We start from the raw sequence: 72089 nt of genomic DNA, 5'->3' as shown, positions 1-72089 counted from the left end.
ATGCCATATTAAAACTAAATCTCCTAAACACTAAGAGGACAAAATTTTTGTTAATCGGAAATTAGAGTGTATCAGTGTTGTAGAACTTACAAGAGTTCTACTAGGAATTCTACTATGGATAGTTCTTCACTGTGTAACTCAAATTTGATAGCATATTTTTGAAAGCTTTGTCTTTTGCTTTACCTCCTTCCATAAAGTTGCACCTATCTATAAAAATGACGGTTCTAGTTTGGCTCTCACAGAGTTATGATTTATTTGACAACCAATAAGTCTATGAACTTGCATTGGATTATTTACAATAGGTCAGTGCTATAGGGGAAATATCAGAACCTGCAGCTTTAGTTTCTGTTTCTTTGCTTTTACCTCCAGAAATATTATTATTGATCTGTCCTTCACTCAACCAAAATATGCCCTTTGCCTTCCAATGTAACAGGATGTCATTTCTAATAACTTTTCCAGCACCCTTATGAATTGGTCTTCTCTTGCTTTTTCTGTAAGCTCACCTTTTGCAAATCCAAGGGGATGGAGTTCAGGAAAAGCAAATTTTCGTTCACTATGGGCTTCTTCCAATGAAATCTTGAGGTGAGGTTGTACCTGTACAGAAATCATGCCACAAACACAGATGGCACTTTTGTAATGAATGATCAAGGTCCACTGCATTTCCTGATGCTGCTCATATCCATTTCAGTGGGTGGAATATCACTGTATATATTCTACTAGCTGTCTTCCAACATTATGCTTCCCCCTCCTCTCGTCCCACAGCCTCTATCTCGGAAAATAGAGCGAATATATCACTCCTGTAAGCAAAAGCTGAGAAGTCGCAAAATCAACTGAAATGAAAAAAAAAAACAATCTAAATCTGATTATTAGTTCTCTCTTTCGCTAGCTAAGAGAAAGCAAGGTACACACCAAGGCTGATGCATGAGTAAGGCGGGCCCCGTCTGGCTCCCCACTCCTGACATCATGGACTTACAATGGTAATCAAGAAAATGTTGACTAAACTGCTGATCATCATGAGTAATCTATTTCTCCCTCAACATGACATCCTGGTCAACCTCGCAGCACCTTTAGAACAAAGCTGATTCTAACACAATTCTATCAGGGGTGCAAAAAGAGGCCTTTTTTTTCTTAGCTGCAATTAGATGCTACAATATGTCCACTTGGTAGACTATGCTTTTCCGAAATGTAAGCACATTTATTTTTAATAGTTTATACACTTATTAATCTTACTCCTTTGTGTTGTACTGTACCTCTTCTGCTGTAATTTCTGCTTGCATCTATCTGATTTTCTTTAATTCTTTATGTTTTGCTGTAATTGTTTTATCTTCCTCAGATTATTTTCTGTATATCTTTATGTTGATAAAGCAGTCTGCTACCTTTCTTTTATTTTGGGAGATTTTCAGCTTAGCAAAGTTGTGTAGATTTTTCCTCTCTCTTTCTTGAAGCATCACTTTGAAGCCTTTGTAGCCTGGCAGGCCTAGATTTGAGCTTGCAGTCTCGCTTATGAAACCTGTCTGATGCATCCTGACCTTGTTTTCATAGTTTAGACTCATAATCTTTGTGGCTGCTGTGTTGGCCTTATTGTCTTATATCTGCCAGTTTGTTAACTTTTGAATCACTATTTCGTCCGGTACTATGTTTGCCTCCTTATCTGGCCTTTGCTTTAACGTAGTGCCCATTAATTTGCTGTGTATGTGTAGTTTAGGCTTAGGCTTTCAGACTTATTTTTAAAATATGCCTGAAAAATTGTAGATTGGTCTGGTATCTACTGGTTTGCTCATATTGCCTACTTTCATAGTTTTGCAATTATGTGATAGGCCGTTTAACAGAAATCATTTTACTAAATAAATGAACAAATTTTTATAATTAGTTGTAGAAAATGCATGTACTTACCCGGGTGGTAGGGGTAAGAAGACTCTGAGAAAGAAACAGCAAGCAGCAACATGGAGGCATGTTGCAGTTAAAAGTGCCAGTGACCATCCACGCTGGTTTTGAGAAGGTCTGTCTCAAAGTTTGAACGTTCAAGTTTGTGCACTTTGTGCCTACCGAATAGAATATCCATTTAAGTCCATGTGGGTCGTGGCAGGGTTATCGGCGGAAAGATCAGCATGTAAGCCGGATGTGCAAAAGAGCAAGCCATAAGAGTTAAAGTCCCGAGGAGAAAATACATTTAGGGAGTTCCCTGCCTGCCACATGCATGCACATTGGAAGGAAGCTGAAATATACAGAATGTCTGCCTGAAAGAAAGGATACATGAGGTGGAATGCTGCATTAGTGTCTCTGATTGGGTCATGCCAGGCCGACGTTAGTGAACAGTCAGGAAAATGGTTCAAGTATATAAAACTGTGAGACACTCAGCAGGAATATTTTTGGAGCACCTGGTTGTTTAGAGAGAAGAGATTCGCAAGTCAAGTCTGATACAATCCTTTTGAGTTTCATTCTTGTACAAATATATGCGTATTTTCACTGATTTTTCCTGTCTTTTGTGCTTGTGCCATTTTTGTTTTTTACTTTTGCTTTTGTTAACTGTTTTTATCCTTTTAATCTTTGTTTTGTGAAGAAAGAAGAATAAGAGTTTATTTTCTTACATTTTCTACACCTGATTTGAACCACTGTACATATTGTAAATATCCAACAGCACTTATTTTTGTTTTTCACTATAAATTTTAATGCCATTGAAGAAGTACTGTGATTAACTGATGACAATACAATTCTTGTTTGCTGACACTATAAATAAGGAACATTTGTTATTAAACATTTTCTTTGAATCTGTGCTGCCACTTTAGCACCACTGCTCCGTTCGGGTACATTACAGATGCCCAGAGTTTGAACATGTCTAGAGATGTCAGTACACAGGGTATTACAGGGCTTACTCATGTAGAATAGCTTTTATAGCTGTTTTATCACTTCTCACTGAGCTATATAGGTTTCATGACCAATGCCCCCTGTTCTCAAGCATGCAGCCATGTAACATATTGCTGCCTCTTATACACGAAAGTACGTTTTCTCTCAACCTCTTGCTTTGCCTTACAAAATTTGGTGCTATTCAATTTTCTTCATACATTTTACTTCTAACTTCTTTTCTCCTTATTGTTGACTATACAAGTTCTGCATGCCACAGCTGTGACTCTGTAAGTTTTGAAAGAGATTTTACATTAAACAACTTCCCAGGGTATTTAAACTGTTGATTGTGGAAATTAGCCAAAACAATTTCACAGCAAATATGCTGTTTTCGCATATGATCATGTTTGGCAAATATTTTTGGGGAAATTCACTGTGAGTCTGGCTTTGGCACACATTTTTTTGATGCTTTGCAAGAGCAACATGACATCACGGAACCGTAGCAGCCATGCACAGAAGGTTCATGCAACCTTACTGTACGATTGTTGTTGATATGACCATCGCTGGGTTGTAAGCACACAAGGAAAAAAAAATGCAGTATAGCACTTGACAGTGCTGTGCTACATTTTTCTCATTCATCTCTAACTGCACTTATTTTATCAAGGGGAAACCCAGCTCTTCTACTCACAGTTATTTCTACCCCAAACAGCCTTCAATTGCTGTATGTAGGTCGTCAATTGACTTAAAAAAGTAGAATGCATCCCAAAACCTCAAAGGCTGAGAAGTACTGCCCAATGTTTGTCCCTAATGTGTTAAAAAAAAAAAAAAACTTGCTGTCTTCATTTGAGGGGTACATTAGCTGAACATAATAAGAGTATTATGACTACTGCTGGATGTGTAATAGTCCTTCCCTGAGCACTGCACGGCAAATTACACATGCAAATTAGCCATATGCCCAGCTAAGATTCCAAAACAAGAATTAAAGGAGTCCTCCCCCCAGCAGCAAACACACAGCATGCAGTGGAAAAATAAAATCAAAAATGTATTACTATTTATAAGGTCTTCTTGATGAAAGTACCTGCTCAGTTTTAATCAGACACCAAACATGCATTCTAACTGTGCCTGGATCCACAACAAATAGCACAACGAAGCAGTCCCAAGAGTGTAACTCTGCAATTTTAATGATCTATATTTTATTTAATTATTGCTACTTTTGGTCATTAGTTGCATTTTTGTTTGTGGTTTGTAGTATTCCTTTAGTCTGCATCTTTTGTCGTTTGAGGCATGGTGGTGCAGTGGTTACCACTGCTGCCTTAGACCTCAGATCACATATTTGAACATCATAATTGGTCAAGCATAGTTGCAGATTTTGCCCTGGCGATCAGGGAGACCTAAAAGATTATTGCACCATTATAATCCACTCAAATGGAGAAGGCACGGACTTGGACAGGTTGACATCCGTGGCAGAGTGACGGGCGCTGAGCAGGCTCCTGTCAATCATGGAGAATCCACTGCATCCACTGAACAGGATCATCTCCAGGCAGAGGAGTAGCTTCAGTGACAGACTTTTGTCACTGTCTTGCTCCTCTGAAAGACTGAGGAGATTGTTCCTCCCCCACACTATGCGACTCTTCAATTCCACCCTTGGGGGTAAACGTTAACATTATTCAAAGTTATTGTCTGTTTTTACCTGCATTTTTATTACTTTTTAATATTGTTTTTTGTATCAGTATGCTGCTGCTGGATTAAGTGAATTTCCCCTTGGGATTAATAAAGTATCTGTCTGTCTATCTATCTATCTATCTATCTATCTATCTATCTATCTATCTATCTATCTATCTATCTATCTATCTATCTATCTATCTATCAAACCTAGTTCAGTTCCTACTTTCCCCATTGACTTTAATGCATTTCCTGGAGTTCAACGAAAATTGCTAACATTTCTGTGATGACGCTGAACTTGCAGCAAAGCAAACTCTGTGGGGTTTGTCCATGACTGGTTATATGTTATAGCATGACAAGATTCCTTACTCAGTCTATTTTAGTTTGTTTATGCTTTGCTTACGTGTCCCTGCTTAATAAATTACATATCATATTTTTTTATTGTAAATTTTATTTGCATCTATATTGCCTAATCTATATTGCCTAATCTTTGGCTACACTTTCCTATACATTTATTTTTGGCTAAGAAAGGTTGATAAATATGCTTACCTCCACTGGTCCAGTGATTCCTAACATAGAACATTACTAGACAAATTCGGGAAAGCCACAAAACATCATAATAGAAGTTATATATAAAAAACACAACAAAAAAGATAAACAAAGACAAAATTAAAACAATAAAAAGCAAATTCTGCTGTCTTGCTCAACCTGTCACTGCAATTTGTTTGTTTTAATTACCTAATTAGGGATGCCTTTCTTAATTCTGTACCTCCCAAAACACTTCAAAAATTCACCAGAACCTTGAGAACTCCTTCTTGCTCATTTTTGCCTCACTCACATCCTTGGCATTATATTCTGCATAAAGCCTTGTATCACCTGCATGTTATGGGGTAGGTCCAGATACTTAAAACTACAGCACCCTTCAACATCGTGCCTGCACAACAGAACTGAACAAATCAAAATATCTTTCCTACAGTCATAGGACTCCTTGCATTATGACTCCCTATTTTAATGAGCCATTAAAAGACTCCTTACCACCTAAAATTCACAACAGATATCAGATTTCCTTTTCTCAATATAATAATATTGTGCTATCATCTATTTACCTGGAGTACCTCCAGTGGCTTAAACACATCTTTACCTAACTGGTGCCCTTGGGTTGCAACTTACTACATTTTCTAGTTATACCTGTCCTGTCCCACGAAGGCTTCATCTTTGCCCTTGGCATCCACTTGTCAGTTAATTACAGTTAAGTATATACAGTTCCTGTAACATAAAAATTACTAGTTAAATTTACCTTTATTAAGTTGTTCTGTATATTTGGATTTTAACTGATATTTTTTTCTAAGTGCCATCCATCCTTCCATCATCCAACCCTCTATATCCTAACTACAGGGTCACGGGGGTCTGCTGGAGCCAATCCCAGCCAACACAGGGCGCAAGGCAGGAAACAAACCCTGGGCAGGGTACCAGCCCACAGTAGGTTTCTAAGTACATGCATAACAAAATACATGCATCAAAAATGTTAGCTCTGCTCCAGTGATTCTTATATCCTCTGGCATTGGAGATTGTATGGGAACACCAAATGCTATAAGCTTTTCTGTACTGTTTTCTCCATTCCCTGGTCAATTTCATAGGTAAACTGACAGGAAATCATTTAAAGTAACAACTAAAAAATAAACTATTGCACTAATAAAGACAAATAAAAATCTTTTCATTCATAGATTAATGTCTGTTCAGTAACTAAAAACTGAAAAATAAAAAATAAGGAAAAAAATTTATAACATAAACAGTGTATTTCAGCTAAAAAGTTGAAAATAAGTTAATAGAATTTAGTATCTTTGTATGAACCAATTGATATTTCCAGTAAAATTATAGACCCTTAAAACAGTATTTTAAGCACTTTCAAGATTTAAAATGTATAAAGGCATAGCCACCCTCAATTGTTTCAAACTTAATTTAGTGAAAGATAAGATAATGAACAAAATGCAGGAAACAGCCTAGGCTGATGTATGACTCTGAATTAGACCATCATGAATGTTGTGGGGTACAAAATCTGTAAATTTTGCTCTGTACTTTCATTATATTTTGCTTAAGAAAACAGATGAACTACATTCAGGACAAATCAAAGCATATCCTCTTCCTAGTTGTACCTCACTTTTAAAACAGTTGTTCCAACAAAGAAAGTAAGAAATGCTGGTGCCTAAGGCTATTGATTAGTTTATAACCTGGGCTTCTGGGACAACAAGTAGCTAAATTAGTTTACAGCCTGGGAAAGGAAGACATGCCAGTAGGTATTGAGCAGCAACAAAATTTTTTTATTGTTTGGGAAAACGGACAGTGAATTCATTCATCATATTGACAGCCAGCCAATCAGAACATCTAATAATCACATCTTGCGAAACCCCCCGGTAGAATTTTATAATATATATGCCTCATCTGAAGAGCGAAATAGGAGGGAGGAAGAAGAAGAGATGAAGACGTCAGGAGAAGAGAACAGAGCGACGTCAGACGAAAGTGCCGGCAACATGTGGCTGTTTCCATCTGATTATCAGAAAAGCATCTAATGAACGAGTGCTAGATCATAAGCTGCCTGTGACATTCATTCTTGTCATCTTTACTTTTTCGTAAGCTTTTTCTAAAGACTATATATATATCCAGACTTTGCTATCAGTCCTATTTTCTATTATTCTTTGTTCTAATTGTATTACTATTCCTATAATAAATACCATGCTGCTTTTAACTTTCTATGCTTTGTCTTAATGTCTATAGTGCTTGAAGTAATAAGGTAGATTTCTTTGAGCACCTGGTGCAACCGGAGATTTGTCATTACTTCTGTGCTGCGAGGTTTATTAAGGCTGCAGGTGAGAGCCCCACCCAAATGTAGGGAACAGTACATAAAGTAAGGCATTCTTGGCTAATACATGGCCTATAGTCAAAGGCTCAGCATCCTTGAATGTTGTATTCTTGGAAACCAAAAGTAATATTTATGTCTGTGATATCTTTAAAACATTTTATGTTGTTTGTGCCGAAGTGCTGAGAGAGTGACAGGCTGTGTTATTCCTAAGGCATGTGTGTGGTTTAAAGTGCTAGAGATTAACCAGCTGTGTGTGTGCCATTCATAAAACACTGTTGAGTTTCTGTGTGTATGTGTATATTTATGTATGCGTGTGTTAATCTTAAGGTGCAACAGTAGACCAACCCGGTTACGAATCTGATGAGTACACTTACCCCTAGGTATAGGGTAAGTAGAGGGAAATACCACATTAATACAATGAGTAACAGTGGATGTGTGTGTTTGAGTTTGCCTTGGGATGACTCTTGTATTGTTCCAGATTCTACAGTGGCAGGCTTCACACATTGGAGCAGTAAATCATATTAAGGCCTAAAAAGGGCTTCTACTAATAAAGAAGTAATCTTTAAACACATCTGTTTACAAAACACCTGTAACTTCAAGCTTGTGTCTCATGGGTAAATTAACTACTCAGCTACAGACTGAAAGGTAACTGTGTTTATATTACATCAACAGATAAGGGTAGGGAATGTACATCAATCACATAATTAATACACACAAGGAGAAACACTGAAATCCTTATTAGGACTTACTGCCACCTGAATTTATACTGTGCCTATTTAAACAGGACACAGGTCTGTCATGGTATTCAAACCCTGCTGTAGTAATGATACATTGTGTCCACCTAGCTACAGCAACTATATGTCTTCTGACTCTTCATCAGATATGTGACTAACAGTGAAACATATCTCTTACCCTTGGGTGAAACGATTTCCTGTTACATGAGGCACATAAACAAGCTGGATGAAAAATATGTATTTGTTGAAGAATAAAAAAGGTAACCTGCATTTGCCAGCTACATGACAATGATAGGTGAAAGTTTAGGTATCTTGTCGGTAGGCTTGTACAAACAGCAATGTTGGTACAGATTATTTTGTCACAGCAAATGCCATGCTATAATATAATTTGAAATCCTGTACTTTCCCCCTTCTATTACTCAGTCAATCCAAATTATGTGTATCTTCCTCACATGTCTGTCTTGTCACTCTGAATCCATTCAAATAAATATCAAGTGTAAGGTTTCATGCTGCTTGCATAGAAATTAGAATATATTTAGCTTATGGAACTGTTCTTTTTTCATTGCCAGACTGGAAAAAATAAATTGTTGTGGAACTGTTTTGGTTATAATGTAAGTAGCCTTACTATCATGTTCCTTTAATTCAGGCACACAGACTTACATTAAAATCTCTGAACTGTAGGGTGGGGTGTGGGTTATGACTTATTGTTATTCCCAATATTAGTGGTTAGCCATGTTTATATTGATTATGTTCTGATGGAATTTGTTTTTCTGTTATTGTGATGTGATCCTTAAGCTAAATAGAACTCACAAAATAAAATACTATATTCTTATAAGATTATTTATTACTGCACAGTATGCCAATGAAACAAGACATTATGGAGTACGATGCAATAATCTGTAAATATTATTTCTTTTAAACAGTTGATCTTTCGCGATAGGCATAAAACAGACTTTGACTTACACATAAACTGGGACTGATGGGCAGTGGTATTTTGATAAATAATGCACAGTCTTTCAAAGCTCATCCTCCAGGGTCTCAATTATTGGACAGAGGTCTGTCAATTTAACAGTCCAAGGTGACAGGGGCAGCTGTGTCACCTGAATAAAAATGAATCATCTGTCTCTAGAGAGAGACAGAAACAGAGGCCTGCTATCTGTCTTTAATCTACAGATCCAGCATGGAATTTATCTTGCTCTGTAAATAAAAAGAAGGAAGGAAACAAAGAATGAAAAAAATCACTCATGTATTTTACTGCTCTTTTGCAGCCTTTACCTTTTGTGAACTTAGCAAAAGGAAGGGGACACAATCTACATTGTTTTAAATATATCATTAGAGGATTCATTTTATCCATATTACAAACATTTTGAATTTGATTTTCATATGTATGGTATGTGTGTTGTATATACCATTAATACAAACAATGGAAGAAACACAAAAGCTGAAAAAAATAAATGTACTTTTACAAGTAAAGAATATACATTTCTATTCTCTTTTCTTGAGGTTATAATATTATTTTATAGAGAGCAGCAGCAGTAGTAGAAGTAGTAGTAGTAGTAGTAGAAGTAGGAGTGCCGTCTACAAAGTACAATGAAATTCTTGCATGCATTTTTGGCCAACTTGCAACACATCGCCACTTACTGGCACAATGATGAGCTTTGATTTATTATATAGAAAGTAAAAATTATCTTACCTATTAGGATACATTTCAGACAGCACAAGCCACAGAAAAATGCAAATCAGTAGGAAAAAGACAAACTTCAAGCAGTAAGAAAGAGTAATACCTTTTTTTTTGTTTCGTTTGATGAAATTTTAACAGAAAATTTTTAAACAACAATAATTGAGCAATAAAAAAAATTATAATCAGCAGGTAGCTCATAAAATAAAGTCAAAAGAAGACAATGATGTCAATAATAACAATTAAAACACCATCCCATACCATCAACTCACAAAATATGCTATGTTTAATAGATTTTACTAGGGTAGTTTTCTTTTTACCCTAAGAGGGAAACACAGGCTGAACATCAGGCCCTGTTGAGATCACATTTAGGTAGAAAGAAGAAGAGAATAACAGCAACCACAAGCCATGTGCCTCCACAAAATTTACACCAGAGCATACCATTCTGTAATATACAGAGCACAGGACCCATTGGTCACCACTGCTGAGAGTTGAGGAAGGAGACCAACACATTACATTTACAGGAAGAAGCTAGGGATGCTTTTGCAGCTAGTGTGCTTATGCTGGAGAGAAGAGAAACTGAGAGTTGGGTGGTCAAGCAAAAATATAATTTAGGGAGGAAAAGGGATGCTAGTGTGCAAGATCTTCAGGAGAAATTTAACCACAGACATCCAGAAAACTAAGACTGAAGAGTTCACCCAAAACATATCTGGGATATTCGCCTGGCAAAAGGAATGAAGGGGGGTCAGTGGAAAAGACCCATAGGAAAATGCTTTTGGAGAGTAAAGTAAGTGTGATGAACAATACTTAATTGAATGTTTTGAAAATTAGGGTCCTCAGAGGAATATAAAATGCTAGAAAAATAGATTTTCAAGAAAGCAGAGGTGAATAAGGATGATTCAGAGAACATCTGAATATGTATTATGAATGTACAGTTAATCTTGTAATACCACTATCCAAAATCATAATACAAAGAGAAAAATCCAATTCAAAATAACAAGATTAATCAGAGGCAAAATGGCACAGAAACTGGCTGGAACAAAGACCTGCAACCACAGGACTGAACCTGGAAACCTTTGTGATAGATGAATCTAAGTTAGCAAAGCTGGTAGCTTTTATGGATAATCTGAAACATAGAGATGGAAAGAGTACTTTGAGAGCCTGATGAAGGAAGAGAACGAGAGAGAGAGAAGGTTGGATGATGTGGAGATAGTGAATCAGGAAGTGCAATGGGTGGCAAGGAAGACGTAAGGACAGCTATGAAGAGGATGAAGAATGGAAAGTCTTTTAGTTCAGATGACATACCTGTGGAAGCATGGAAGTGTTTAAGAGAGATGGCAGTGGAGTTTTTAAACAGATTGTTTAATGGAATCTTGGAAAGTGAGAGGATGCCTGAGGAGTGGAGAAGTGTACTGGTGCCGATATTTAAGAATAAGGGGTATGTGCAGGACTGTAGTAACTACAGTGGGAGAAAATTGATGAGCCACAGCATGAAGTTATGGGAGAGAGTAGTGGAGGCTAGGTTAAGAAGTGAGGTGATGATTAGTCAGCAGCAGTATGGTTTCATGCCAAGAAAGAGCACCGCAATTGCGATGTTTGCTCTGAGGATGCTGACAGAAAAGTATAGAGTAGGCCATAATGAGTTGCATTGCGTCTTTGTGGACCTGGAGAAAGCATTTGACAGATGAGCTGTTTTAGTGTATGAAGAAGTCAGGAGTGGCAGAGAAGTACATAAGAGTTGTACAGGATATGTATGAGGGAAGTGTGACAGTGGCGAAGTCTGCGGTAGGAGTGACAGATGCATTCAATGTGGAGGTGGGATTACATTAGAGATCAGCTCTGAGCCCTTTCGTATTTGCAATGGTGATGGGCAGGTTGACAGGTGTGCCCATGGACATTGATGTTTCCTGATGACACTGATCTGTAGCGATAGTAGGGAGCAGGTTGAGGAGACCCTGGAGAGGTGGAGATATGCTCTGGAGAGGAGAGGAATGAAGGTCTGTAGGAACAAGACAGAATATATGTGTGTGTAAATGAGTGGGAGGTCAGTGGAATGGTAAGGATGCAAGGAGTTCAGTTGGTGAAGGTGGATGAGTTTAAAAACTTGGGATCAACAGTACAGAGTAATAGGGATTGTGTAAGAGAGGTGAAAAACAGAGTGCAGGCAGGGTGGAGAAGAGTGTCAGGGGTAATTTGTGACAGACGGGTATTAGCGAAAGTGAAGGTCTGTAGGATGGTAGCTAGTACCACCAGCTATGTTATATGGGTTGGAGATGGTGGTAGTGACCAGAAAGCAAGAGACAGAGCTGGAGGTAGCAGAGTTAAAGATACTATGATTCGCATTGGGTGTGATGAGGATGGATAGGATTAGACATGAGTACATTAGAGGGTCGGTTCAGGTTGTTGGGAGACAAAGTCAGAGAAGCAAGATTGTGTTGATTTGGATATGTGCAGAGGAGAGATGCTGAGCATATTGGGAGAAGGATGTTAAGAACAGAGCTGCCAGGTAAGAGGAAAAGTGGAAGGCCTAAGAGGAGAGAGGACATGCAGGTGATGGGTGTAACAGAACAAGATGCAGAAGACAGGAAGATATGGAGAAAGATGATCCACTGTGGCAGCCCCTAACGGGAGCCGCCGAAAGAGAAAGAAGATGGAGGAGCTATTTTAGGAATTTTGCTAAATCTCTGATTATCCAAAACTTTTAAAATATTTTCAAATAAAAAAAAATCTGTGAACTCTAAAAAAATGAATAATGCTTATCTCAACAGTTGAATTTTTAAAACAGTTAGTTATATTTTCCTAAACATCCCAAAAATGTAACTTTCTACTGTATTTACTACATCTACTACATCTTGCCTGAAGAAGGGGCCTGAGTTGCCTCAAAGCTTGCATATTGTAATCTTTCTAGTTAGTCAATAAAAGTAATTTTGCTTAACGTCTTATTGTATTTACTGTTAATAAAACGTTTGTTCTTATAATAAACTACCCATAAACATAAAGCACTCTTTATTTAATAGTTATAAACTGCCTTTTCCACCCTTGTAGGGTCACAAACTGCTGGAGCTCTGAACATCTTAGCATTTGGTATTAAACCAGGAAGGGACGTCAGTCCTTAAAAAAGTCTAATTTACTGAGGCCAAGCAAGCTTCATGGATACTCAACCCAATCTTTTGTATCTGGAAAGCAGATTACTATTAGAGACATCATGTGCATATAAAACACATTTATTTTATTCAATATACACAGTGACCTGTATGGGAACTGAAACTGAAACTCAGACAAGTGAGGCATTATAGTGCTAAACATTGTATTATCATGAATCTATGAGACATCCCTTGATTATGTAATCAATTAAAAGAAATAATCTGTACATAAATTTAAACTATATAGATCCCTTCACTTTTTCACATTTTGTTATGTTGCAGACTTATGATAAAATCATGTAAATTAATTTTGCTCATCAAACAAAAAAACAAACAAACAAAAAAAAAAAACCCAATGTATTACATTGACATAAATATTCAGACCCTTTGCTTTGATACTTGAAATTGTCTCAGGTACATCCCATTCAAATGATAATTGTTGAGTTACTTCTTCATCTTGTTTGGAGTTCACTTGTGGTCAATTCAATTCATTACACACAATTAGCAAAGAACACACACCTGTCTATGAACGTCTCACAGCTGACAACATGTAGCAGTGCAAAAACCAAGCCATGAGAAAGAAGGAACTGTTGTAAAGCTTAGAAACAGATCTTACCTGGTGAAGGCTGTAAAAAGCGTTCTGTAGCATTGAAGGTTCCCAAGCGCACAATGGCCTCCATAACTCTTAAATGGGAGAAGTTTGGAATAACCACAACTCTTCCTAAAGCTGCCTGCCTGGGCAAACTGAGCAACTAAGGGTAAGAGCACCTCTAGCTGAGGCTCAAAGAACCTGTGTGGAAATAGGAGTAATGTCCAGAAGCACAAACATCACTGCAACAGTACAATAATCTTGGGTTTACGGTAGGGTAGCCAGATAACACATGAAAGCCCTTTTGGAATTTGCAAAAAAGATGCCTAAAGAACTCTTAGTGTAAGAGAAACAAAATTCTCTGGACTAATGAAATCAAGATTGAACTGTTTGGTCTCAGTTCTAACTGTCACATCTGGAGGAAACCAGGCAGCACTTATCAATACCATTCCAACAGTGAAATATGGTGGCGGCAGCATCACACTGTGGGGTTGTTTATCAGTGGCAGGGACTGGGACACTAGTCAGGCTTGATGGAATGCTGAACAGAGCAAAGTACAGAAATATTTTTGATGAAAACCTGGTCTAGAGCACACTGAACCTCAGACTGAAGCAAAGGTTCATCTTCACATAGTACAACCCGAAGCACAAAGCAAAGACAACTCTGTGAATGTTCTTGAGTAGCCCAGCCAGAGCCTAGACTTCAACCCACTTGAACATCTCAGAAGAGAATTAAAAATAGCTGCCCACTGAGGTCTTCATCCAACCTGACATAGCTTGAGAGGATATGTAGTGAAGAATGGCATAAAATCACCAAACAAAGGTTTGCAAAGCTTGTTGCATCATTACCCAGAAGACTCTAAACTGTAATCGCTGTGAAAGGTGCTTCGATGATGTACTAAGTAAAGTGTCGTGATATTTGGGTCAATGGGATATTTCAGTTTTTTATTTTTAATAAATTTGTAAAAATTCCTAAAAGTTTCTTTAATCCTTGTCATTCTGTTCTGTACTGTTACTTGACAAAGAGAAAAGTGAATTTATATGACTTTAGCACAAGTCTGCAATATAACAAAGTTTGAAAAAAAGTGAAGGGGTCTGAATATTTTTTAAATGCACTGTGTGTGTGTATATTTATAATATGTATATACTGTATACATACTCTAAATACAGGATGTAGTATGTACTGTATACAGTATTTATTAATTTACATCTGATGAGAGAATCTGAGTCCATGTATATGAGCAGATCTACCCAGCCACATTGTTTAATTAAAGAGTTTCTGCATCATCCTAATTAAACTAATTTGACAATGACAGATTATCCATATTAATCCTTGCCATCTGCATGGCAGAAATCATTCTAAAGTACTTCAGCTATACAGTGCATAATATTACAAATACAGTATATTGTATTAGAGTACATTACTATATGTTCAAAGAACTGTTCATCATCATAAAAAAGATTAGGTTTAGACATTTAAACTTAAGGGTATATAATCTACCACCTAGATCACTTGAAAGCACCATGACACTATGTATTGTCCCAGTTTATTAATGTCTATGAGGTAACTACAAATATACTGTATGTAATCTTAAAATTCTCAAGAGAATAAAACTATAGAGGTGGCACAGACTTTGTCATCTTTTAATAACAGTAAAAATGTTGTCAGTGTTCACAATTATACAACACTAAAAAGCATTATTTTACCATAATATTCTACTGTATGTAAAGTCTCTAGTGATGCTATCCATTTCACTTTTTAGTAGTTGTATCACTTGTTTTGTCTCTTGCCAAGTATTTTGTTTTTCAGAGTTCTGGTGGTAGATCTGGGAGTCACTGCCATTTTCCAAGCAATGGATAGTGTGGAAGTGTAGTCATTACATTAGGCCTACCGTGAATTCCTTGTCATGGATGTTTGCCTTCTCTGTGGTGCTTTGTTGTAAAGGAGGGCCTGGATGACCTGTTAGCAAATGGAAGATGAATTCTAAGCACACTAGGTTTTAGATTTTAGTCATATTAAGACGAGGCCAGCCCACATCAAGAAAAGTTTACTTTTCATCATATACCCAATAGCAACAACCTGTAGATATTGTATATGACATTGCTTTGTTTTGCTTAGAATTTCATATGAATTTTACGCGTTTTCTCTTCAACCATATTGCATTGGTAAATGTATACAGTACTCTGGTACTTGAGTAAATGAAGTTCATTTGAACTGAATATGCACAAACAGGTGTTTATTAAGTTTAATAATAATAATTATTATAACAATAATAAGACCTTTTAGTTATATAAGGCCTTTCCCATGTTTAAGCTGCTTAAAGCAAAATGTTATAAATAAAACAAACATATAAACACAGGATATACAAAAGCATTCAATAAAAAAAATGAAAGAATAAACCAGAGTATAATGCTAAATCCAATACTAAATGAAATGCCTGAACAAATCACATAATTTATGAATTAACACACACACAAATTATCCTGAGCAGAAATAACAAAAGAAGCAAAAACAAAAGCCAACTAGTGTCTGAGCCCCAGACAATTGACTAAGCTTGATAATCCAACTGAATTTCCACATTCATGTCAATAAATCCTAAATAATAATACTTGATGATAAACACCTGTGAGGTTGTGTTTCCAATTTTTTTTATTTTTAGCACTAAAATGACTTTCACCTTTTTCCTTTTATATAAAATTAATCTATTTAGCAGAATTTTATTAAACTTAGCAAACTTACTGTTAACTTCAAGTAGCATCAGTGAAATTAGAATTTTGATGCAATAAAATCTGTACCTAACAGATGTAATCAGATTTAATTAAATGTTTTTGATTATACTCTTTTACTTAAAATGCAAAGCAAAAATGGCATTTCTGTAACATAATTTGAATTCAGTATTCCACGATAAATTAGTCATAACTTTGACTTCAAGTTATTTATTTTCGTTATTAGACAACCAATAACAGCTTTCACTAGCCATTCAAAAAACATAATAATGATATTCCAAAATTTTCAAAAATTATGTTTGATTTTGTGGAGAGTTGCCAAGTCCATTAGGTATTTACCATGATAACATTTCCATTCAATTTACTCTTATTATGCACATTTACAAGTCTAGTGTGGTATACAATAATTACAAATATAAAAAAATACAGTATAAACATAAAAGTAAATATTGATACATAAACAGAGAAACAGCATTTAGGAGATAAAAAAATATGCATGGCACACAAAAACATTCAGCCCAATAATCCTGTTCAACTAATTTCTTCCTAATGACATCAAGTTGAATCTTGAGGGTCACTAAAATACTGCAAACAACCTCACTGATTGTGCTTCTGTGTGAAGAAATACGTTCTAAATTTTTGGAACGCTTGTGTAGAATGCAGAACAATGCTTTAAAACTCGTTCCACTGCTTCTCAAATAGCTCCGTACCTTAAGGATTATCCCCCTTTCCCTCTTTTGATTTTGAACAAAATTTGCCTTATTAAAGTTAAATAGATTCAGTTTTTGAAAATGCACTGTGCCAAAACACTATAAAATGTATTACTGTATATTATTATCCCTATACACTAATGATCCAGTCCCTGTTACCCCGGAATTATATCATGACTAGCTGTCCTCCGCGGCTCTGCCTGCATAGTAGTGAAACAGGACAAACTTTAAAAATCAATAAAATAATTTCAAATAATGTAATTTGTATTGAAAAGAATTTATTTTGATAGCTTTTGTATCCGAGGGTCTCTTGATATACAATATTTTTGGTTTTGCTATCTGGGGTGAGGACATACAGTTTTCTTGGGGAAGTAACCCATGAAAAAGTGACATAAAGCTTACCATGCAAGAAGCATGGTGAGCCAAGATCATCTCATGCCAACTTGAGTGTCTGTCCCTGGATTGACATTGCAAAGCAATGTTAAAAATATTTTAACAAAAAAAATGCATGCATTTAACATGTTGTGAGCATATGACTGGATTAGTGACACATGGATTATGTGACATGTATAATGTGAGATTTCTTTTTTCCTTTGACGTTTTTTGATACTGTTTGCTGTTGTATAGTTTTGGGCTCTATAGACTCCTGTTCTATAAAGCTTTACTTTTGTTTACCATACAAGCATGAGAGTAAACATTTCCATACAGTACTACAATTTCCTGACAATGTGATTTTGATCTATTTATTCACTTAATTGGTTCAATTCAGATGCAACTCAGTACAAAACATACACGGGCAGCATTTTTAACTCATGAACAATTCGCATAAAGCATGTGAATGTGTGTGGAATCTGGAATGAGTGTTATGTTTATTTCTTGAGGTCATGGCAGGAAATATTTTTAGTTCTACATCTAATTACAGTAAAAAAATAAATGAATCTGTATAAAATGAGTAATCAATTTCCTTTTAAGATAAATCTTTTTCGTGTAACATTAGTTTTAATACTGCTCTGAGAAATAACTCACAGGAATGACTCAGTCTTATGTTCTTTTGCATTTATTTTTACATAATTATTTTTTATTCATCAGTAAAGGAAGCAAATAAAGATCATGAAAGGCTAAATTACAAATACAATTGCTCTTTTTAACCTTTTTTTTTATTCCTGTCCACTTTTCTATCTTTAAAACAGATGCTTATGTTTGTCTTTTAGGTTAAGGCTGAATCATGTACTCGAAGTCTCTGTTCTTATATCTAAGCAGCAAGAAGAGTTTCTCACACCAGCTTTCTTTTGAAAAGCTTGCCATATCTTGTAAGTCAGGTGACGTGCGGCTGAGTGCAGTTTTCAAGAACCTTCTTAAAGAGAAGACCCTTGCCGAGAATATTAAAAGGTTCACATACAAAAGAAAACTTTGAATGAGTTTCTAACACCTTTTATTTCTTCACAGTGGCACTTTTAAAAATTACCCAGTGTGTGATTTTACCATCCATCCCTTCACAGCTGCAGGAATTATCATAGTGGGTGAAAAGAAGTAATCCTTGTTATTCTCCATTGACTGCTTGGTGCAATTCCACGCTGATGTACAGAATATAAAATTTTCTCTGATGAAAAATAACATAACATTAATACCAAATTTTTTATCCTATCCGAAGCAAGAAATGGGTAACTGTAGTTCAGCAGAACTGACTAAATAGCTTCCTGGAGAAAATATCAAAAGTCATGTGACGAGATAAACAATATTTATTGTGCATTCTAATCAACTGTCAGAAATATGTTAGCTTCAGAGGCAGTTATACTTCATTTATATTATCATGCATAATCTTTCAAAGCAGGAAGACTTCTCTGGCTCAGAGGGGAAAAAAGTGGAAAAAGAGAAAACGGTTTAAGCTGGGAAAGATGAATAAAAGGGCAGCTGAATGAAAAGAAGTATCCTGTAAAGATATTTTAGATTCTTTGTTTAATTACTCGATTTTAGTCCACATGACCATTAAAAGCTGTCACAGCCCTGCATTTTAATCAATTGCTCACTTCTATTTTATAGAGCCTGGAGTTTGGCTTCATGCCACTATTCTATGGATTTCTAGAGTAAATGACATTAGTTTGATGCATTTGTGATTCTAGAGTATAACACTGGGTCAGATTTCATTTCTCACTTTCATCCTTCATCTATCAAAACTGTATGAATTAATTTAACGTAACTGCATTTCTACTTGCAGCAAAGCAATATCTCATCAGCATCTATACTAAAAGTTAATGTATGTTACAATCATCAAACAAATAAAATAAAATAAACTAAGGACATCATGAATGGAAAAAAAACACAGCCTAGCTGGTCTAATGTATACAGGCCATGAAAATCACGATATAAGGCCATTATTCGGTTTATAGTAAAAACTATAACCTTTGTTACTTCAAAATCAGAATTTTAAGAAATGTCATATATGGTCAGCAACACATTACAGAATCATTACAGACATGCGCACAATTAACAATGTCTTGTGATGCACCAGTTAGGTAGGAAGATTACATACGCCAATATGGATACCATGAGGAGCAAAAATATAATGTGTGCTTAAACCCACAATAAACAAACAAATAAACAACATACACCAAAAATAAAACATAAGAAGTAGCTACATTCAATATTATATAGCATTTGTTTATAGAAACCTAATGCTTAGATGTGCACTTTGTGTCATATCTCATTTTACCACCTCATTTTTATTACTATTCATATTAACTATGAGAATACTATTTAATTAACTTTATGTACTATGAAATAGTACAAATGTAGACTTCTTATAGAATGCTCTCCTGTTTTTATAGAATATTTTTCTCTCCTTTTTAATGTCTTAAAGCCAGCAAAGTCTATAATTTGTATGTGTAGTTTAATATTAGACTGCATATTATGTAAAAAAAAAAAAAAAACATTTCTGCTGTATATTTTAAAGTTAACCTTTACTCCACTTATGTTTGTGCCTTTCTATCATGTCCCTCATGACACAGACACCTTCAATAATTTTCTTTCAGAGAATAATATTTTGTGAATTTAGTTGCCTTTTAAACCAGACAGTAAAATACCTTTAAATACCTGATCCAAATTATTTTCACATTTGCAATTTTGTGCTAAATCTTAACCAAAGAATATAATTAAATATTAGTCCATCTTACTTCTTACCTTTGAACTTGAAGTAATAGACAATAGACAATTTTACTGTAATGCTTATAAAATTAACTTTTTGCTAATTTAATACACGTTTCCTTTTTTACACTATTAGAAATAATCCCACAATGGCAATATCAAAACTGTACCAACAATAGCAAGCTATCTTCCCGTTGGATTTTTTAAAACTCTGCTCCTGACTGAAAACTTCTTGGATTGGCATTTTTAATCTCTTTGGTCTCTCTTGATGTACTGCATCAGCAGATTTGCATCCCTTTATAGCTGTTTATGGGGTTACACCCATCAGACTTTAATTATTCTCTGCTCAGTCTAATGGAGCTGTCAGGTTTGTCAGCTAGCTGAATACAGCTTGTGCACTGCTTCTTGCATTTTACTGTTTCTCTCATATTTCATATCCTATTGACCAGCTTACAAAATTGAATTGACTTTTGGGATCCAACACAGCCGTAATGCCATGACATAAGATAGAGAGAAGATGGGCTGGTACATTGTCATGTGAGTTGTATGTGATGTCTCAGTGTCCATGTGTTCTTTTACAATTCTCAAACATATTGCTTTACTTTTTTTAAAGCACTGTAAGATTTGTATTAATTATTAGTAAGTCAAAATATGCAGGTTCCCATTTTGAGTATACAGAATCAAGCAGAGCTGAAACATCTTATAAGCCCAATATTAGAGTTATTATTTAGTTTTCTGCTTTTTAGTGGCTTAGAGACATGTTATCTAAAAATTGAAAAGGAAAAAAACTGATAGAGAACAACTAAGCTATTTTACCTATTTGTACATAGTATTATTTAATGCTTATATTAGGAATAAAAACAAAATTGCAAGTGAAGAAAAATCCACCAAATAGAAAAATGATTTAATTCAGTTTTTAAAGGAATGCTGAACACAAAAATGAACTTTTTTGATTTTTGATGTGCTACTTAACCCAGGTAGTAATGGTGATTAAAAAATATGAATGATTTTTATTTTAATGGAGAATAACAATTACAGTATTTCTGATAGAACAAGAGCCTTTGGAGTCCAGCACTAGACAACAGCAAACAATATTGATAATATCCTTGAAAAAATCTACATAAAATAACTCAGTCGTATGTGCATAACCTGCAAAACACATGCATTTCTTTGTTGAAATATAAGTACAGTAGAGTCTCGCTTATCCTACCTTCGCTTGTCCAACATTCCGTATTATACGACGTCCAACCGCAAAAAAAAAAAAAAAAATGCATCAATCGGCAACAAGAACTGCAAGTTGCGGGCGTGAGCGTAGTCTAGTTTTTGTTGCTCCCAACACTATAGCAGCTAATTGAAGTGGAACCTCGGTTTGCGAGCATAATTCATTCTGGAAATGTGCTCGTAGTCCAAAGCACTCGTACAGTATATCAATGTGAATTTCCCGATAAAAAATAATGGAAACTCAGATGATTCATTCCACAACACAAAACTATTCATATAAAAAATGATTAATACAAAAAATAAAGTAAAAATACATAAAGCAAATTAACTTGCGCTTTACATTTGAAAAGAATCATGACTAGTGTGAGTGAGTTTCTAAACTCTTGTGGGATTCCACCCAACAGGACAACACAAGGAAGAGCGTCCCCAAACCAATCTCAGTCTCCCAGCGCTGTAGAAGTTCACCATAAAAGCAAATCCAAAAAGATTGCGGACATGCTATAAGCTCCTGCCATCGACGGGTGATACAAGGAACAAGGAACATTATAAATACACAGGGAACAGTATTACTTTCCCCCGACCCTGCCTGACTGCTGTGTCTGTGTATAGGAGAGTGGCAGATCCCGCTACAATAAATAACCGCGCTGTTGCTCTTTCAAGCTTAATAAAGCTGGTGTTGCTAAAGTACTGAGACTCAGCTTTGTGTTTTCGGGTGCAAGATGGAGACTCGCACGTCACAACACAAACACACACACACACAGTAACAATGCTGTAATAAACAGTATACGCTCGTACGGATGTTGACTATATGAGTGACGGAGTTAAGGCTCTAGAAACTGGAATTAATTACATTGAGAGACAAGAAGAAGTTACAGGAATCGACATAATAATGCTGCAAAGATGACAAGACTTGAGAGCAAAGAAACAGGAAAAGCAGACTACGATCAAAAATGTCTTTTTAAGTACAGTACATACTGTATTTAACTTCAGACAATTCTGTAACTGTAAGTTCATTTTTTCAGTTAATTTATTCTGTTGTTTTGTTGTAAAACATGATTATTAGGTTTGTAATGTGTAAAATGATAACATAGTTTGATGTTTAATAGGCTTTTTTTTAACACCTGCCATTATCCAACATTTTCGCTTATCCGACGTTCTGCCGGCCTGTTTATGTTGGATAAGCGAGACTCTACTATATATAAATGTCTGAAAAACAATTATAGTCCAAAAATAGGAAGCCCCTTTATGCAGGGTTGCACTTTTGAATTGAAGACCCAACCATCCTGATCCATTTTCTCACTGGTTTTGCTGTTGTCCAGTGCTGGTCACCATAGGCTCCTCTTCTGTCAGAAACACTTGTCTCTGTTCTTCACAAAAACATGAGATTATTTTTTTTTCTACGATAATCACTATAAACTACATAAGGTACATAGTATATGAAAAAAATATTATTTTTATCATTTTTGGGTTGAGCATTCCTTAAATGTCATGGGTAGTTTATGTGGCATTAGAAAGACACAAATGCAGGAACAACTTGGAAACTTCAAACAGAAATTGTTTCAGACTAAGATTACGACTCACTCTTTACAAACTCTGAGGCAGTGGAGTTAATTACTGTGTTACTGGTAAAAAAAAAGTTGAGCAGATAAATGGCTGTGTCATATTCTACAGCGTAGTTGATCTAAACCATGGCAGTGCTTGTTGTGATTTTGAACTTTTTCCCTACATGCATTTGAGTTTTTAGTTATAACAGTCATTTGTGCAACTTTGGCATGTGTTGCATTTGTTTTTCTTGATGATCATTTTTTGCTGTTTTATTGGTGATATCACCATGTCACCCTTTTAGGTTTCTGTTTTATTCATGGGCAACACTGTTGTGTCTGCTCTTCAATTAATTTTCTGGCTTTGTTGTTTAATCATTTGGCTTGCGGTTGCTTGTGTTCTGCCAAGATTCTTACAACGCTGTCCAAAGAGTCAACCAATTTTATACATATGAAAAACAACAGTGAAAATAATAATAGATAGATACATAAATAATACTTTACGAGTAAATGAGTGCTTTATTGTTCATTTAGTATATCTGGTTTGACTGATTACAAACAGAGCATGAGAACAGTTGCTGGGCTGAGCAATTTTATAACTCACAGGCCTATTTCTGAAACTTTCTTTGAAGAAAAAAAATATTCTTTTATCTTATATGTGGGCACATATTTGTTATGGTAAAATGAAATAAAAATAAATATTTCCACTATCACAAGAACAACAAAGAGACACTGGGAAGGGTTTGGGGCAGCCACCTGTATAATATTTCCCGGCTGCATAATCGATCAAAAAGAACAGATATGTTCACATAACTGAGTCCAAAACAGAACTGACTTGCTGCCTTAAAATGGCAGCCTTTAAAGGCAAGTAGAGGAAGTGATGTCATTAGGGCTGGAACCGGCAGTGACGTCATTGGTTGCACTATAACCAGGCGGGACTTCCCGAGAATGGTCTGCAAGGAATTGAGAGAGAGAATCAGTGCAATTCGCTGCCCCCTGGTCAGGCGTGGAATTACTTTTATTCAAGCCCTTTAGTTGTCCCCTAAGAGTGCGTGTGTAACACCACACAATTTACTACACAATCTAATTTTTCATAAAAGGTGCAGGCTGGCTTAGCATAGCTCAACAGTTTTTATTAAGGAAACAAAAAATGGTGTTCTTCCCACTGCATTGAAAAACAAAAAAAGAAAATTAAAGTGCAAACAAAAATTATTTGGAAATTATTTCACTAGGAATGGAATGGGGCAGCAATATGATCCCTATTCGGAGACAGATTTTTTTAATTTTAAGATGCAAGTAGAAATGCAATTTCCAAAACAATTTAGGCATAGAAAAAAATCTTTCTGCCTCAAGTACACATGGAAAATATGGAATAAAAATTATTAGGCAAACTTTTTGTGGCACCACCTACTCCACAACTATGTAATTTTAAAATACAAGAAGCATTTTATTCTGCCTATAGTTCTACATTGGCTGGACCCCAAAATATCTGTATAAGGATATCTTCTTAATTTGACTTCCATAATTGAATCAAAATCAATTTTAAATAAAAAATGATGGTCAACTTATAGAGGTCATAATTCGTTCTAGAATTTAAAGTGCATCCTCTACCATGGATGTCATGATTAATAACTTGCAATATATAAAAAGAATTAACCTAAAAAGCAGACCCTGAACAACACTGAATTTTAAAATGTTATTTGTTAAACATTTATTAGCAAGAAGATAAAACAATTGTGATTAACAACGTAATTTATAATTTCATATGTCCTTTTGATGTATTTGCCATCTTCCATTTATCATCAAAGAAATTGGTTCAGAAGACAAGATTAAAATGATTTTCTGTCAAGAGCTGCACGTCACTTTAAACACTTTAAGTGATTTTGTATACTTTGTAATACTCAGATATTAAAACTAAATCAGCACCATTGCTGTATTTATGTACTGTATAAACATTCTGGGCCATTCTCCTTATTCATGACTGAATTTAGGAAATTCCTATGAGACTTTGTGATGAACTGTGATAAAGTTGTTGTAATGGGATGTTTTAATATTCAGTTTGATGTATTTGATGTATGTATTGATGCATTTAACAAACACTTTCTGTACCTACTGAACTTGGCAAGCTTTTAGCAAAGGGCAAAATGTCTCACACACTCCTCCAACCATATGTTACATATAATTGGTAATCATGGTGTTGATATTCATATTGTAATTATTACATCTCTCAGACCATCACTTAGCCACATTTGCTCCTGACCCTAACAATAAATGCAATGGCTTAAAATTAACAGCTAAATGTCTAGATTGCAACGCAAAATCAAAATGTTTTGATATTGTGAAGAACTCTAATCTTATTCTTCAAAACAATATTGATCAGCTCACATAGTATTATGATTTGTATCTAAATATGTAACTGCCTATGCATTTGCAGTGAAGTTGGGAGAGATTCTCTCCGTTGTGCAACAAGGTCCATCACAGCTGACTGCTGAAGGTCTTTAAGTTGTGTGGCAGAACTTGCTGCTTCTAATTATAACATCTGCAGTTTACATCCCTGCCATGTCATCTCACAAAGTAAAGCTGCTGAAATTGTAATAACCCCAGCACAGACATTAAAACAAGCATAACACATAGTATAATGTTTCATGGTCAGGATTAGTAATTGTCTTTGTATGCTACTATATGGTACTATACACAGGACCATAAAATATTCTTTTACTTGAATTAAAGGTTGCTTGTAATGGTGTTGACAATGGCATTTGTTCGGAAAGTTTGAGAGACATTGAACTCTTTATGGTTTATTAGTATTTTACTGAATAGAAAGAATATCGGGAGACACAAATTCAAATCTTGGGTCAGTACTTGTTTCAGTTTAATTATTGATCTATTTTCTGTCCCTGGATACAAAATTGTGCACTGAAACAGCATTTGTTTTCTTTAAAAAGCAGACAGCAGAACAGGCAGTGCTGGTTGAAGCTCATTTGGAGACCTAGGTGGGGTATGTTGCCCCATGTTGTCCATAGCAGGTTGTTGTTACTAATAGGCGTCAGTGACCTCTGGGGGGGCTTGGGATCCCCATCGATTTTCGGAGCTTGTACCCATTTAAAAGCAAATACAACACCCCATAGTGCATATATATCAAGGATTTAAAGGAATGCCATCTGGTGTACGAGTCATGTGCACTTTTACTTTCATAAATGGCACCCATCGGGAAGAGGCATCCACTCACGGTCCCCCTCAGTGTCCACATGCACCTTCAGAAATGCAAATGGCACCCCTTCTGTGACTGAATTCAGAAAATTCTCACAATCCTTTGTTCTGAACTTTAATAAAGTTTTCGTAATGGATTGTTTTAATATTCACTTTGATGTATAAGCAGACACGTTTATCAAGGTATCAAATGGATTGTGCGGGGGCAACAGCACTCACTCATGGTTCTCCACAGTGTCCAAAGTACACACACCTTCACAAACACAATTTTCGCCCCTTTGTGAACATCTCATGGATATTATTATCATACTTCTGCGACTCTGGGGGTGGGGTGGAGTTCCCCCGGTGTCCAGAGCATGTGCCACTTAACTTTCGTAAATAACACCCAAAAGAAGATTCAACCCTAGGCAGACATCAATGTCGCCTAAAGGATTGACCAGCTCTGATTCAGCCCAACAAAACTTTCCAACTTGATAGTAATAAATAATTATAATAAATACTTTAGCGATAAGAACAGATAATAATAGACACAACAATAGTTGCAGATGTACTGCATGTAAATAGACTACTAGGTACAGATCTGAGAGCAGGGAGGGGGCAGCACAGAGATCTGGACAGCCAAGGAATAGAAGGTATTGTAGAACCTGGCAGAACTGCGTTGAATGTGACGATACCTTCTGCAAGATAGAATTAGAACAAAGAGACTGTGGAAAGGGTGGGAGCAATCTTTTACAATGTTTTGGGCTTTGCTAATATAACGTTAGATAAAGATGTCTTTAATGCATGGTTAAGAGGTCCCTGTAATCCTGTTGTAGGACTTTACAGTCAGAATGCCCTCAATGGCAACCTGTAGAATGTGATGAGAATGAGAGGAGGTAGGCTTGTTTTCCTCAGCTGCCAAAGGATATGGAGACCTTACCTTCTTGGCTTTGGAGGTGATATTAGTTATCTAGGAGAGCTTAGTTGCCAGGTGCTCACCAAGAAATTTGGTGCTTTTGACTAATTCCTCCACAGAGACCTCAAAGTGCAGTGGGGTATGGGCAGCATGGGCCATCTGAAAATCAACAATCTTCTCCTTTATCTTATCTACAGTACATTATATTATATTTGTGCCAGGCTGTCGTCATCATATCTCGAGTCTCTAAGCTGATTCATACCCATTACTGATGATACCCTTCACTGCTGTGTCTTCAGCAAACTTAGTGATGGTATTTGAGCTGTTGGCAGCTGAACAGTCTTGAGTCTGCAGAGTGAGCAGAGGTGGCTTGTGTACACAGCCCTAGAGAGTTGCCAGTGTCCAGAATGTTGGTTCTCGAGATTGTGTTGCTGCTGTGAACTGTCTGGGGTGTCTGTTTAAGGAAGTCCATGATCCAGGTGCATAGGGAAGTATGGTAGCCTAGCTGACTCAGATACCCTATGAGTTTCTGAAAGATGAAGGTGTTGAGTGCTGAACTGAAGTCTATCCAAAACATTCTAGCATAAGTATTTTTGTCCTGGTGGGACAAGACCAAGTGGATAATAGATGATAATAGATTCTTCAGCACAGGTATGATGGCGGTGATTTTGAAGCACTTGGGGATGGCTGCTTTTGGGAAATTCAAAGATGTCTGTGAAAATATCCATCAGCCAAAACCTTTATTGTTTTTTGTTGTATATCTTACTTTTGGACAATACAGTTGAAAATCATAATATTATGTTTCACTTGCATGGGGATGACAGTCTGCTGAATCTAACAATCAAAGCTGAAACATTTTTGTTATGCACAATGTGTGGTAATGCACTGTGTTTTATTGGCCTTGAGCTCTGGAGCAAGCTTCTTCATTCTGTTATGGTCTTCACAACATTGGCAGGTTTTAAGAGAAATCTAAACACTTACAAAATCATTTTTGATGTGCTTTTAGTAAATTATAGTGATATATGCTCATTCTATTAATTTTATTATTCTATTTATACTTTAACGATCTTTAATATATTTTGTGAAGCACCTAGACATTTTTGTGTTTTTTGTGTTATAAAAGTAGTTAGAACCCATAGAAGGTGGAAAGGATTAATAATTCACAATTGATTTTAAATTAGTATGTCAAAAACTACAGCAAAGATCAGGAACTACTAAAGTATGACCAAATGGCACTGGCTGACAGTAAATTTTTTGGAATTGTATTCCAAATAAATAAATGAAAGCAGGACCAACACTTATTCATTTTTAGTATAGTGGCTGCCATGACAAATAAACTCTAATCTAAACTGCCACATAAAAAATATTTGTAGCCCTCATTTGTGAAAACTGTAGCAATACACTAGAGATCACGTGTCATCAGACTGAAGTTTACAGTTTCAAATGTCAAAATATTAACTGTATCAGATTCTATGATGGTATTATTTGTCATATTTTGTTTTCTTTTTTCCTTCATTTGTTTGCTGGCAATCTCCCAATGTTTTTGAGGGCTTAAAATGACCAATGTGTCACAAAGTCATGTGGTGGCACAAGAAATCGCCATCATAGTTATGATGCAGCAGTCACATGTACCTATGTGTTTTTACTTTTCTGCAACTTTGCTGTTACCTTTTTCGTATTTGTATAAGTCGCATGAATAATTCAAACTGTTTGTTAAAAGGACTGTAGGATAGAAAAAAAACAACTTAAAATCAGATTAATTCAAGAAAGGTTCCGGGTTCACGGTAGGAAGCCTTGCTTTGAAAGGAGAGCAGCAAGAACCCCACTACTTGTACTTATAAATAGCTGTCTTAATTCTAAAGTTCTATTCAGAAAACATAATTAATTGGTCATGCTTTGTTTTTGTAGATGAATTACCCCATATTACCACCACAAGTAATGCCGTTGAATACTAGTAAACAGATGTAATTGCAGTTTCTCTAATCAAGGTTATTATAGTTAACGAAAACTAAAATCAAAACTGTTATTAAAAAAAACATTTTCGTAAACTGAAATAAAATAATTAAAGCTGAAATAAAAAACTAAAACTAAACTATTAAAGTAGCTGGAAAGACTAACTGAAATAAAATAATCATTTACTAAAAATATTTATAGTTTTCATTTTTGAATGAATATTCTTGCCATTAGTCTTTAACACTTATACCTTTTAACTCTAAAACAGAAGGAAATCCACCATGAGCCGCCTGCATATATTCATCCAGTGAATGGCGGCTGGTGATGGAGGGCGGCTGTTCGCACAGCATTTGCCGTGACAGAGCGAGCTGACTACAGGCACATAAAACGTGTGGAATAGAAAACGATTTACTGTGCCGCCTCTCTTTGCCCTTGTTGTATACCAAGATATAATTTAAAACCCCTGAAATCGGAATGTACTGGTCAACAAAACCTTTACTGTATGGACATAAAAATCATGAGTGGGTAACGTTTCAGTTTATTTCTCAGGTGCCTGCATTTTGTTGACAATATTTCACTTGCCACTAGTGATAGGTCGTTCTTGAACGATTTGTTCATTTTGAACGAATCTTTACTGTGACTCGGGAAGAACGAGTCGTCTCGTGGGAGTGATTCGTTCAGTCGCGCCTGCGCATTTGCGCAACTTCCTATAGTTTCTGTATTGGAATTGATTCACCTGTTTCGAGTTTTCGGTTTTTCGAGTCGTTCGTTAATCACGTGACAGCCCCATAAGCAACCAACTCAGTCTGAGCCGGAAACAGAATTGATTAGTTCATCTCTCGAGTCTTCGGGTTCGAGTCGTTCGTTCATCACGTGACAGCCCAATAAGCTTAACCTATGCAGTCTGAGCCGGAAAGAGAATTGAACGAAATAACTTGAAAAATGATTCGTTTATTTTGCTGAACGAGACTCAAAGGTCCGAGTCGGTAAAATGATCCGAACTTCCCATCACTTCTGAGCCGGAAACAGAATTGATTAGTTCATCTCTCGAGTCTTCGGGTTTGAGTCGTTCGATCATCACGTGACAGCCTCAAAAGCTTAACCTATGCAGTCTGAGCCAGAAAGAGAATTGAACGAAATGACTCGAAAAATGATTCGTTCGTTTTGCTGAACGAGACTCAAAGGTCTGAGTCGGTAAAATGATCCGAACTTCCCATCACTACTTGCCACTTTGCACAAGGAGATATTCTTTCTGAAAATAAAGCGCCATTGATCGAGAGACTGACCAAGTCATCATACAAGATCAGCATATTGTTTCTGACCAATCACTTTTTTTAAAAAAAGTAATGAGACTGAGATGGAATCAGAGATATGGCTGGTAGAAAATAAAAAGCCCAGTATGGGAGATTTTTGAATGCAATATTAAAGGCATTCATTATAAGCACATTGTCTTGGAGCAGGATATGTTGTGTGCTGCAGACATTTAGAGTAAAAAACCCCTCAAACCTTAAAATTCACCTAAATTTCATTACAAATTGGCCCATTCTGGGCAATAAAAGTAAAAAAGATAAAAAGTGCCAACAATCAGCTCACATTTGTTCAGCACAAATGACATACAAAATATTTTTAAAAATTATAACATTTTATAAAATTGTTCATATTCAGTATCTGGTTTTGATTATATTTGTTTTTACCAGACAATAACAAAACCAGATAGTAACCGATGTAGTGTGGTAAGCTTTTAAATTCATATCCTAACCCATTAAGTGTACAGTTCTGTCTGATTTGTGACACAAAACTAAACTCCATAGTAGCTCTTTAACCATACCATAATTACTAAAACTAAAGCTAATAGATATAAAAATAAAATAGAAATGTGTTTGTGAAATTAAAACTAAATTAAAAGGTTGATAATATTAAATTTTTTTCCAAATTTTGAATTGTTGTCTCATTCTTCTGTGGTTAACTAGAAAAAGAATCAAAGAAAAAGGTCACACAAGGTGTGATAAGAAAAGTAACAGAGAAATCAAAAAAACTTTCAGCACTCCAGTTTTTTCAAATTGGTATAAAAAACTAATATAAATTCACCTGAATTGGCATTACAGTGTTTTCACACATCTTGGAATATGAAGTACACAGCCAGTATCACTTTCATGTCGGAAAAGGAGAAAATGGCAGAAAGTGGATGATGCATACTTCAGATAAAGAGCATAGTGCTAAAAGGAAGCTTGTTTACAATGTTTTCATACACATGACAGATCAATTAGTGTATCCAAATACAAGAAATAACAGTTTTCTTTGCTTGTGCTACATAAAGATGCAGATACATACCTGATATTGTACCATGAAAGGACTGATGGAATGTGGGACTTGGCAGAAAATGAGGCACCAATTTGGGGAAAAAATCATATGATTTGAGTGCAGCTGTTGTATATTGAAATGCTGGTGCATATACAGAATCACATACATACAGAAGCATATTCAATTATTTTTATTCCTAAATGGTGCCTCACAGAATACTGCTAATTTTAACACTATATCAGACACTTAGCACACTTATAATAACTAATTGTTCCATTATGAGTAATAAAGTATATAATAAACAAATCAGAAAAGAAATGCTGGCACTCCAGTTATTTCATTTAGTTGAAAATTAATATAAATTGACACAACACTGAGTAGGAAGTACACAGTTATCATCAATATGGCATGGTGGAAGGACAATGCACAAAATGGCACATTGTGGAACCAGAAAACTGAGAGTGAAGAGCACAGTGCTGGAAGAGGGCTTACTTTACAGTGTTTTCACAGACCTGATAATGTTTGCAGATATTGAAATTCTGTTGTATGTACTGAATTACATACATGCACAATGGTTTAATGATAGATATGTACTCTAATCGCAATTTTTCCTAGATGGTGCCTTACAGCATACATATACCTTTGATGCTATATTACATACTCGACACACACTGTTCAGGAGAAGTGCATTATGTGTTATAACTGTTGATGAGCAGTTATTCTAAATGAAATAATGAGGCACTCTCACACAGTACAACTGAAGTAAAACCCAACAAATTTGAGAAAGGTGCTGATGTAAGTAACAAATATATATTAAATGCTGTTTCCTGTTAGGAGAAAGATCTCACTTAATTACCAGGGATGTGCAGTTTGTGACTGTGGTGATGCAACACTTTGAGCTTTGTACTGGCAGAGGGAGAAATGTCTCCACTGACTGTATCTATATATATAATTCACTAAGGCAAGACGACCATGGAAAGCGGCGTGGATTCACTAAGCCGCTGACAAGTGAGACACCTATGGTGCACGCAGGAAGGAGCCACGCCCACAAACTCCAAGACAATTGGATATGACGATGACTCGTAGAGCCACGCCCACCAACTCAGAGACGACGACACAGAAAAAATGGCGTCATTTATATTCGTCTGTCGTAGAGGCAACATGCAGCTCCGACCCACGCTGACTGTTCATAGAGGCATATTTCTAGCGGAGGTGAATCACCATATGCAGCGTGTAAAACGGTTTGCGAGGGGTATTCCATGGGATCCTTAAAACATTCCTTTACAACTGAGGTTAGAACACAATGAAGTAAGCAGTCTTTAAAAAACGAGTTTTCGGTTATGACGCACGACCGCGTGACCATAGCAAACTGTTTTACACGCTACATACATCAATTCGCATCCACGACAAACATGCGTCTTCTTAGATGCTCCTGCACTTTGTACACACCCCCCTCCCACCTTGCTACTACCGTGGTCGGGTGTACCCAATGAAGGAAGCAGTCTTTAAAAACCAATAAGCCCTGTGCCTCTGTTTGATTACCGTCTCACCTGCTTCACCAATGCAGGCCCCGCAACAGGGCAGCCAACCGGGTAACCAAAGTCTTTGGGTTCAGGGGGAAGTATGGTTACAAAGCTGAAACTTAAAGGAATTGACGGAAGGGCACCACCAGGTGTGAAGCCTTTCGCTTCATTTGACTCAACACAGGAAACCTCACCCGGCCCGGACACGGAGAGGATTGACAGATTGATAGCTCTTTCTCGATTCTGTGGGTGGTGGTGCATGGCAGTTCTTAGTTGGTGGAGCAATTTGGCTGGTTATTTCTGAAAACGAACGAGACTCCCACCTGCCAAATAGTTACACGACCCAACATTGGTTGGCGTCCAAATTCTTCGAGGGACAAGTGGCTTTCAGCCACGTGAGATTGAGCATTAACAGGTCTGTGATGCACTTGTATGTCCGGTACTGCACGCGCGCTACACTGAATGGATCAACATGTGTCTACCCGCGGGAGGCGAGGTAACCGTTGAACCCCATTCGTGATGGAGACCGTGGCTTGCAATTGTTCCCCATAAACGAGAAATTCCCAGTACGTGCGGGTCATACACTCGCACTGATTACATCCCTACCCTTTTTAAACCCCCCCCCATTCGTGTGACTTGGTGGATTATATATAAAAAAGCAGCCGGAACTGCAAAGAACAATGAAAATTCAACGTGGAAACCGACTGAGGCGGTGTTTGGAAAATTAACAGTCAACGTGACTCACAGGTGCGTGTGGACTGTACACAGACGAAAGCGACTCAGGTAGGGAGTTGGGGGCGGGCACATAAGCGGGCAGTGCGTACTGGACGAACGCCGTTCAACCCCGTCCTTCGCTTTGGAAGGAGAAAGCGCAACGGCGCTCCTCCGGTTTTCAGTCACGGACAATTGTATGTTGGTTCGTAGCGTGCATTGTTGCAATGTTACTTTTCTTGGTGGTTTATTAAGTTATGGATTTTTCAAATGTTTATTTTTTCCTCTGTGTTTAAAAATCATTTAAAAAGCGGCCTGATTATGCGACGCGGGTTGGCTAGTTTTTACATAATATCCCATGACAAGCTACTATTCAAAGAGAGAAAGTATGTGTTTTACAGTACTGTGGATAACAGGAGTCATGAGTTGCCATAACACTTTATGAATGTTCCATTTGGTCAGGTGGATAATCATAAATAAAATGCAGAAACAGTGTCATATTAGAGTATTCAAATGCAACATTTTGTGCACAAGAGCTGCTTATAGTATACTTCAAATATATGTGTAGACCACTGATGTGGGCATTCAATAATACTGTATGTCAATCATGCTTTTTGCTGTTTACATACATATTATGGTATTTTTTATTACTTATATAGAAAAATATTAGTTTTACTTAATTTTTCATATGTTCTCAGTTCACTGAAATGTGTTATTTTCCTTTTTTACTAATAAATACTAGTTAATAATGAAGCAGTTTCTTGCAGAACGGCAATGCATCTCTAGAAAGTTTTGGGTTTTTTTTTCAATTGAAAACCTATGCCAACATTTTACTTCAAAATATTGGCAAAAGAAGTTGTGTGTCCAGAAGTTATTCTTTTTCAATTCCACATTTGCTGTTTTAAGCTGTCTGTGGTTTTCAAAAGTATGCCGAGCTGATGGGCCATTAGTGAGAACAAAAGAGTCTCAATGTTAAAGTAATAAAAAGATGAGCATCAGTTTAAGTGTTAATGAAATTAATCAGTCAACAGTCAAGGCTCTTGGACTTTACACTAGAATCCCTGAAGCCTACGAAAAAGTTGTAATGCCAGGCTACTGTAAAAGTCCTTCACACCTCTTCATCAGCTTGTTTGTTTTGCAAAACGTTCAATCAGCACAAGCAGCAAGCAGCCTTCTTTCCCATGACTAAAGTTCTCCCAGCTCAAGTCTCTTTATCTGGGTGTGAGGTGCCTTGAATTGTATAGGGTAAATAATATACCATTATTTGGTCAGTCAGATATTTTCCAACCTGCTACATCCTAACACAGAGTCAGCTGGAGCCAATCCCAGCCAGCACAGGGCCACAAGGCAGGAGCAAACCTGGGCAGGGTGGCAGCCCCCCGCAGGATACACACACACACACGCCAAGTGCACACTAGGGACAATTAGGATCACCAGTGCACCCAACCTGCGTGTCTTTGGACTGTGGGAGGAAACCGGAGCACCTAGAGGAAACGCACGCAGACATGGTCTCCTTACTGCGAGGTAGCAGCGCTACCACAGCACCACCGTGCTGCCCTCCATGATTTGGTATACTTACATTTCGTGTGTTTTCCATGTATACAACAACCTGGGTAAATGTTGGATGACAGGAAATGAGAGGATAAAAATGTTGAACACATAACTAAAACAGAATATGATTTCATGTTCTAGTAATAATTGACAAAATGCTGACGTGAAGTGTATAATGTGTGAAGACTGAAGTCCAAATATCAAATAAACACTTTCACAAAAGGTATAACAAAAAAAGTTTGTTTTTATTTAAGAAAGTGACCAAAGAAAAAAATCATTCAATGATCTGTCAATGAGTGAAAACTCAAGCCCAAATATCAATCAACAGAAAAGCAACCTGTTTTCTTGGTTGGTGCAGAGTTGCAGCCTCATTAGCAAAACGTTGTGGGTTCAAGCCCATGCTTTCCAAATTTTGAGTAGTGACCTGCTGTTATTATTATTATTATTATTATATAATAAAAACATACATTTGATTTGAGTCTGTAAGACCCATTGTACATTTTTTGTGTTAATTGCAGTTATTAAAATTACTGACTACATCATCCTATAGCAGATGTTTGAAAATTATGTTTTAGCAGGTGACACAGTTTACTTAGCAAATAGTAATTCTCAATTTTGATGCAATGCTCCTCAGGACTCAGCCTGTTACTGTTTTGTATTTTATATCTTACTTGAGGGCAGTATAGTTGAACATGATAATATTATGTTTCACTTGTATGTGGATGATGCTCTGCTGAATCTATCAATCAAAACAGACATTTTAAGATTGGGCCCTTATTTAATTGCTTCAGTGAGTTTACAGAATGGATAAGTGGTAATAACTTCTTTCAACAAGAAAAAAGTAAAATCTATAAGCTGGTGAGATTTTTAAAGGCAGTAACATTATACAGTCAATTTTACCTAAAGAATATTTGTTTTGCTGAATCAGCATGCAGCTTAGGTGTTATCTTTGGCAATAATATGTCCTTTAGAAATTTACATTACTTCTCTTCAAGGTACCTAACCTTTACAGATAAGCAATATTTGACAATCAAGGTGTTTTTCACTATGCAGGGTGCAGAAAAGTTAATTCATGTATTTATTTCAAAAGCTGCAGTGTATTATTCATTGGCAGTTCAAATCATTCGGTTTCTACCCTGTAGTTGGTTTAAAAGACTGCTGCAGTATTTTAAAAATGATGATGTACAATCATATAACATCTGTTCTTAAATCCCTATATTGTTTGAATGAGTTAATACTTAATCTTGTATACCCATGAAAATGCACATTCTCTGTATTTATGGTATACTTCATAATACTTTTTTTTATGTATTTAATAAGTGTTTTAGATTAATTTCTTCATTAACAATTGAGTTTATTAAATCTGGCTAATTTACTATGCATTGTACGTAGTTGAGTTCAGTTTTCCTAAAACTGTATATTTCTTAGTGTTAAAAAGAACAATGTCATTTGTCAACTACAAACACATTTGTGTTTAAGTTTAGATACTAAACACAAGACATTTTATAGAGTTTTTAAAAGCAGAAAGAAAACCACTTTCACTATGCAAAATGTTTTATACAGTATTATTGGTTTAACTAGCTAAATACACAGTTATGGCTCTTGCATGGCTTGTTGTAAGCAACAAAAAGTCAACAATCTGTAATGGATTAAAAAGGCTCACTTGAAAAATCAATATTAAAAAGGAATAACATTACTTCTCTTCACATGTTATTCTCAAGAACACAAAGAGCCATCGAACAGCCATTCAACCATTCAGAACATTCTAATTCTTTAAATATTGTGAAAATAAATTAAACAAAAACTATGACTGAATAAAACCAAATGACAGAGTCCCACAGTCCAGGCAAAAGGTAGATTTTTCACTGGCCATAGAGACCTTATGGATGTGACTGAGTCATGGTGTCAATGAGAAGTCATAGTCCAGGAATCTGTTCCAGAAAGCAGGATTAGTGTGAAATTCAGTCAAAATAAATTGAGATTCATAGAAATTGGGCTAATTTCATTACAGAAAGCCTGGACTAGGCCAAACCTGCATTTCTGGAACAGATTAAGCCAGAATGATTTGATCTGTGACACCAAAGTTGCAGATAATTTACTAATTCTGCTTTTTGGAATATGATCAGGATTTTCCTGTTGCAGAAAGTAAGATCTTAAGAAATCTCAGTTACTGGGCAGCAAATCCTTTGAAACTAACCTGAAAAACAGAGTTTAACATGAAGATTTAACGCTTTGCAGTTTCAATAATTAAGGAACAGAACATCAGATCATAAAACTAAAGTCCATAAATGTCCTGTCAGAAATGCTTTTCCCAGCTGTAATATTTAAGAGGTAGAGAACAGCCAATGAAATGTGGAAAATTCCATGCCCTTGTTGAACGACCATTCAACACAGAAGCATATATCCTTCACCAAATTCTGCCAGGAAAAACATAATCAGAACATGATTAAACCTTCTGGCATACGTAAAGGACAGTCTGCATAAATGTTATTGTTTTACAACTGAGACTTTAATATATATGAGCATTCTTCTAAAACATGACAACTTCAGTGGCACACATCATGTGTTTTAGCTGACACTAATGCAAATGATGAACATTTCCTGCCTTTTTTTCTTTTTTGTAAAGGGCAGTTATCTTCACAATATTTAATATACAACACATATTAGGAAAACAATGGCAAAAGTGTGCCTATCTTTGAAGCATAATCTGCTCACAAACTCATAAGCGCACAGGCTGTCTTTCTGAGACAGAAATAAATAACCACCATCAACATTTTTGAACAATAACACAGTAACTGATAATAGACTGGCTGTTGGAATAAGCTACCTATCTTCAGCCCAACTACCTATCTTCAGCTCAACTGTGGAGTCCCTTACCTATTAAAGAAATACATCCAAAGACTCTACTCTTTGGAGGATATATGTCCCCAATATGTTTATTAATGCAATTTCTACTTGGGGTTCTGTATAGGAATAAGGCAACAATATTACTTCTGCATTGATACTCAGTACAAATATTAATGTGCCCTCTTATCCATTCTTACAAGGTGTCACATACACAATTACTGTCCAAATTACTGTACAAATGTTAAGGCTAAATATCTAGGGTCTCATATTTGAACAGGGTACAGTACCATTCAAAGAGTAGGCTCTGTGATTCTTCTGTTGCAGGATCAGTGCAGGCAAGATAATGTTTGACACCCTTGTAGTAACGACTTGAATAACTCTATACAGTATATGGTGAACAAATAATGTTTAGGGACTATGACTTTTTTGCTACTATTGATATTGCAAAAATAGAATACAATGCTTACTTGAGGGCATATTACATTTTAAGTAGAGTAATATTATCGGGGTGCCTTGCACAATGCAATAATTTAATGCACAAACACATGGATTTCACTGATTAACTGTTTTACACATCACTTTATCAGTGATATTCCTCAACATCATCTCTCTTTCCTTGTTTGCTGCTGCTATGTTGCTCCTCTTTTGTCGGATGTGCCTATAATCTTTATGCACTGCCACTAGCAACTCTTGCTCTTCTGGCAGGAGTTTTATTCCCTCTGTTTCTCAAATGTGTAATCTGTGGTTGATCGGCAGTTCAGTACTCAACTCATGAGGACTTTTAAATTTGGCACTGAATGCTCATTAATCAGGATCAACCTATCTGGGATTGTGTGAGCTGATTGAACGCCAGTGTTCTGGAACTGGACTATCTGCTGATGTGGAATTAGGCTATAGCAATCCAGAATTTGTTTTGAGGTCCAGCATAATCTAATCTCTATTTCTGGAACAGACCACAGATACAAGTAGATTAGCAAAAATATACCAAATAAACACATCTTTCTGTAACTGCCTGATTAATTTTATTTGTTTATTTGAGTCGCAAACAGTATGTACCTAAGCAATAGACTGAATCATTTTAGTCAAAAACCCAAAGCAGGGATTGTACCAAGAAATTCTTTACACACACAGAATTCTCAATGGGAAAACCAAAAGCAACCATGTGAAAGGCACTATATAAATAAAATTTATTATTATTATTATATTTCTGTAGCCCATTTTTATTCATATTGTGACGTGTGAGTCCCCATCTTGCACACCAAAACATGAGGCTGAGTCTCCGTACTTTAGCAAAACCAACTTTATTCAGCTTGAAACAGGAACAGCAGGGTTATTTATTGTAGCGGGATCTACCACTCTCCTTATGCACAGTCACAGCAATTGGCAGGGTCGTGGCCAGGTTGGTGGCCAGGTAATGCTGTTCTCTGCATTTATAATGTTCCTTGCATCACCCATTGACAGCAAGCGCTTATAGTGTGACTGAGATCAACTTGGATCTGCTTTAAACTGTCTTCCACAGATGCGGTGATTGCGCTTCGGGATGCACTTCAGCGTGTCGTCCTGTTTTGGGGGAGTCCCAAACGAGTTTAGCAACCTTAAAACATATAGCTCAAAATGTCAAGATGTCAAGATTGACAAGATGTCAAAAAAATAGTTGCCGGAAAAGAAAAATAAAATATAATTAGATAAGAAAGTAATGAATAAAAACAAACTCATACAGACTTACATAAACTTGATGTTTAATCAGTAGAAGGATAGATTCTTATATATATTGTATAATTGTTTAAATCCATAAATATAAATTTGATAATAAAGTCAGATGGACAGGGAGGACAGAAAAGAAAAATCCAAATGAGCTGAAGACAAAACTAAATCCGGGTTCTAAGGTCATAAAGACCACCCAGTTCCCACTGGGCATTCACAAATGTTCATACAAGTAAGACATTGTGTCAGAGAGCCCCAAGAAATCAAGGTCATCATGTGCTATAGATAGGTTAAGATGGATGTCAGCTGCATAGCTGTGGTAGTTCACCTTCTGTTTCAGTTTAATCTGGCCTAATGGGAGCATGCACCAGAACTCGATGTCAGGAGTAAGCAAAGATCAAAGCAGGAATATATGAATGTTAGGATGTCTTAACAAGAGGAAAAAAACCAGAATCTTTCACAGGACATATATAAGAAAGAGAATCATTACTTCAGGCATTTTTTGAATTGCTCCTTGAAAATTTCTGCAGACTGTACAGACCAGAAGCTGTTGACCATAAACACCAGAAGGTTTTTAGGGAAGAGGAGTTAGACTGTGTTTAACAGTGGAACAGCTGTATAGACAAATCAAAAACAATAAAGATGTTTGATGGCTATGTTCAGTAGATATACAGATGAAACACCAAGATTACAGATGCCAAGAATGAGGAATGGTGGTCTGTACAAGCAAAACGGGATATGTTGGTTTGCTATGTCCATTTTAGGACTCATTGATGGCTTCTGAGAGAGAGATAACAGTCATTGTTTCTTGGAAACACCTAATGACCTTGGATGTTGAACTTGAGATAGGTAGCTGAAAAGTAGTCTAGAAAACAAAACATTCCCTGTACTGCATATTGTCTGTAGAACCTATTCAATTTGTATTTTAGCATGAATTTATAAGATGGCCTTTGTGTTATTACATATAAGTAATTCTGTACTTCTGGAAGACGTTTATATAATACTACAATCAAAATAAAAGACAATTGGTAACCTAAGGTTCAAAGCATGGAAAATCATGCCCAGCTTTTCAAATATCCCCAATGGCACCAGCATTTCACTTAAGAAGTCACAGTGCCACAGTCAGCTTTATTACTGTCTCCACAGGGGTCCCCAACCTCCGATCCGTGGCCCACTACCGGGCCGTGGCCGTTTGACAGCCGGGCCGCAAGATTCACTCAGTGAAGAGCTACAGCAAAAAGGCTGCCCACTTCACTGAGGACACTTTTCAGAATGCTAGGTGGGCGGGGCTTTGCAGCGGCGCAGAGAGGGTAGAGAGACCGAGGTCAGAGAGTATTACAACAAAGTATTTTTATGTTTCTGACAGTTTCCCCATATGACGGGAGTCTATAGAAATCTCGTTACTATGAAGTACATTCAGCAGCAGATACTTTCATTACAACGAAGTGACCTTGAAATGCTTGAATGAATCATCCACAGAGCCGTTAGTTCTGTGGTCGCAGCTCAGTTGTGCACATTTGCACAACGATCCCCAAACAGAAACACTGTAAAAAATGTTCTTTCTTCGAACTATCCTCATACTGTTTTTTTGCTTTTTTTGTTTTCTGTGGTTTTCAGTGATACCTTTTTGCTTATTGCTGGTCAACATTTGAAAAACATCCATCGGAATTTTAACTCATTGTCACCCTTCTATAGAAACGGCAGACATGAAATAACGATAACAGTGTTAATGTTTGTGATGTGCAATCTGTTGGAATGACAAATGCAATGTATATGTCTTTGTTATATGCAAAAAAGAAGAAAAATCTCGGGTTGTAAACGTATGCAAACTGCTGCATTTGAAGACGGCGAAAAAGCCGTTTTTATGTGGTTCAGTGATGCTCCTTCAAGAAACATTCCTATTAATGCAGCACTCATTCAAGAAAATGTGTGGTTTTTAAACTCTCTTGGGACCTCTGTCAATGGGACAACACGGCAATGGACAAACAATCTTACACAGATACTGCAATCGCACTTCGGGATTGCACTTCAGTGTGACGTTCCCGTTGGGTGGGGGGGATCCCAAAAGAGTTCAGAAACCTCACAATATGAAGAAGAAGAAGAGGATTATTCAGCTTCTGATTGATAACTGTGCTGCCCACAACATACTTCCACATGCAGATAATGTTTGTGTTGAATTCCTCCTGCCCAATTGCACAGCAATGCTTCAGCCATTGGATTTGGGCATCATTCGCACCCTGAAAGTGTATTATCGCAAGGAAATGCTGAGAAAAATTCGTCAGCATAACTTGTAGGCAGGAGGAGATTAAAAGTAACATGGACAAAACTATTGAAGCTGCTTCTATTTCCAACATCCTATCTTTGTGAGGCAGCGTTTTCTGCAGTGACAGCAACCAAAATGAGATTATGGAGTAGACTGAACATAAACAACACACTTCGCATGTCACTGTCTTCCATCGTCCCCAGATGGGATCTTCTGGTTGCAGGAAAACAAGTTCAGGGCTCCCACTGATTCTGCATTATGGTAAGCTGTATAATTTCTGTTATGATATTCTACCTTAATTGAAATGTAATATAAATTGTGTATAAAACTGCCCAATGAACCTGCCCCTAAAAATCCCCCATAAAAAACACCCCCACCGGTCCCTGGAAAAATTTGCTTCTAGTAAAGCGGACCTTGGTGTCAAAAAGTTTAGGGACCACTGTCCTATGAGGCAGGCATTCAAAATTCTCTTATAGTGACGCAATAACACAAATGTTAGTGTAAGTACGTTTTTTTTTTCTTATGTGCCTGCATAACTCACATTAAAGTTAAAATGTCTATTTTTTCTGATACCTTGCTGGCTCTCAGTATAGTTTCATTTACAACTCTGAGAGAATATGAGAGAATAAAACTCGATGGGGATAATTAATTAGAGAAAATTAGATATTTTAGGACTTTGAGTTTTATGAATAATATTAGATGTGTCTATACTTAATTCAACATCTGCTGGATATTTTCTTCTCCACTATGGAAATAAAGCATTTTCCACCTTTTTACTGCTAACATTTGCAAAATATACAATTAATGTTAAAGCCTTACAACTTTAGGCAAATAAAAACTTGAAATAACAATTTGAGTGCTGCAACAGTTTTACACTTTCTATTACACTGGTTTCTATTTGTTTTATTATATTTAAAAAGCAAAGCAATACTTTTAACTGTCACTTAACTAAAATATATAGAATTTTCTGAAACTGTTATGGGCAATACAGTATCACAAATTAAACATGAAATGTCAGTGCAAACAGACAGCTGATAAGTTACTATAAGAGCCATGACAAATTATCGTCTAAGGCTGTCCAACCACTTATGAACATCCACAAGCATCAAAGTTTTTGTTCCTTCTGAAGGTGCCCCAGGAGGCCTGGTTGTGTGTGCCTGGGCTTGCTCCACCATTCATATCTCTGTCTTTTTTGACAGTTTTATGAGATTGCTGGTGGGTTATACTTTTTCCATTAAAGGCACAACTTTCTCTATAACTGAGCTTCAGGCATTTCGCTTTCACCCTTAGTCTGTGATTTTTATCACTGATATATCTTCTGGTAATCTTTCACTTGCATTAGTATTTTTGGTTAATTACAAAAAAAAAAAACAACTTTACACAAAATTAATTTAAAGCTTTCTAGATTTAAACAATGCTACCTTGATATTTATTTCTACTCAAGGACATGGCTTTTAAATATCATTTTATCGGTATTAAGACCAGTTAACACTCTTGTGAACACTTGTAAAAATAGAAAATTCTAGTGAAACCAGCCCACAGTTTTCAAATTTCAATTTAAACTTAAACCCATTTACTTGCAGGCCTAATCTCAAAAAACAGCAAAGGAAAGTAAAGGTCGTGTTTATCACATGACCATCTCCAGCATCCTCTTTAAATATTTGTTGAACATTTAAAGTGAGCATTAGGAATTTGTTACATCTAAGTCAGTCAGAATTCTGGATATACCACAGTTCTCTCTGATTGTAGCCTTGATTATTTTCTCTCAATTGCTTGTCTGTAGAAAATTTTCTCTTGCATGCTCTGAAAAGTAAATATTAAATCCACAGTAAAAAATCAGTCAAAGAAAATAGTGTTTTTACTTTGCATATCACTCATTAAATATGTTTCTAAAGCATTTTACAAGTAAAGGCAGGTTTGCAGAGAAAAGCGGTCTAACATGTCCACTAACTTGTTCAGTATTCAAAAGTGAATAGAGAATTAGAGTTCAACCTGAAATGTTATGGCAAAAAATACAGTACCATGAAAAAGTATCAGACCCCTCCCAATTTTCTCCATCATTGTATTTTCATACTGTCTTCAACCAAAATCTAACATAGCAGGCACCTTGGGAAACAAATATATTTTGTTCTTATTTAATTTACCTAATGAACACAGTTATACAACACCAACTGGTAAGGCATGAAAGCATTTGATAAGGTGCCACATGAGAGATTGTGCATCAAACCTAACTTTCAGGGCTGATGTCGACTTTTGTCAAATGGAGGAGTTGACGATGGTAATAGACAGAAAGCTTTGACAAAACCAACCGCTCTGTTTTAGTTGCTAAAAGTAAAGGAAAGTTAGATTCATTGGTTTGACCGAGATTTCCTGTGCTCGTGTAAGTAGCAAGGTGCAAACAATGGCAAAAATGGCGAGAGATCAAAGTGAATGCTTAAAGCAAAACCCTCCGTGGACAACGTTTTGCCTGTTATCTCTGAACTGGACTATGACTTGTCGGACTCAGATTTTGATACAAGTGATTGAAAACGAATGTGAGGTTCCAGCTTCAGCTGATTGGTCCACAGCTAATCGTTGTACTGACAATGTTCGCCAGGGAGGACTACCACTTAACAATGATAACAGGTAGAAACCAGATTGTAATGCACTGTGACTTTGACTCAGCCACACAAAGACAGCCTGGCAGCAAGCCTGACGCATATTCTTGGCAAACTGGCAGCCACAGCATGCAGTAACAGATGTTTTATGTTAATTTCTTTGTGAAGCCATTGCTTTTCAGAAACTACAAATTTTCAGCCCTAAAGGAGTTAAAGAAGGTCAGGGTGTAGTGTGTAGATGGGTGTGGAAATGGCTCATACACAAGAAGCAGAGGGTGATGGTGCGAGAGACCTCATCAGAACTGGCCGATTTTAAGAGTGGTGTTCCATAGGGGTCAGTGCTAGGGCCGGTGCTATTTTTAATAAATAGAAATGATTGGGATAGCAATATAAGTGACAAACTTATTATGTTTGCAGATGATACTAAGGTAGGTGGATTTACAAATAATTCTGAATCGCGTTGAATCATTACAGAAGGACTTGGACAGCATGCAGGCTGGGGCAGATTTGTGGCAGATGAAATTTAATGTAGGTAAATGTAAAGTATTACACATAGGAAGTAACAATGTTAGGACTGAATACACAATGGGCGGTCAGAAAATCAAGAGTACACCTCATGAGAAGGATTTATGAGTCGTAGTGGACTCTACGCTATCAACTGCCAGACACAGTTCAGAACTCATAAAGAAGGCTAACAGAATGTTAGGTTATATAGCACAATGTGTGGAGTACAAGTCCAAGGAGGTTATGCTGAAGCTTTATATTACACTTGTTAGGCCTCATCTGGAGTACTGTGGGCAGTTTTGGTCACCAGTCTACAAAAAGGACATTGCAGTGCTAGGAAAAGTAAAGAGAAGAGCGACTAGGCTGATCCCTGGGCTACAAGGGATGAGTCATGAGGAAAGAATAAAAGAGCAGAGCCTTTACCGTTTAAGCAGAAGGACATTAAGAGGAGACATGAATTTTTTTAATTTTGAAGGGAATTACTATAGTGGATTGAGACTATTTTAAAATGAGTTCATGAAGAACACAGGATAACAATTGGAAACCTCTAAATTTAAAAATTTCGTACATTGGGAAAGTTTTGCTCACACACTGAACCATAGAGATGTGGAAAAAGTTACTAAGTAGTGTGGTAGACAGCAGAACTTTTATTTTGAAAGAATTAAGTGGATATGACTGGCAAGCTTTGTTAGGCTGAATGTCTCATTCTCATCTAGATTGTTGCGATGCAACCTCAGAACACTAAGTGTTCAAAACATGTAACTGCACCTTAGCTAAATCAACCTGATTTAAGGAAAAATTAGATTCATGTGATTGGACACAGCCACCCCTAGCACAACTTGCTAATTATTCCTTTAATTGAGTTGATTTAACTAAGGGGAAGTCATTTTTATGCAGTTCTATTTGCTGCTGTTCATCCAAAAATATGGCATATATAAAGAAATATGCTATTTGTTCACTCATGTGCCCTTTTTCTAATATTACATTTTAGCTAAAGACCTGAATGTATTCAGTGAAAAAAAAAAATCCCATAAAAGTTTAAATCAGACACAAGGTAAATGATTTCCACTGCACTGTATATACAGTATAAGTAAACATTAAATTCAGTTGTTAATTGATTAAGTCATCCAATTATTTCTGAAGCCCCCTTAATCCAGTACATTTGTCTTAGGCTCAAATGCACTCGCAGTTCATCATACAGGTCCGGATTAGAGTCATTAGTAATGTGTGTGAGAGAACTCCAGTTACTTGGTGAAAATTCAACAATTAAAGGGAGAAAACACTTGGGTTGACATTTGAATCCAAGACCCTGACTGCGAGGCAGCAGGGCTAACTAATACCCTAGCACGTCTAACTATACAAAAGGCAAAAATATGTTAAGAAATCATTACTTATTGGTATTGTTTTGTCCTTTATTTTTTAATTAATTAATTTTATCATTAGTGATATTAGTGATAAGGGTAATTGTATTGTGTGCTTTGTTTTCCATGGGTGCCACCATATTGTTTATAGTAAAACCACCCAATGCTAGTCATGTGACATGATATTTTTGTACTTAAAACATGGCAGCACCCAAAAGGAAATGTCAGAGGTTTGACTCTTTTGGCAAAAGAAACATGCAGTGTAACAGAAAATAAAGGTGCGTCTGAGACAAACATTTCTGATTATGACTTTAGGAAAAGATTACTGACTTGGAATTTAGGATGACATTTTGGTTTCTAGGCTTTAGGTCTCAGTGTATCGCCCTTACCTAAATATTTCTTCAGATTCCTCTGTAATTCAGTTCAGTTCTCTGTTGCTGAAATATCATTCCAAAATGAGTCGGAGTTGCTTTTCATTCCAAATGATCTTTATGATATGTATGTTTTATGATATGGGTATTTTTAAGTGTTCATTTTTTTAATTCTACAAATACCCAGGTTAACATGCAAATGTGTTTATTGTGAAAATGACATAAGAACTTTAGAAAACAGAGGCTGAAGAGCTGGCTTTGTTGTGTGATTCATTCCAATGTTTTGCAGACTTTTTGTAAATTGTTGTTCTTGTTACTTTTCATATTTATTTTGCCTTCATATATATGTTTTTTGCTTTTTTTTCTGGCTTTGTGTAGCGTTGCTAAATTTTCACTTTAAATATTCATTTTAATAACTTCCACCTTTTATGCCTTATCAATGACATTTCTTTCCCTTAATGTTACATTAAAAATATGAAAATCATCAAACCCCCTAAACAACCCCCCAGTACATTTTGAGTTTGAGAGTGGCTGTTATTATCAAGTACACTTTGTTGGATGTAAAAGTTTAGCAGCATTTTTTTTCTTGGATTTTGGTTGTCACTTTTCAGATATCATGCATGCTTTCATAAATAAATGAATATAACATTTTCAAGATAAAGCTGTTGCCGAAAGTAATTAGTATGCTCTAAATTAAAAACAAAAGCCTATGACAGAAATTCGCTGGAGATAGCCACAATTCGAGCCCCCTGCTGCGGTCTTGATTGTGGTTGCACAGCTGATAACAGCTCAGAATTGTGTTGTTTTTCTAGTATGTACTTTATATTCACTCGCATAGTCCTCAGCTTACAGATGCTTGCGCTTGTTATGGAACTGACTTCCCGCTGTTTTAACATACAGTGCTGCAAATAGGATAAGTTTCAATATTTTGCTAGGGCTAAATCTTAAGGGCAGAATAAATGAATCCCATGTCTTATTTAAAATAAGTGAGAGTCTCACTTCATTTATATTTGATATGATGGAAAATTAGGCATTTGGATTTTTTTTTCTGGCCTTTACCAGGGTGTGTCAACATGCCTGCCTGAGGAATTCCTTATAGACTGTATCAAAGACATTCAGGCCGTATGCTTCTTTTACTGTATAATTCTCTGCCAGCTTTTGGAAAACATTTTTGATTTCAGAATACTTTAAAGACTTCAACTTAATATTTTTCCTTTTCTATAAATTAATCTTGACAATATTTTTGTATTGTACTTTTTTGCCATGAGACCAGTTTTAAATGTAGGGTACAAATATGCTTATATTATTCATTACCACCTGCCGCCTAAAAACAGTAGATGTTACTGTATAATGGCGTAATGGATATTCATATGGGATGTCTTGCATATCAGTGCTTGACCTTTATACCATGCCTGTGAATTAGATGGCAAATTATTGCCTTTTTGCTTTACCATCACACAAAGTTATGGTGTCTAATGCTTATTGTTACAGGTGTTACAGTTGTGTGTGAAGAATGGTAAATAACAAAATTCAAGACTTTATATGTTTATTTGTTTGGATATTTACAACAACAACAATATATTTCTTGTATAGCCTGTGGCAAGTGGCAGGGGTGGTACCCAGCCTGGACGACCAGAAGGACTGGAGGAGGGCTTACGCCTCCTCCAGACCACAAGGGGGCAACCGCCCTGGTGGCTTTGGGGACCACGGGAACAGAGCTTAGAAGCTCAACCCTATAAGGGCCTGTGGTCACCATCGGGGACGCCCCGATGCCTGTGGAACCCTGGCCCTCAGCACTTCCAGGGACCAGGGACACCTGGAGTGCTTCCGTGTGCACAGCCGGTACTTCCGCCACACCTGGGAGGGCCAGCAGAAGGTTATCGAGAGGCACCTGGAGCACGTCAGGGTGAACATAAAAGGGGCCACCTCCCTCCATTCGAGGGCTGGAGTTGGGTGGAAGAGGACGGAACTCGGAGGAGAGGAGTGGAGACGGACCTGAAGAAAGAGAGAGGCATTAGAAGGGCCTGGACTTGTGGGTGATTGGTGCTGGGGCACTGGGTTGTGTGTGCATGATACTTTGTAAATATTGTAAATAAACGTGTGTGGGTTCAAACCAATGATGTCTACCTGTCGGTGTCCAGGCTGTTCCCCACAAACCCAAAATAATACGTTACAAGGAATGCCTTATTGGGCTTTAACAGGCCCTGTTTTCTGACAGTCCCCCCAGCCTTGACTCCCTGAGAAAACAAGAAAAAACTCTCAAAAAAAATAATAAGTTGTAATCAAAAAAACTGATCGAAAGCTTGGGAAAGATGACTCAGAGAGGCACTCAATTTAAATACTAATCGCATGAGGAATTCTAAACTGGACTTTAGAGAGAGCTTCTGTAAAAGCACAGTGACACTGAGGTAACCACACACCCAGTTTCTCGGTTCATTCATAACATTACAGTTTAGAGAAGAACTAGGAGCTTATCTTGGTATCATCAAGTGTAAAGCAGAACCCGTCTATAACAGAAGGTCATACCCACTGTGGTCTATGGCCGGCTTGTCATCCCGGCCAATACCCCCAGGCCGCCAGATTGAGCGCTCCCTGCAGTATGGAGGTACCCCGGATACCAGCAGGGAATCATGGACGATGGAGTTTTCACCTATAGCCCTGCTGGATACCACAGGGGCCAACAGAGGACGCTGCAGGGAGGCCCAGAGAGTCGTATTTGCCGTACACCCCAGAATTACGTCCTAGTCACATGGACAAAAGGAATAACGTAATTCTGGGATGAAGAAGAAAACTTTTTATCTGAAGTGATAGGAGATCACATAGACTGGGGGATTGGAAACACTTCCGGGTCAGGGACTATAAAAGGACGATAGGAAATCCCAGACATTGAGCTGAGCTGGGTGGAAGGGTGGCAACGAGTCTGGGAGTGTGGAGGATTGTTTATTGTAGTGTATTGAGTATTTGTATGAGTATTGTGGAAAGGATGGTGCTTTGTGCACTGTGTAGTTCAAATAAATAAAATTATTGGACTTTTACCTGGTGTCTGACGTTTGGTCTGAGGGTTCAAGGGGACGATAGCTCCCCCTAACTGTCACACCACTCTTGACTTGCACAGGGCCAATTTAGAGTCACCAGTTGGCTAATATAAATGTCAAGGGGATGCTGCAAAACATTAGAGCAGGGGTACTTAACCTAAGGTCCACGAATGGTTTTCAGGGGGTCCGTTAGGGTCAGATAAAAATGAACATTTATATTCATTTTACTGCCCGGTACTGATGATTTTTCTTGCATGAACTTTCTCATGTGATTTTTCTTTTTCTTTCTAAATAGAAACAGATTTCGAAATAGATTGGATGTCAAAGATGATATGTGTGTCACCTTGTCAAAGACAACTCGACAGTTTCATACTCTTATTCAAGACAAACAATAACAACCTTCTCAATGAAATGAAGTAAATAATAAGAGAGTAGATGTAGTAGTACTTGTAATGGTAGTTGAAAACGTAGTAGTAGTAGATCTGTTTTAATTTGCACAAGAGGATTGTATTTCATAATTATGAGTGGCCATTACTTTTTGCATAAAAAAGGAGTGTTTTTTTAGATTGTTTACTTTAAAGTTGAATAATGAAAAAAGTACATTATATTCATTGCACGCACAGTTGCGTTTATGTGAATATTTCTGGGGAAGGGGGTCCATAGCTTTCATCATGTTCTTAAAGGGGTCCATGACTCATAAAAGGTTAAGAATAACTGCATTAGAGTATGACTATTTCTGGGTTTAAATCCTGGAGCTGTAAGGCTGAAACGTTAATCCTTGTGCCACCCATAGTTCAGCATATAACTGTTGTTACTGTTCCAGGTTGTTCTCTAAAGTACAAAAACGTGGCAATGTAATATATACAGTATTTTGTCTATAACTGATTTTCTGACTGCGTGTTATTTAACACTATATAAAAACATTGGTAACCCTTTAGCTTAGGTACTGCAAAAATGCATCTTATTACTCATTTCCTCTTAAGTACCAAGACCTTATCAAATGCTTCTTTTGGTCTTCAAAACAATGATAAAACATCAGCAGATAAGTTTATTCCTCTCTGTGCAATGTGGAATATTGACATGATGGTAAAATTACTTGTTACTATGAAGGATTTCTGGGATTTGTACTAAATATATGATATCAAAGAGAGATGTGCCTCAGTTAAGCCGCCTCAGACCATTCGAAAGTGAAGCTTCGTTAGTAGGTCACCTTACAGAGATGAAGAAATGCTTTACTGATGTTTCATCAGTGTTATAAAGGCCCAAAGAATTATATGTTAAGGTCTTGCTACATAACAGTAAAAAAGTAATAGATGGATTACCGCAATACCTAAGCTAAACTGTTACCAAAATATTTTTAGTAATAATTGCAAAAATCATTTCACGGGTGTGAAGAAGCAAGAATAATTTAGAAATTAACAAATATCCTTCTTTCTCACACTTCAAGAAAAAAATTAAATAAAGTCTTTGTGACAGCTGCTTAGAATTATTTTATTATCATGAAGCATGGAAGGATCATTAGAAGAAGCAGGCAGTTTGAGTCTGGTTGATTGATTCTGCCAGTCTCTGCTCTCATAAATGAGAATTGGTTTTAATTATTTAGAACATTTAATTAACTAGAAAAAATGCACTATACAGCTGCACATTATCACTCAGACTTGCTTGCCAAAGAGCACTGGCAGGTACAGGCATGAAGTGAAAAAAAATGGTTGTTCCTTGACTCTTGGCTCTTAGAAAGGATTTAATGCAGCAACTTATGTAGTGTCATTTAGGATATGATTCACTCCTGTACATACACATTTAATATATTGAAATGTGCAAACCATAAATAGGAATACATATACGTGGTATTGAAAACTACAATCTTTGTACTGAAACAATGGCACTGTTTACTAAACTGTCTTATCAATATACTGCTATTTTTGATAAAATATGTTTGCACATACAGTACATTTGCACATAGCTAAACTGAAACTGCCAATGCTTTGGTGAGATTTATATATGTGATTTCGATTAGTCATGTGAACTTCCTGTTAGCCAGTTTAGAGCACTGACATTTTACTGATGTACTATAATTTACATAGAGTCAAGTCAAGTTGGGGAGCATGCACTGCTACAATGTGTTGTCGCACCCACTAAATGACGAAACAACTCGGGATCCCGGTTGGCAACCCCCCAGGCAGACATGCAGTCTAGTCTCACCCTCCGGAAATGACCCACTATCTGCCGCACCCAGGTGTTACGTCGTGGGCGACCCCATGGCCTGGTCCAGCCACTCGAGTTCCCATCAATGAGGATCTTACGAGCTGGATCACCCTCAGGGAAACGCGCCAAATGGCCGTAGAGCTAAAACTAATGTTCCCTTACAATGTAGGCAATGTGCCTTGTTTGGGACTGCATGAGCAACTCACTCATTCGACACAAAATCAAAGCAATGGTACTCAAGAATTTTCCGGAGAGACACAGTACCAAAGGAGTCCAGTCTTCATCTCAGGTCACTGGATAGCATCCATGTCTCGCAACAATATAGCAAGACAAGAAGCACCAGGGGCCTCATGTATAAACGGTGCGTACGCACAGAAATGTTGCGTAAGAACTTTTCCACGTTCAAATCGCGATGTATAAAACCTACATTTGGCGTAAATCTACGCACTTTTCCACGGTACCTCATACCTTGTCGTACGCAAGCTCTCCGCTCGGTTTTGCAGACTGGCGGCACCCAGCGTCAAAGCAGTGCTACTGTTCCTGTGTGGTTACTCATTATTTTCATGACGCAGTTTTATAAATACACCGAAACTAAACGGATATTGTTTATTAGTGGAATGCATCTGATTGTAATTAACTTGTAACAATATAATGGTAGAGGGAACAGCCATAGTATTCCAAATACCATAACTGCTTTAGCGTTGTTACTCTCACTTCTTCTTCTTCTTCTTCTTTCAGCTCCTCTTGTTAGGAGTTGCCACAGCGGATCATCTTTTTCAATATTTCTCTCACTGCACCACTCAGAGTATTTATATCACTGTATCTGAGTGTGAATCACAGCAGCAGCCACTGCAAAATGTTTTAAAGCCTTTCCTGTACGGACCTCGCGGTTCAGAAACAGAAACGATATCATTTATAAGGTGAAATTCAGCAAAATATGTTTATTAAATTATACAGATAAAACTTTAACTTCATTTAAATAATCTATATTCTTCACTGGGAGTGTCGTTAAGGATAGAATAATTAAACATGTATTACGAAGATATTTCAATGTTCTTTAAACGCTTTGAAGAATCGGCGCTAAGCTTACAGATGGCTTAACGTCTATTACAGAGCTGATTGTATGTCGATCGGTTACTTGGGGAAAGAAAAGCACTGACTGCAGTGACGGCTACGCCAATATATATTGAATATAAAACAGAAAGAGAAAATAACAACACAGCTAAAAACACAGCGACAAATTTCGGCAAAAGTTAAATGCTTGTGTCATGACCACGAGGTGGCTATGCAGTGTCCGCAACGGACGTAGCCATCCACTGTGCATAAGCTACCTTACTGACGGGCGGCTAAGGAGCCACCGATTCTTCCTCTGCCCAGTGCCACCACAAGCCTAGAGCCGCCCTGATTGTACTGCTGCAATAAATTATTTCATCGAAGTGAAACACATGTTTAATAACGTGCTTTAACTCCTATCATCATGAAAATGATATCACGTATACATTTCAGTATTTTAGTTATTCAGAGAACTTTAATATTACGAATGTAATTGATTCTGTGTCCAGTTGGAGGAAGAGAGCCGGTTTAAAAAGCAAGTAGTGATTCACACACATAGAGCACATAGAAGATCAAATACAAAACAAAGCATTTAACGTTCTACTTTAATTACGATGTGATTTGAGAAACTGGTTAATTAAACGATTTTAAGATGAAGTTTATGATGTTCTACTTTAATGACAAAATAAACTACGTGATTAAAGTGGAAATGTCGAGATTGAAGTTGACATTTCGTGCTTTTTCCTCACTGTGTGCCTTTTTTCTCTGTACCCTAATAAGCTTTCATATGACACTCAGACAGTGGGCTTACAACTCGCTTTTCACGCGACTTTGATATGTGACTTCTTTTTTATTTCCGGTACTGTGCGATTTGTGAATGTGAGCTTTCAAGTTTCTCCAACAGGCTATGTCACTCGATCAACTTCCTTTTGTTGATTATACCACGGTTTATTTGAACAAATAGAATGTTTTTCATTTGCCTCCACTTGGTATTCGCTGAAATTCTTATATTTTCCCCCGTGCTTTTCCCATTGTCTTTTCACAGAAGGCTGCGCTTAAGGGCGATTTATATTGATTTGCATATTCAAATAGGCGTAATTCTGGGAGGATTTGGGCGTTACATAATGCGCGTGCACGAGCGTTAGTTTTCATGCTGATCGGGATTTATGTAGCGGAAGAACGTGGAAGTTGGAGTACGCACAGATTCCTGCATCTGGATTTTTCTGTGCGTAAACACATTACGGCTTTTGTGCTTACGCCATGTTATAGTGCAAGTTCTACACACGGCGTTATACATGAGGCCCCAGGACTCTAAAGACCTGGACCTTGATCCTTTTGCATAGATATAAGGAGTGCCACATACCCCTTTCCAGCGACCTCATGACCCCCCCATGCTCTCCAAATCTGTCTACTGACTTAATAGGAAGAGTTACCAGAGACATGAATGTCACTGCCAAGGTAAGTAGACCTCTTGACAAGGTAAACATTCTCTCCGTAAACAGACACACTGCAGATGGCTGTGCCCAAGAGGTCATAAAAGCCTGAATCTTGGTTTTTATCCAGGACACTCGTAAGCTCAGACACTCTGACTCCTCGCTCAGTCTCTTAAGCACCCCGATCAGATCCTCCATTGACTTCATGAAAATCACAGTATCGTCAGCAAAGTCAAGATTCGTGAATCTTTCTTCACCAACAGATGCCCCACAGCCGCTGGACCCCACAACCTTGCCCAACACCCAGTCCATACAAGAACTGAACACAGTAGGAGCAAGAACACACCCCTGATGAACCCCAGAATCAACTGGGAAAAACACACAGCTTCTGCCTCGACTATGCACAGCACTCACAGTACCAGTGTATAGGCCGGCAATGATATCCAGCAACCTCAATAGGATCCCGCGAATCCTCAGGATGTCCCACAGGGCAGCTTGATCAACTGAGTTGAGCACTTTACAAAACTCGACAAAAGGCTGCAAAGAAACTCTGCCGATATTCGTGTTTGCGCTCCATGAGAACCCTCAGTGCCATGGTAGACCTCTTAGGCGTAAAACCAGACTGTTCTGGTCGCTGGTAGGTGAGCAATTGATCACGGATCCTATTGAGGACGAGCCTAGTAAGGATCGTACCCGGAACAGAGAGTAATGTTATCCCCCTGTAGTTACTACAATCCAGGCGATCACCTGTCCCTTTCCAGATAGGGATGACAAGTCCCATTTTCCAGTCAGTTGGGATGATGCCAGTCTCTCAAATGGAAGCAAAGATTGCTTGCAATGCCAGGAAGACAGCCTTACCACCAGCCTGGAGAAGTTCACCCCAGATACCACAGATCCCTGTAGCCTTTCCTCCCCTCAGCTGGTTCACCACCTGTGCAATCTCAGTGAGACTGGGTGGTTCACAGTAAATTGGAGGATCAACCTCAAGAACTGTGAACCCAGAGATACTCAACGTCCTAGCCAGAGGATCAGCTTTGAACATCTGCTCAAAGTAGCCAGCCCAGCACGTCACAACTGCAGTGTCACCATAAGGACTGTTCCATCAGCTGCCTTGACTGCGACTCTCTGAGGAACAGATTTGGATGTACAGTACGTAATGCTTCGATTCCTCTTTAAGCAGGACGTGGGTTTCTAGACCACAGATGGTGTGTCACTTGCTTAGAGATTCCTCTAACAAATGCCTCTTTATCTGCCCTCAGAAGCCTCACAGCCTTCCTTCTCAGTTCCCAGTACAGACCAGAGTTGCCAGTGAGCCGTGCGCTGCGACTGCTCTCGATGATATCCAGGGTGCCCTGTGAGATGAAACACCTTCTTCTGAGAACACCAGTAACACCAACACAACCCTCAGCAACCTTCAGGGTCTTGTCACGGAAGGTCTCCCACATCACATTAGGATCGGCAATCACACCCAAATCTTCAAGTTCCTCACAGAGAATGTTACCATTATATAAATATTGAACAAAATGCAGCAAAATATTGTTCACTATATATTCTGTATGTATAGATATATGATGTTTTTTTCGTAAAGCTGTTAATAATGTTACATATGTAAAAGGTAATGTACACTCTTTGGACACTTTATTAAGTTGAACTTTCTTTGCCTCCAGAACAGCTTGTATTAAATAGTATTGTATAGTTCTTTTTAACACTAGAATTACCAGAGCCTATGAAAAAACTCCGGCCCACCTTAAATCCCTTCTCACCTCTCCGTAAAGCATCTTTTGTCTTCTAAATGTGTCGATAAGCCCAAGCAGCAAGCAGCCTGCAATACCACCACCACCAAAACACCGCCTCAGAACGGACAAGAAGTTCTCCCATTTCCTGCCTTGATTGATTATCTGGGATTGAGCTACCCAGAATTGTAAGGGGAAATAATTTGATGTGTGTTTTGTGTCTACCACAATCTGTGTAAATGCATCGTTAAAACAGAAACATTTTTCATATTTTAGTAATAAATAACAAAACTATTTATTTTTTTGGTCGATGGCCAAATATCAAATAAACACTTTCACAAAAGTAACAACTACAATACACCAGCAAACATGCAGCAAAGAGAGGTAAAAAAGTAGACTTTGATTGTAACACTCCTGGTCAGAAGTAGTGTATAGGTGCACTGCTGCATTCAAATGATTCAGTTGGTAACGTATGCCATGAAAACATTCCTCCATTATACTACCGCCACAAGATTCAAGTCAAAACAGAGCTATTAATTCATAGATAGATGAATAGATAGACAGAACTTTGTTTGTCCCTAACGTAAAATTTGTCTTTTTACAGAAGTTCTTTAGATAGATAGATAGATAGATAGATAGATAGATAGATAGATAGATAGATAGATAGATAGATAGATAGATAGAACTATGGTCTGAACACACGCCACAATGAATACAAAGTAAGAAAATTAAAAGGAAATAAAACCTTTGACTTGGTTGACACAGTCCCAGTGAGGCATTATGCAGACATATTGCTGTTGGTATAAAGGAGCCCCAGTAGCTTTTCTTGACACACTTCTGCTGAATAATTCAATGGCTGAAAGTCCTCAGTGTGTCAGTGAGAGGATGTGCAGCTTAGTTCAAAATGGGACTCAATTTTGTTTTAATGTACTTTGTTATGAGCTCCAGGGGGTCCACAGTGCATCCAATAACCAAGCTTTGCCCTTTTAATTAGATTGTTGATTCGGTGGGCATCTCTTCAAGTGACATTACCAGATTATGGGTAACTTTTCATAAATAGGCTAATAAAATATTTAAAAATACCTGCTTCTTGCTTCAGAAGCAGATCATCAAAGATGAATAGCTTCAGTATAATTTAAAAAAAAATTAAATTCAGGTAAAAGTCTCAATTTAACATTTTTCAGATTTTTTTTAATTGCACTCAAAATCTTTTTTTTTATAGTTTTTTTTTTTTTACTTTGTTCTAAGTAGTCTCAGTTTTCAAATTAAATAAATTACATATTCACACCCACACACCCTTCCCTCAAAGTCTACAATAATGAAGTCTTGGAAAATATAATCACCTCAAGTATGATCCATTTGAAATGGAGAGCAGAGAATGAGAAAGTCTTGGGTGTCCCTTGTGTGCTAAATGTTTAATAATTTTCAAAGATGCGAATATTGTATGCTATTTATCAACAGGACAGATCTCTAATTTCTAGACTTAAAAAGTTGCAAAAAAAATAAATTATAAACAGTGCATCAAAATAAACTTGCTGAAGCCTAAAACCTACTTAGGCTGTCTTTATTCTTGTTATATACCATTAATCTACCACTCTGTAACCTGCTTGTATTTTTTTTAATCAGCCAGGAACAGATTGTCTAGGAAAAAAATGACATATTTTGCTTATATAAATATTAACTTAATGACTAACAAACATTATTATATGTCTACTAGATACGTTACCTGTCTTCGAATAAATTTAAAAATATTTGATATCTTTTGCCTGATGTGTACACCCCATTCCTCAGTATACGTCTACGTCTCATCCTTTCTTGCCTTTCTCTCTTGACAGTGTTCCTGTAAAACCAGCTTCTCAGACTCTGTCAATTTAAAGCACCTTGCTCTCTTTCTTCCTGCTTTTTGAATATCAACAGACGGTCCCCTTTACCCAAAGTAAAAGTAACATTCATATTTCTGTGAAAACTTCCCATCTTTAAAGGCAACTCGGGTTGTATCTTGTTAGTAATTAGCGACCTTAGTTATTCACTTTGTTATCTACTTCTCTCTTGTAAAACTAAAAAAAAAAATTGTCAGACTCTGGAATTGAACTTTGCCACCTCTTACACATTGTGCCACCAAAGCAAACTGACAGACTTTTATTATAGAGTAGACAGTCTTTGTTATAATGACTAGTTTTCTCTGACTCTAATGAAATATTTAAAGTAAAGGTGCTTTTAAAAGGAACTTAATTTCTTATGATGTTTTTGTTCTGGTCATTATAAAAATTAATTCTTGGGCCCTATTGCAGGATACCTGAGATACTGTACTGTACTTGTAGCCCAACAAAGGTTGCCAGTCCTATCTACCAAGTTTCCCCAAAATAACATCAGGTCAAGCACTGAAGGTCCCTAAAGTCCTACTCTATATCACACTATACATTATAATTTATTTCACATGTCTGTAGTTCCCTTTGTAAAGAAAACCTTTTACAATTTTTGCAAAATTTACCCTTAATGAGTTCCCATCGTTGTTCCTGTATTCTTGTTCAAGAACTCATTTTGAAGTAACAAAGTAAAGTAAAGTATCTTTCTTTTCATTTTGAAATGATCCTGCAAGTCTAAGTTTCTTTACATTGGACAATCAAAGGGTAATCAAATTTGATACCATGTACTGCATTTTCAAGTCTAATTCAGAGCCTAACATAAGCCTTTGTTGTGGTAAATTCATAACCGATCACTGCAAAAATATAATCAGAATAGGTACTTCTGACTACAGATTTTCGTTTTCATCAGGAGATGCAGAGCCTTGTTGATTTATTTGTACCTAAATGAACAGTGAGAGACATTTTCAGACAAAGTCAAGGGTTTTCAAAATGTTTCAGAATGTTAATGTGTTTTAAGTCTTTCTTTGTTACTAATTTTAGCTCAGCTCGGTGGGTGTGGCTAAACAGGTCACATGGGTAAGAAACTAGTGTACTGTAGGCTATTGCATAAAAGATTTTGTCTAACTCAACATTCTTTAGTTCAGGTGGGTGCAGTGAAAAATGGAATATTTTGTAAAAAATCATTCCATGAAGGCAAGAAAAATACAGCCTCTTGAGTACTGCCAGCCCACATTGCAACACTTTGAAAGAATTTGCAATTTGTCACCAGCCTGCAATGAGTGATGTCATGCTGTTCATCTTCTTTTGACATATCAATATAAAGCTTTTACACTGGTAAGGCATCCTGCCAATTACAAATGACACAACAGTACTGTCGTGTTTGAAAAATCTCCAAGATGCTGATGAAATGACCTTCTAGCTGAAAAGTGAATTGTAAGCAAGACTTGTCATTTTACTCTTGTGATAGTGTGCTCTGTGAAAGGTGCTATATAAAATAAACATCAATCTAACAATCTTTGCATCTTTCCACCTAAAACTCAACTGTTTGTTTGTCTAGAATTACAATCAGTAACACCACACTACATTAAGTAGATTTTTTGGAGTTGGAAAGTATTCTGATAGGTAATAACGTCTTTATTTAATGAACCATGCACAAGGGCACTAGTGCACGTTTTCATGAAATAATTCATACATCTTTGTATAATGCAGTGAGGACTGCACCTTTCAGACAATGGCTGATGGCACTGAACGCAGCAGTGCAGAGGTTTTAATACTTTCTCCTTTGTACACAGCAGCCACTACGTTACTGTAGTAGTATTTCAATAGCAGTAAAAATATTACAGTCATACAAAGAAACAGTAGACCGTGCCAAGCGATACTTGAAATCTAATAGCTAAAAACAAATCAGTGGTGTCTAATGTTATCCTTAAAAGTCTCACAGAAGATGCTGGTTTAATATATTAACATATATTACTTTTTTCAGAAATTACTACAGTGATTGCCTATATAATTTCTGAAAGCTAGCTGATTATGTGCCATTATTTAATAGCAGCTTAGCTAATGCAGTCAGTACAGTACTCAGCAAAGGTTCAGTTAAGGATCATAATTGCAAGGACCACTGTGATTTTTAATATGTTTAAATAACTTCGGCAAAAATTTTACAAAATTAAATTTACATAAAACAGTAAATTAGTTGGATTATCAGTTACCAAATAGTCATCTTCAAATATATGAGGATAACAGCTATAAATTCCAATTATGAAAATACTCTTAGATTGAAATGCCCGCCTAACTCTCCACTACTAGGCGGTACACAGAAGCAATTAAAAAGACAAATATTGACTTAAGGCTAAAATGAAGAGAGATTATGCCGAAGTCATAATGCACTTTTTATTTCTCAGTTATAACAATAAAAAGGACAGCACAGCACTAGAGAAAGCCCAAAATAGTGCTAAAAGGCTTAATCTAGGATTACAGGCTAGGGAAAAGACAAAATATGGTGGTGTCCAAAAAAATTTAAAATAACAAGAGATGATAGAAATATTTATTTTCTGCAAATAAACAAGATCGATACCAGTTGTTACTTTTAAATTAGTTCTTCAAGATGAACACATGGCCATGGATTGAATGAGTGTCACATTTTACTTTGTACAAACTTTCAACATATTTTTCAACACTGAAACATTCAAGATACTGTACAGTACATAGATAAAGGAGGTCAGTGGAATGGTGAGGATGCAAGGAGTAGAGTTGGCAAAGGTGGATGAGTTTAAATACTTCTGATCAACAGTACAGAGTAATGGGGATTGTGGAAGAGAGGTGGAAAAGAGAGTGCAGGCTGGGTGGACTGGCTGGAGAAGAGTGGAGAGGAGTGATTTGTGACAGACGGTTATCAGCAAGAGTGAAAGGGAAGGTCTGCAGGACTGGCTATGTTATATGGATTGGAGACGGTGGCACTGACCAGAAAGCAGGAGAAAGAGCTGGAGTTGGCAGAGTTAAAGATGCTAAGATTTGCATTGGGTGTGACGAGGATGGACAGGATTAGAAATGAGTACATTATAGGGTTAGCTCAGGTTGGGAGACAAAGTCAGAGAGGTGAGATTGTGCTGGTTTGGACATGTGCAGAGGAGAGATGTTGGGAATATTAGGAGAAGGATGCTAATGATAGAGCTGCCAGGGAAGAGGAAAAGAGGAAGGCCTAGGAGGAGGTTTATGGATGTGGGGAGAGAGGACATGCAGGTGATGGGTGTGACAGTGCAAGATGCAGAAGACAGGAAGAGATGAAACTAGATGATCTGCTGTGCCAACTCCTAAAGGGAGAAGCTGAAAGAAGAAGAAGAAGACAGTACAAAAATGAAGTCACAAAGTAATGCAAATGAAAGTAACACAGTAAGAACCTTTAAATATAACTTTGTATTCTTTCTGAGCATTTCAGTTAGTTAAGAATTACCTAACTATGACTCTCATGAAGACTGCTATGAAGAATGATAAGAGACATCCTATAAGTAAACATTTTATTTACGATATACTTATGCAGTATGTTCATAAGACACGTAAATGAGCATGAAAATCTGCAAATATTTAATTATGCTTTTTAATATGGCACAGTTATTTTGCATTAGTGTACAATAAACATTAAGCCAAAAGCATATTAATCATTTTTTAATCTTTCTTGGAAGAAATTAAAATGGTTTAAACATTAAGTGTTTTGAAATGTGCTAATAAACATTTCCCACTGACTAATAGCATCATTATATTTCAACCAATCAACTCAATACTAGTAAAATAAGAATAAAAAAATAATACTACAACATTTTTTATGGATTACACATTTCATATTTAAAGCACATTTTATAATTTCCCTAAAGACTTTTTCTTTTGGCACCACAAGTATTCACTTTAGAAATGACAGACTTGCAGCAGACCAATGAAACGTTTCCATCTAACACCCCCTTCCTCCACCCAAATTAATACTGTTTTTACACCATATTTTAAGCTCACTCAGTACCTGAGCAGGGTCATGGAGGCCGGGAGCCTATCACAGCAATCACATGGCACAAGGCAGAATCAATTCCCTGGGTGGGACGCTGGTCTGTTGTAGGATGAACATGTACACACGCTAGAGGAAATTTAGTGTCACCAATGCACCTAACCTGTATGTGTTAGGACTAAAACCAGAACACCCGGAGGAAACCCACACAGACACAAGGAGAGCATGCATACTCCATGGAAGAAAGATCTGCGATGACAACCCTGGCCCCCTTACTGCAAGGCAGCAGTGCTACCATGCTGCCCATGTTAAAAGATGTTAAATGCAAAACAATGCAATCGAGTTAATCTCTTTTAGGAGGAGCCCTTGTAGTAGCTCTTTCTTTTACTTTTTATTACTATTTAAGAACAGGTTTTTCAGATTTGCTGATCAAGTTTTTTGTCCCCCTAGTGACAGAAATCAGTGGTTCTGACATATTTCAATCAGGTGCAAATGAAATTGTACTTGATAATATTGACTGCTAATAAGGTGATAGAGGAGAATGCTGTTCCTAGACAGATGAATGTCTTCCCTCTATATTCAGGCAATATACTGTACAATATTGGTTGTGTGAGAAATTTGTTAGTAGACTTTTAGAACTAATCAGCATTTACATCATTGTACACTGCTGCCAGTAACCGCAAGAGGAAAAACTGTGATGTTTATAGACCCAAGAAACATAGGAAGAAACAGTTTGCATACATCAAGTGCAAAAATACATTTCCAATGTACACACAGTAAAACTCTGTCCTTCATATGGTTTGTAGAGGCCAGGCTCATTATATCATTTCAATATAACATTTACGGCCACCAGGGGGCACTCAAGCTCCCCAAACATCCGACACAAACAAACTTGGATACAAATCACTAACAGAAAGGCTTTTACTCGTGGGAAACCCTTCCTTCAGAGCACAACCACTGTATAGTTCTGTAATTCTCTCTCTTCACAACACTTTGTTTCCTTCTTCTCCATTCCTCTCACAAACTTTGTCCTCCTCCTCCCAGGAGTTGAGGCAGGCAGCTCATTTTATATCAAACTTGGAAGTACTTCCAGTGTCCCAAAGCTATGACTCAGGAGCACTTCCAGGTAAGGCTGGAGCCCAACTAAGTAGGGCTTGGCAGTCCCTTCAGCATCCCCTGGTGGCACCCACAGAACCCAACAAAGCAGAGGCAACGAAGTCCAGTTCTCAGTGTGCCCTGTGGGAATCTGTGGTGGCATCATAAGCCAGAGGGCTGCCATCTAGTGGTTTGGGGGAGACAATGCCCTGAACAAGCTGCCTTCCCCTTCCCTTCCATGCCATTTACATCCCAGCTGGGTAAGGATCCCAGCACAGCTCTGGCCAGGATGCAAGTCCTAACGTGGCAACCCTCAAACATTTATGTATACTTTGTCCCTTCAATTTGTTTATTTCTAAACAATAAATAGAAAAAGCTCTGGAAGTCTTGTCTCATTTATATTTGTGCAAGATTATTATTGATTTCTACACAAAGATCTAATTTTAACACAAGAACTGAATAGCACATTCTTTGATAAATGTGATTTAGTAGAGGTAAATATTAGATATTAAATGTATTTGCCTTATATATTCTTTGTAATTGTAACAAAAATGTTATGGTTTTATTGTTTTAAAAACCAAAAAGTGTTGCAAGTCTACCAGATCCATGAATGCCAGCTGATTAGCAGCAATGCAAACACCACACAAGGGTCCAATTTTTTCCTTATTTTTCTTTTCGACATTTATATACAACTGGTTGTCACAATTAAGTTTCGTTATTTAAATGTAAATTTTGAATGTTATCAGATTAATTTGATATCCTAGGTGCTGTATAAATCTGCTTAAAATTTGGATGGTTGTTTTTATAAATGTTAGGCACAAAATCTACTCTAAACAGATTGTATTAACTGCAAAGATACAAAACATTTATTTAATGAATTCAATGCAGTTTGTTAATCTTGCATTTGAAAACGGAGGTATTTCTATTCTTCTTACTATTTATATAAATACACACATAGGGTCATTCTGAAGTGCAAGAATTACTTGTAAAATATTAACAACTCAAAGGTATACTAACCCAAAAATTATTTTATATGTTACTTACTCCATGTATTTTGTAGTTTTGACAAAGAAAAATGTTTTCATGGTAAATGGAAATAAAAAGGTTCATGCCAGAATGTCAGTTTATGGTAACCAATGCTGGACCACAGCATACACTATCAAAAAATTCATGAAAAAAAAACCACATTAATCTTGTTGCTTGTAAGGAAAAGTGTAATAGTAATTTTGAACATCTGATTTTTCCTTTTGCATTGTGTCTCATTGTTACTCAATAAACTGACTCCGGCAACAATTACCTCTGAATAATCCTTAGCTAGCTTTGCCTCTGCTGCCTCTAAATTAAGCAATGAAATCATAACAATAATAAACTTATTTTGATATATGCTTTTCCTTTCTGAATTAGCAGGACATTTTCAAATTGCAAATGATCTTACACAATCACATAATCATTAACCACGTCTAATAATCATTAATGGTAAGAAGATGCAGAAAGCCCTGTCAATTACGTAAATGCATGATATTCAATCATTTTAATTGATGTATTTTTGTAAATGAACAGATAAAGACAGACACAAGTCAGATTGTTAACTGTTGCGATTAACCCAGTATACTGATATTCCCATCCACAAATGCAGAAAAGCTATCAGAAAGTCTTTAGGCTGGGCACTATCTGAATTAGCTGACAGTGTCAGTTGGAAATGATAAGCAATGTTTGCTCTTAGTTCAAATTAACCCATAAATTTTATCCCAAGTGGATAATCTGATCAATACAAAATTAATGTTTTTTTAGTATGGTAACACCTATCTTAGATTTAAAAGTAATAATGTATTACTTGCTATAATATGAATTTCAAGGTGTATTTGCTTGTTTGATTAAGGACAATCATAAGTAGGAAGTCTGAAGTCTTATTGACATACTGCAAGTAAAGTATGGTGGCAAGAAAAAATATGTGAACCCTTTGGAAATAACCCACCCTATAAATGTTTGAATGATGTATTCAACATGTACAAGAACAACATAATGATTTTATGTTATTAGATAAACCAGACTATATTTGTTAAATTATTGTAACTTTGATGAAAATTAGATCCTACTTTTGCAGTTTTCAAAGCACAAAGAATCAACTTTATTTGCAAAGAACCCTGAATTTGTTTGTTGTCAAATTTCTATGCTGATAACTTCAACAAAAACCAACTGCAGTCAGAGTTGGCAAACCTGGAGTCTAATCATTCAAATGAGATTGGAGATGTGGCTTAGCATTAATCAAACCTATGAAAGTGATTCAAACATTTTGAGTTTGTTATTCAAAAAACACATTTGCTAATGTGAAGCATGCCTTTCAAAAAAGAGGTCTCAGCAAATCTACGATCAAAAAATTTTGATCTACATAAACCTGGGATTGGTTACAAAGTAATTCCAAAAAGTGGAGATGATTTAGTACTGTAGCTGCTCTCCCTAAAGTGGGCACCCAGCCAAGACAAAATGCACAATGTTTAATGAGAATCCTAGAGTAATAGCTAAAGGCTTAAAAGAATTATTGGGGCAGATTAACATCTCTGTTCTTGAGTCTACCCTACGTAAAATATTGAATAGCTATGGTGTCTATGTCAAGCCACCAAGGAGGAAGTCAAAGATCACCTTCACACAATTCTATTAGGGAAAATGCTTTGTTGACTGATAAAACTAAGGCTGAGTTCTTTGGAAGAATACCCAGCAGTATGTATGGTGTGAAAAGAGCACCACATACCAACACCGTGAAGGGAGCATCATGAAATACATTGCTGACTCGAGTCCTGGACAGCATGTGCCCAAGCTTTTTCTTGCTACTGTATTTAAAGCTAACAATAGGTTGGTCATCTGAATATAGACAAACCAGTTAAAGACCAAATAGAGAAACAGGTCTGTTAACAATCAGTAAACACAGGTTTTTGATGGGATAGTTCACATTTAACTATCATGCTAGAATTTTAAGGGGAAGCAACAAAAGTATTTGAACTGTGCACTCTGGCCTGACACTGCTTAACCTGAAGTTTAAGAAGCTTTCTTGTGATCGCTAGAGCTTCCCAAGCATTTTCAAGCTTTATGCTCCAAAATGCAGTATTTCTATTATGCCTAATTAAACTTCTTTTGTTACATATGTTTCCAAGTATCAGTTCTATTCAGGCCTGTAAATGATGATTTGGCTTAGTCGAGCATACCCATCAATCCACCTGGGTTTGTATCATCTGCCCATGTAATTACCGGTAGCTTCTTAGTACTTTTATCTAGATTTTGAAAGAAAAAGGTTTCTGTCCCATGATTGTTCTTAGGAGTTACTGCTTTGAATGACCCAATCTAGAAAAAAGTTCCTCCTACCTTAATCTTTTGATTGTAGTACAGCACTTTGATTGGTTGTATGCCCCTCTGCATTACTATGAACTGAATCCTTGCAACTGGTTAGCAGTGTGTTGATTATGGCTCCATTGTTTCTTAACTGGCACAGACTCTTTACATGTTTCCCCAAAACTTTTTTTATAAAAAGTGTACTTCATATGTTTGCTGGAATAGCAGTTTATTTAAGGAATTAGAACTAGTAAACAAATCAAGGTCATAGGAGGGAGTCAAAGAAACTAATAATTAATGCCAAGAATGTAAAACATTAATTGTTGTTAAGGAACAGAGTGAGAAAATTGGAAACCAAAGGTTCACAAAACCAGAGCCAATACATATGACAAAAACAGACTAGAAAAAAACAGTCAAAGATGCTGAGCTTTGCACCTCTTGTCCTTTGATGTCACTCAGTCTGAGACCCCGGAGTCACCACTAACAACCACATAGCAGCCATCAACACTAAAGATGAAAAAAAATAAATAACATATGTAAAGATGATTTGAAACAAAAACAATTGTTACCATTGGATTGCTGGGTTTTTAATATCCCAGAAAAGGTTTATAAATTATTTTAGAAAAATTAAAAATGAGAATCAAATCATGACAATATCATTACTGTTTACAAAAAGAAAAATCTGTAGTATCCATACGCCCAGAAACCTTATGTGAAATGCTATTATATGATGTATTCTGTTTGTTTTCACTTTTGCTTCTCACTTTATGTGATAATATAATGACAGACCACAGCTCTTACTATAGAGGAATGCAGGCCTTTTGGGCAGCAGTCTTAGTCTTTTTATAGGAGCATATATATTTTTTAATAAATTGTGCAATCTATTTTAAAAATATGTTTCATTTCATAATTACTTGCTAAAAACAGTTCATACTCAACAGAAAACAATGCAGACAGAGTGAGAAGGCAGGACTGGAGTTTCCTTATATTCTCCATACTGTATATTCTCCAGCCTTACAAAGATGCTTTCTTCAGTTTGCACAAGTTTGTTTTCCATAGCTACTTTATAATGCTACCAACCAGTTTCAGGGGTATGTGAGTGCAGCTTCTTGTTCTACCTTAAAATCTATCTGACAAGCAATGTGGCTATAACCAATCAATCTGCGGTGAGCAAAAAATCTCAGAAACACATGGCTTCTCTTAAAATATTTTATGAAGTAAACTCTCCGAACACTGACAGGTTTGTAAAATGTTGTTTTTATTAATATGTAGCTGTGATTTAATATACAGTATAATATATTAAGAAGATAGATTGTGTGGTGTGATTAATTAATTAATTATGGTCGGAGAGATTATTGGTTGAGTAATGTTAATGAGTTACAGCTTCAATAAAATAAATGACAAATTAAACTTGCTTCAGTTGTATTGTCAGGTCTATGAAGGAGTTTAACAAGACAGATTACAGGTGCAGTAATGACAGCTCCACAAAAAGGAAAATTTGGGGCACTATCCGAATCATCCCATTTAACTTTAGCAAGCCCAACAAAATGAAACACCCTTGGGCATACTAGCCTTCCAAATATACAGGCAAAAATAAACTAAATATATTAACTGGTTAGCCAGTGTTGCTCAATCATTTTATCAGGAGCTCCATCTGGTGGGTAGCCCTTGCAAAAAATGATGCTTCCTTCCGGTAAGCCCAAGCTTTTATGGAGAGTGAACCAGAAGGGGCGGAGCCAGTTGTCCTCACTGGGTGGTGTCTCTGCACTCTGGAGAGAGAAGATGACAATATTAGCAATAGTGTCCCCTCTTGTCGCAGACTGTTATTATTTAACTTGGCATAGCATGTAAGGAAATCCTCCGATGCTTATGCATGACTGTTAATTCGTTATAGCACTCTTTGAGGAGATGTGGGAGTGAAATGAATTAACTTAATGAATTAAGTTAACAACTGCATGTTGCATTTATTCATGTTGTATACAAACTTCTCCACACCTCTGCTGAAAAAAATGAAGGTACCATCACTGCATGCAATAAAATAGTTAAAATGTTTGGTTGTTGCTTTAATGCATTGTTTGCTTTCAAGTCCTGTTGCAAAAATATATATATATATATATATATATAAAGATCAGTAGGATGGAAAGAGTGGTAGGTGTGGGACTTCAGCTCAGAGAGTTCTCCTTTGTGATTTTAACATTAATATACAGTACATGTATATTTTTTACTCCTGCAACAACAATTTTAAAAATTAATGTTCCATTAAAATTTGAGTGCCTTGTATTTTATGTGTACACTAGGGGGCTTTTCTCCCTGCTCGCTTCGCTTACCAGCCACTTCATGTCTCTGCCACTCACGTACAGTATGTGGATTTCACTTTCCAAACAACAAATCTTTTAATTCTCGCGGATATGCCTCTTCATTGGAAAGAAACACTACTTCACCCTGATTGTCAACACGAATTAGACGATCTACAAGTTTCCGACTTAAAGTTTAAATCCGAACAATATATTCAATCTCTTTTTGCTGTTCCATTATTTCACTGAGTAATAATTTCCATTTGTTTGCGTTAATGCTATCTTTACTATCATTTTTTTGAGACTTTCAAATTTTAGTACTTTCATTATCTCTATCTTGCTGTGCATGTGTTTCACAACATTTTTGAACCTCTTTATGATGTTCTACTTTGTCATCTACTCTTTTACTTTTATTTCCGGCCCCGGACATGGTTAAATCTCTTGGCACAAAGTCTCATCTCTCGGGACTTGAAAGTATCTCTCAGGAAAAAGTCTTGTCTCGTCCCAGGATTTTTTTATATAATAGAGAGATGTACAGTATTTAGTCACCGTCTCTGCTTCACTGCATTCATTAATCAGGTCTTTGTAAGGCTTTGAACTTTTTTTATATTATAGTAGCACAATGCACTTGGTAACAATAGCAAAAGTTCAACCAACAGTATGGGAACATTTTAATTTGTTTTCAGGCTCTAAGAATACACCATTTTTTGTTTTTTTTATAGAAGGGGCATACAGCAAATAGACAAAACAAGAATTGAAGAAGAGATGGGTTTGAAAACAAACTCAAGCAGATACACAAAGTAACAACAAAAATGCACACATAAGACAGTGGCAGAGAGCTAGGCACTTGACAGCTGATGCTAGGCACTTTTTAAATAATTGGACACCACATGAGTGCTTTGTGAGTTGTATGCCATCATTAGGATGCCAGCTGCCTTCCAGAAAGGCCAGTTAGAGATGGTCCATAGGACCTGAATAACAGCCACTCAGTAACAAAAAACAAAATGATCTAAAATTATATTTAAAGTTCCTGCTCAATCTGGAGTTCCACTCACTAAGTCAAAAAATGTAGGTACTATTTTCAAAAAAAGAAAGCCACAAACAAAACTTCTTTTGAACCAGAACTGAAACAGAAAGTCTTTTCTAAGGTTTATTACCAAAGCCTGCTATGTCTGCCATTGGCATGGGAATCTGTAATGTCCGTGTGCCGTGTACACACCTTTGAAAACGTCAAGATACTGTATTTCACATAAAAACAAATATTGATATCCATATTAGTCATGGCAAATTACAGTTTTTTTTAAAAATAAGGACTAATTCTTTTGGACTTTATTGAGAATACACACAAATTTCAAAGCACATTTTAAATTGACAATTGCTGGAGATTTTTTGGGGTGTGGTTATGTACAAAACATTAAATTTCACCATTTATATTAAACTATGGATTCATAATTTATTCTCTTTTATGATTAGAAAATGCTATAATGCTTTTGTTTGCCTTATTTCCGCACACAAAATCTGGAAGTAACTTGTGTCATATCTACTAAATATATAACATTCAAATCATTGTTTATTTCTTCCTATCTTTGATTAAGAACAAATGTTGACTCAAGTAATCATGAAAATCCTGTTATATGAAAAGTCACATACCAAGACTAGCAGTGAATTTGATTCCATTTTGTAAAAAGCTAATGGGCACCTGTGGATTCTGCATCAAGATTAAAAATGTATTAATAATAGTGATAAGCGATGAAACCCAATGGAGTTTGGCTTAATCATGTAAATGTTTGGGAACATCACTGAACCCTGCGAAATGCATTGAAATCAATGTGGAAGGAGAAACCAAACTAGTTTTGAGTTGGTTATAATGGTGCAATACTCTTTTAAATGTTCCTGAGGGCTAGGGAAATGACTGCCAACTATGCTGGACCGATTGTTGTAACTGTGAGGCAGCAGTGCTAACCACCACTGCACAATCATGCATCATGAAGCTATAACTGCAGACAGAATCCAACAAATGATGATAAACTATAATAATTATGAAGAAAATATTATATATATATCTTACAGAGCTCACAGAATTCCAGTGTTGGGGCACAAATCAGTGTCTGCATGAAGGGGAGGCCTAGGACTGGCTTTTGTGTCCAGTGGCTGCACAACTAGAATTTCTTTTCTATTTCTGATTTATCTCTAAAGATATTTTTTTCTGTTATCAATAAAAAGAGAAGCACTTTATAATACTTTAATAATTCTTTTGTTGTTGTTATTATTTCACAGAGTATCATATGTTTTCTGAATTAGGGAGCAGAGGGACTCCTTAAAGGTGTGTTTGAAGTGGTAGCTGCACAGGGCTTTCATATTATGCATGTGAATTAGCCATGTGGAATTAGTGTTATCAATCCAGTGGCAGTACTCATAATCAGTGTTGGAGTTAAGTAACTTAGTTACATTACTCATTATTACATTATTCACAAAAATGGAACTTAATATGTTATATAGTTGTGTATCATAAAATGTATTACAGTGTGTTACTTTTTTCTTCTTTTGTATTGATAACTGCACAATTTTCTGGCCAGCATTCAAGTGCCTTCATGCGCTAAAAGAAGGTAAATAGCTTCAATTTTCACATTGTTAAGGGATGAGTCTGTCATGTCTCAACTAGGGATCCTTCCATGGCTGGAGCTCAGATTCATGTTTCATGTCTCTTTTTGTTTATTTTTGATTTTTTGATTTATGTTGTTTATGTGCATTATTGTTTGTTTTTGATTTTGTTTATGTATGTAAGCTGTTTGTGTTATGTTAGGGGAGTGGCTACCCATCAATCACTGCCAGGAACTGCCCTTTGTCCTATAAATCCAGAGAGTCTTCCACAGTTCCTGGCAGTTAATTTTGAATGTGCCTAGGAGTGGTGAGTTTGCTTGTGCCTTTTTCTGTGCTTTTTGTGAATTACTGTATTGCCTTTTTACTGTTTTTGACCTTGTTTTGGATTTATATTTTGGGACATGTTCGCCTCAGATTCCCTTTGCTGAATACTCCTTTTTTCTCTATGAACCTCTATGCATTAATAGAGCTTTTTTGTGAAATACAGTAATATTTTTATTTTATAAAGATTCAGTGCTTGTCGTTATTACTAGCTGGAGTTTGACAGTGATATTCCCACCAAACTGAAGTGATCCCTAGTGCTGTAACATCCAACATACTAACTATAATGTACAGTAAGTGGATAAAACACCAGAGTGATCTTTGACTTGTTTTCTTTCTTTTTTTTTGGAAAACTTAGACATTTTGCAGGTAAAAACAGTTCTCTTCTGTACTGCTATAATATTTAAAATTGGTTGGTGAAACACTGAATCTATAGTTCTGAAGCAATGCAAATGCCAGTGTCAGATGCTAATAAATAATATTTTTGTCATTTACAGTCAATTCA

The sequence above is a fragment of the Polypterus senegalus genome, chromosome 1, assembly GCF_016835505.1.
Source record: "Polypterus senegalus isolate Bchr_013 chromosome 1, ASM1683550v1, whole genome shotgun sequence".
Taxonomy (NCBI): domain Eukaryota; kingdom Metazoa; phylum Chordata; class Cladistia; order Polypteriformes; family Polypteridae; genus Polypterus; species Polypterus senegalus.
This window is presented reverse-complemented; position numbering follows the sequence as displayed.